The 72,089-nt window shown below is 37.5% G+C and overlaps 1 long non-coding RNA gene across 1 annotated transcript; it reads right to left on the bottom strand.

Annotated features, from left to right (window-relative positions):
• Positions 1-27,033: 27,033 nt before the first annotated feature.
• LOC147913481 (uncharacterized) lies at positions 27,034-44,134 on the bottom strand. Its single transcript, XR_015548754.1, has 3 exons — positions 43,764-44,134; positions 37,797-38,102; positions 27,034-29,405 (listed from the first exon to the last, which is right to left on the bottom strand). It is a non-coding gene; the product is annotated as an uncharacterized LOC147913481 (long non-coding RNA).
• Positions 44,135-72,089: the final 27,955 nt, after the last annotated feature.

Below are 72,089 nucleotides of genomic sequence, written 5' to 3'. Positions count from 1 at the left end.
CATGCGGTCATTTGTGTTGGGAATGACTTGGTAATATTGTTGGCTGTCCAAACACAGCACAGAAGTACTTCAAGCATCAGTCACCTTCATGAATACTAAAACAAAAAACTGAGTAATTATTCATGTGAAAGCTATTTTTATGAATCTATTGCTACACTGATTCATTAGCCCTTCATTTATTCCTGGAAGAAAGGGAGACAAGAAGCTGCAGGAAACAATACTTACATTCTTTTGGTGCCCACTAATCTTGACACTCTTTTGAGGGCTTTGCATATATTGACCCTCTTAACTCTCACAATAACCTTGAGAGGTATGTGCTGCTATTACCCTGGTTGTTCAGAAGGAAAACAGGCCTAGAGAGGTTAACAGCATGTTCAAGCTCACACATGGCCAGTGGGTGGAGGAAATGGGATTCAAATGCAGACAGTCTGGATCCAAGGGGCAGGCTCATAACCACCACACGAAAGCATCCCACATGTCATTGGATATTTCAAGTAGTTATGTGGCAAGGATTGGGCAAGGATGGGCCTGACTCTAAGTTTATAGTTGGTAATCTGAATAGAATGATTGGACTTGGAGAGCAGTTGATGAAGGCAGGCAACTAGTACATTGTTACCCAATGGTTTCTTTCCGGTCCTAAATGAGGGCACCTGTGCACGAATACATTTTGATACATGCCTAGAGTCCCTGTCTGGTAATATGTTAGGTTGTTGGCCATCAGTGGGCTGGGTGCTGGCAGCCATGCTTGTCCAAGAACAATCCAGGAAGCCATAGTTTCCGCCACATCCCTGGCTTTAGCACAGTTGTGGTTTTGATGCTGATGTCAGGTCCTGTTCTATAGAGGTTCCCTCTTCAAGCTGGAGTTGCTACATGTCATCAATAAATATGCCCTGGGGTCTGTCTGCAGTTACTGACACTTAGTTGACTCTTACAGAGTGGAATAGAGCACTGAGTAAAGGTTGAGTCACATCCGCAGTCTAACAAATTTCACAACCACAATGTTTGTAAAACACCACACTACTTATGCTTAGTAGATGGCAAAAATACCCACTATATTCGTGCATCACATTTTGGTGTTTTGTTGAATGTTTAACACAGAACACGCACTATTACATAACTCAAACCAATTTATTTGGATTAAAATTTATAACCTTAAATGTTTTTCAACACTTAAAAATATTAAAAGCCGAAATATTGACCATTGCAGCTTCCACAGAAGCTCATGCTCTAAATTTATTTCCTCATTTGGCATTTAGATTGAGAGGGTCTCTCGTTGCTTGCCTTGTGTTTATTTGTCCACTCACCATCCTTGTATAAGGAGGTCAGTTTAACTTTCATCTCAAGTGTAATTATTTTCTTTCAAATATTCCAGATTTCTGTCCACTCACCGCTAGGATGCCTCTCTCACAGCCTTTTTTTTTTTTTTTTCACCTTTTGTCACCCATCAGTGCTACTCATCTGCATTTCCAATCACCCCCATTTCTTTTCTCTAGAGATGCTTTTCTTCAGGTTTTCTTATCATTCCCTCCATCCATCACAGAAGATCTTTTACTATTTGTAAAGCAAAGTTAATCTAAAATTCAGGCTTATAGAACTTCCTTCCAGTTCAAGTTGTAACACAGAGCACATATATTTATTTTACTTCCTTCCTGAAAATTCAATAAAATGACAACACAGAAGTACGAATGACAAAAAAAGTGGTGAGCAAAATGAGACTATCATCAGAACAAATATTTAATTTCTCAGTCACAAAATTCAGATGGAATTATTAAAAAAGATAAATCAGATAAAGCACACTCAAGTTTGGAGCTAATACAGAAGACAACTTCATAAAATAAAAATGAGCTGCTATGTATGAAAAAAAAACACCCCAATCACTAACATAAAAATGTTAAAAATAGACTTAAAGAAAAAGTCTAGAAAATTATCAGAATATACACAAAAAGAAAAAAAAGAAAATGTAAGAAAACAATATTAGAGATATAGATATTCGTTCTGGGAAGGTCAACATCTATGAAATAGAAATTCCAGAAAGGCTGAAGAATTCCAGAAAGAATGAAGGAAATGAAGGGTGTGGTAGAGAGAATAGTGGCTCCCAATGATGTCTATGAACCTGTGGATAGGTTACCTTAAGTGGCTAAAGAGAATTTGCAGGTGTGATTAAATTAAGGCTCTTAAGATGGGTAGATGACCCTGGATTATCCAGGTGGGCCCAATGTCATCACAAGGGTCTTGATAAAAGGAAGATAGGACTGTCAGAGTCAGAGGGTGTGATGACAGAAGCAGAAGTCTGAATCATTCGAGGGAGGAACCATGAGCCTAGGAAGGCAGGCAGCCTCTAGAAGCTGGAGAAGACGAGGCAAGGGAGTCTCCTTCAGAGCATCCAGAACAAAGGCAGCTCTGTTGACACCTTGGTTTTATGACTTCTGAACTCCAGAACTGTAAGATAATAACTTTGTGTTGTTTCTTTTTTTTAAACATCTTTTTAAAAAAAAATTTTTTTTTGAGGAAGATTGGCCCTGAGCTAACATCTGTTGCCAGTCTTCCTCCTTTTTTCCCCTGAAAGCTCCAGTAGATAGTTGTATGTCATAGTTGTGCATCCTTCTAGTTGCTCTGTATGGGACACCACCTCAGCATGGCTTGGTAAGTGGTGCATAGGTCCACGCCCAGGATCCTAACCGGTGAACCCTGGGCCACTGAAGCAGAGCATGTGAACTTAACAGCTATGCCACCGGGCCGGCCCCAACTTTGTGTTGTTTTAAAGCCACTAAGTTTGTGGTAATTTGTTACAGCAGCAGTGAGAAATTAATACAGAGAGAATGAAATAATCAAGGGTAAAATTGAGTGGAATTTCCTAAAGGCAAAAAACAAAACAAAACAGTGCTTTTAAGATTGAAGAAATCCCTTAAGTACAAAACAGCATTCAACGGAAAAAAAATACAACTAGATATATCACAAAATTTAGAACAAGAGAAGATCTTAAAAGTTGCTGGCAGGAGGATTCAAAACAAAAGTTAGAGCTAAACTAAACATCTACCCTACAAAGGATCAGCGTTAAGGTGGGTGTCGTATGTACCATGAGCATCATTGGATACTAGAAGATGATGCCATCAGAGGTCTAGGATAAATGGTTTTAAAAATTGATATCTATCCTTGTGCAAAATATTAATTAAGGTGAGAAATAAATGCTTTTGGCAATGTAAAAACTCAGATAGTTTACTACCTGTAAATCCTCCCTTAGAGAAATACATAAAAGTGTATGCTATCAAAATGAAGCATGAATCTGAGAAAAAGGAAAATAGAGAATCCAAGAACACCTGTACCAGATTCAGAGAACTAAAGAATAGAAATTTCTGGATAACAGGTAAGTAGCAGGGTAGAAACCAAGCAGATCAAGTTAAAATAGTAAGTCAATGAGTTCTGAGAACTTGTTCAAGAAGAAAATGAACACCCTAGGGCCAATGATAAAATGAGGAAGCTGGATGGTCTTAGAGACAAAGTGAAAGCATATTAAAACATAAAATCATGTAAAAAATAAGTAAAAAAAAAAAGCCAGAGGGGGGGAAAAAAAAACACCTTACCAGAGGAACAAAGATGAGAGTTACATGCAACTTCTCCTCAGAAACCATGCAACCAAGAAGAGAGTGGAATAAAATATTTAAAGCATGAAAGAAAAAACACACGAACCTAAAATTTTGTACCCTGTGAAATTACCCTTCAAAAGTGAAGGAAAAATAAAAACTTTCTCAGACAAACAAAAATTGAGGAGATTTATGCCAGTAGACCAGCTTCACAATAAATGTTAAAAAAAAAAAAACCTTTTGGGAAAAGGAAAATAATATAGGTCAGAAACTCAAATCTACATAAAGAAAGGAAGAGCATTGAGGAAGGAATAAGTGAAAGTAAAATAAAAACTTCTGTTCATCTTCTTCTTCATTGATCTAACAGATAATTTTTTAAAAGTAATAGCAACAAAGTTTCAAATACGTGTGCTTATGTATAAATCATATATAAATTTGCTATGCATGCTTATATGTGAGTGAAATGAACCACAATAATGATACAAGGTATGGGAGGGAGGAATTAGGATTACTTTGTTATTTTTAGGTTCTCACACTACCTATGAAGTGGTATAGTGTTAATTGAAAGTGGACTTGGATTATCTGGAAATGTATGTTGCAAACTCTAAGGCAACCACTTAAAAAAGTAAAAAAATAGAAGTATAACTGATATACTAAGAAAGGAGAAAAAATGGAATCATATAATATGCTCATTTAAAACCACAAAAACCAGAAAAAGAGCAGAAGACAAAAATAGGAACAAAGAACAAGGACAACAAATGGAAACTGGATTCAGCTATTCACTTCCTCCTGCTACCTCGCTTGCTAAGAGGTTGGGTTTTCTGGGTAGAGGAAGGGGCGTGTCGTTCACGCATCTTTGTGGCGGCTCTTAGTTTTGTCTTGTTTGGTTTGGCTTCCTCTGGCCTCCCTCTGTTTCTTGCATATGCACTAGGTGGCATCTTGTCTGTTAGTCTGGTCCACTTTGTCGTTGGGCCTCCTACTTGCCTCCAAAACTAAAGTTGGAGATTTTGAACTTTTGGCTGTGACAGTCCTTCCAGTAGCATAGCCTTCTCTCACCTGGTTAATTCGGCTTACCCCTAGTTTCAGCTAGCTAAGACATACAATTCTTGTCCATGCATCTTCCTGGCCTTGACACAAATTTACCTCATCTCATTACAGTAAGGCTGCTCACAGATCTGGTGACTTCTAACGTGGCCTCCCCACTTTAGAGCTACGGCAGCACCAAGAGAGCATCAACCACGTTTCTCTCGCCATGTGGCTCCACCTTCTTTACTAAACTGAGTTACCTCATGTTAGCACAGTTTGCAGAGCATGGTGGTTCCATCAAAATAATCTCAATTGAAGGAGGGAATCACAATCCCTAATTTGGTACTCCCTTCAAATTCTCTAATAGACTTTCCTCACCTCCAGATCAAACCCAGAAAGGGAATACTGAGACCCAAGTCAGCCTCCCTCTCTCCCCCTTCCATTCTCTGATCAACCTTTAAGGTCAGGGTGAAGTGTTATTTCCCCTAACGTGGTTGCTTTCTCTAACTATTGGAAAACACCTGGTTTAGCCCATAATATAGGAAATGAAAACTAAAGAAATCAAACTCATCTTTATTTTTCTCTACCATGTTGGAATTAAATATCACTGTCTTGTAAAATATTATTGATACGGTAACTATTATTATCTTTTTTCTCTTTACATTTCTTCTGAAACATACTTTAATATTCTCATCCCTCAGTGACCCCTACATCCCTTGAGCTCAGGTCAATCAGCACGATGGTTATACACGCTGAAGAGTAGAAGAGGAAAGTTCATTAATACTTTTCAAATGATCACCTGCATTGCCGTTCTTATCGATCTTCTCTTCTGAATTCAGGTGCATATACAACTGCCCATCTAAAAATTTCTACTACTAGGAAGCCAATAACTAGTGCAAAGTCTTTATGCAAAGCCTGAATTCCTCATGTCCTCCTCCATCCCTCAAACTGGGCTATCAGTCTCATTTAATGGAATTACTTCTTGCTCAGTGCGCTACTCCAGAAACCACAGCCACTCGGCTTCATCGTTTCCTGCCTCTCACCCTCCTCTCCATTTCAGATGTGTCTCAAGTGCACTGACTCCAGAGGAGGAAAATGATTGACCTCTGAACGTAAGCTTCCTTTTCTGTACAAACAAGGATGCTACTACGTATACCACAGGTTGTAGGGAGAATTAAGAGAGATGATGAACGGATGTAAATTTCTTGGTAAATGGTAGCAATCACTTTTGTTTCTCCCCTCATAAACTTCCACGGGCTTCTCCTTTCCTACTGGGTCCTTCTGTATTACGTTCAAGCTTTTAGCAAAATATTCTAGATTCTGCCACCATCTTTAGCACCTTGAACACTTAGTGCTCAAGCCTCTCTGGGTTTTTTGTCATGCAGTGTCATGCCTTACTTTTTCACGATTAAGTGTGCTCTCCACTGTTTGTCTCATGGCTTACAATGCATTCTGCCAACGCTTACTTTGCGGCTCTGCCATTTATTTACTTTCTTAGTGAGCTTGAGAAAATGTCATAATCTCTCCAGGCCTCAGTTTCCTAAGGTCAAGACTAGAGATAAAAATGAAATTAAACTCATGGGTTCTTTCTGAGGATTAAATAAAATAATACATATTATTACAAATTGTCTGGCCTATTGCAAGGGCTCAGTAAATGTCAGCCACTAACTAAACATTGTATTATTAACTACTATTTCTTATCATCATTATCAGCAGCAGCAGCAGTGGCAACTTCCCAGAGAGCTCTTACTTAACCTTCAAGAGCTAGTCAAAAACATCATCTCGTCTGTAAAGACTGCTCCAGGGAAATCTGTTCATTCACACAATTGTGGTGTCCTGTGCAATCTTGTGTCCATCTCCTCCAGTTTTTTAACATCTTGAAGGCAGAGACCCTGACCATCATCTTTATATTTCCACCACCTGGTCAATGATTGCATACAGTAGGTGCTCAATAAACAGTTGCTGAAGGAAGAAAAACAAAAAATAATAAAACTTATTGTGTTCTTAGTGTGTGGCAAATTGTCCTAAGATCCCCTATGTAATAAGTCACTCAGTCCCCAATAACCCCGCAGTTGGCTGCTCCTGTGATCACCCACTGCACAGGTGAGAAACCGAGATGGAGAAGTCAGTAACGTGGTCACAGCCAGAACTGGAACCAAGGGCATTTGGCTCCAGATACTGTGTTTAATCTGAACAGTATTGCTTTTCCTGGGTAAGAAGGATGACAGAAAGACAGAGGATGGAATTAGGCACTCCTAAGGTCCTTCCTGTCTAACATTCTGTGATCGTAGGATTTTTCTCAGAATCTGTGAATCTAATATGTGCAGAAATAATACTCAAAACATTGTTTATTCAGAAGTTTTACAAAAGGTTCTAACTATTCTTATTTATTCAATGGGCATATCTAGTTTGATAAAATAACTATGTTCATATCAATTAACCATAGCATGCCTGTGCATACTCTCACCTACTTATAATTTTATTCAAGTTCATTTTCTTGAGATAAGTGGTTCTGTTTTAAATGGAATCAATTAGGACTCACCCGGAGTCTGGAGTTTTACAGTCCCCAAAGTTTAAGCTCTAACTGCCTTCATCTCAAGCAAAAGTTTTGCTCCAGGTCTGCCAGACAGATTTATACATTTAAAAACACATTGCGGGCTGGTCTGGTGGCATAGTGGTTGGGTTCATGTGCTCCACTTCATTGGCCTGGAGTTCACAGGTTTGGGTCCCAGAAGCGCACCGACATAGTGCTTATCAAGTCATGCTGTGGCGGTGTCCCACATATAAAATAGAGGAAGATGGGCACAGATGCTAGCCCAGGGCCAATCTTCCTCAGCAAAAGAGGAGGATTGGCAACAGACGTTAGCTCAGGGCTGATCTTCCTCACAAAACAAAAACAAAAACAAAAAAAACCCACATTGCATTCAGGTAGGTGCTCTTGGGAAGGTTGTGGTGTACAGCAAAGGGCAGGCATTTCTCTTAGGGTTTTAACCAGCTTCTTGTATCCCTGGGAAGAAAGGACCTAGGGACATTCCATGTTTGTTATTACAACTATTGCAGAAGTGATGAAAGCAGACAGACTGTAAGTGAGCCGAATGACACAGAAGGAAGAAATGCCAGTGAGAGTGGATTACCACTGTGGGCAAGTGGGGCTCGGGCCTGCTGGGCGCCCTCAGCATTGTTTTTCTGAAAGACAGGAAGATGGGCCTTCATCATAACTCCTGTCCACTGCTGTTGAGAGTTGGGCCCCGGGGGCATTAAGTATCTCAAACTTGCACGCTGCCCTGTGTGCAGACTGAGTGAGCCTCCTGTAGCTTCACAGAGCTGCGAGCAGCAAAGCAGAGAAGCAGGCACTTGAGACGGGACGCTGCCAGAGTGCATGGGAGCGCCCCGTAAATGCAGCTGAAATTATAGGTGGGCCTCGGGGACCTTAGCACAGAACCCCCAAATCATCTGCCGCAGCATCCCTTTCGTACTCAAAAATGTCACTGCCTCACACTAAGTTCAACTTTTTCATAACTCTTCAAAGTTCTGGTTGACCACAGCCTCTTGAAAAGAAGGATTTAAAACAGGTTTACTACAGCAAGCTACAGTTGCTGCTACAGTACTGGGTCCCAGGGCTGTACTGATATCCATCTCCCTGCTCTACCTCCCGTTCTAGAGTCCCTCACACTTGGCCAGCTCTCCGGTTGGCATATAAGCTGCTTGCTGGAAAGAAAAGCACAGACCTTCATCCTTTAGGAGTCTGAGTCTTTAGTTGCCTCAGCCCTTATCAGGCAATTGATGCTGCCAATGCCTTTTCCTGTTATTACTGAGCATAGAAACACCAGGAGATGCCACAGTGCGCCTCTTCAGTGCCCAACACATCCCTCCATGCCTCCATTATGTGGCAGTGACTGTAGAAACTCATGATAATCATGGTCAATAATCTGTCAATTTACTTATTCCTTTATTGCCTGTTTACAGACACACAGAGCCCAACATGACTAGGCAAAAGTTGAAGTTTTAGGTTCAGAGGAACCCTTAGTATTCTCCTAGAAGAAGCATTTTCCTACTCGAGTTCAAGACCTTGAGTCCTGCGGAGTCCAAAGGTGCAGGAGTGAGCAGCACAAGCTCGCCAGTGGGGATTGGGAGGGATAGTGAGAGTGGTCAATCCTTCTTTCTGTATTTGATTCCCACACCTGTGTGTTCTAGTACTGGGTACAAGGCATCATGTAACAGCTATTGATTAGATATGAAAACTGCATCTTCGAAGGCAGTGTCCTAAATACACAGGTGTCTTCCCCATGCTGGCACCTTGGCTGAGCCTTCAAAAGGCCATTCTTACATTCTATCAGGTTGTCTACGATCCTGTGATCACACACTCCCACCTTGGATGTTGCATTACTTCTAATTCACTACAGTGACTGGATATGGGGGGTGGGTAACCTCAAGTTTGCTCTCAGTATTTCACCCTAATATCTCTTATTCTGCAGATTGGAAATCTAATGTGAGGGTTGTACCAGCTTATAAATATTTATGATCTGATTAAAAACTAAGGGTCTTGGGAAATGTTCACAGGGTGAGTCCATGGAACGGTTGGATTTATCACAAGATAGCTTTAGGCCAGAAATCCATTTACTGCCTTGCAATAATAGACCAGGGATTAGGGTCACTTTAATTTCAGTATCAAGTAAGACTCAGTTTTCAAAATCTCTCAAAAGATTTTGAATATTCTTCTTCCTTAATATTACTCTGATGGCTAGGTGCCACCATCTGATCTTTGCTATTCTGGAACTATGTCATCTTCGTTGACACTAGGGGCCTCTCTCTCATGGCGTCATCTCCTTCTGGTAATTCTGTCTTACAGAGGAAAGCCACATTGAGCTCTTCAAAGATGCTAGTGTTTTCCTCACTAACACAGTTCTCCTTAGTGCACCAAGTATTGCCATCCTAGATCACAAGGTCTTACTTATTCTGTATCTTTGCCATAATTTTAGCAGGGAAGACCCACTAAAAGTGCACATTCAGTCTCCTTTGCCATTGTGCTACCTTTACTAATAAATCCTGGACTTGAATTTCAGCAAAGTCTACCCCCAAGCTGTAGGAAATAAAGATCTTTAAAAATTTCCGTGAAGCCCTTCTGGCTTTCCCAGCATTCCCTGAGTTGACAAGTGGCTGACTTCAGGCTGTCATTCTCTTTATTCAAGGTTTGCAGTGCAAATAAAGAAGTCAGCTAATTCCATAATCTTTAAGATTACCATTGTCTCCACCCAGATCAAGCATTAGAGCTACTCCGTAAACCATTGTCTTCCCTCTCTCCTGCCTCTCATCCCATTCTGAAACAGGCGAGGCTATTAATGATTGTGTTACCAAAAGTAGAGCTTGAGATGAGGACTTATGAAAAGGTAGCTTATCAGAAGGTGATTTCAGGAAACAGAAATTAAGAGATGGGGAAAGTGACACCAAGGGAAAAAAAGCTTGTTCCCACTGAAAGCAACTGGCACTCAATCCCACTGTGGACCTCAGTCTGTCTAAAGAAGTGCTGAATGCACTTCTGAGTGAAAAACCAGAGCCTGGGACTTTCATCCCCAACTCCTGAGCTCCACCGATTCATGGATTCATCTAAGGGCATTAACTGCATTTCTGGGCTGCTTTGCTGGTTCTGTCTGAGTTGCTGTAACAGAAAAGCAGAGAAATATGGCTGGTGTTTCACGTGGGATATGATGACTGTGATGTACTGTGTCTATGACAAATGCAGCTTGGATTAGAGTGGACCAAGGGGATATGCCACGGGGCACAAAAAGAAGCATTTCCCTTATGTCCAGGATCTCATTTATCCATTTTATAGATGGGAAAATTTAGGGTTAGATTCTGAAATAATTTACCCAAAGTTACACAAAAAGTAAATGACAGAATGTAATTAAAGCTCACTAGAAGAGAAGAATCTCCAGTCCCACCAGACCTACTGTATCAGAAGCTGCACTTTAACAGGATCCTCAGGTGCCATACATGCATATATAGGTTTGCTAAGCACTGGCTTAAAATGCTTTCTTTTCCTTAAATGCCTATGGTCATAAATCAAACAAGAAAGTTTTATACATAATAGCAAGTGATCCAAGAGGTATATTGCTCTTTTCAGTTAAACCAAGGAGATTCTCCTAAGTATTTTCTTTTTCAAACCTTAATTAATTATAATATGTTGCTGTGAGGGATCCATTACAATTTTTAAAAATAAATTTCTGTGGATTAGAGTTGAGTCAGGAAGTGATATAGAAGATGTGTTATTGTCATGGGTGAGTAGCAGCCAGTCAGAGGTAAAGAGGCAATGACACACATAGGCATAACTCAAGGACAACATATTTGAGAGTATATTAGTCTTCTATTGCTGCTGTTACAAATTACTGAAAACCTAGCTTAAAACAACACAAATTTATTATCCTACAGTTCTGTTGATTTGGCTAGTTTCTCTGCTCTGGGTTTCAGCCTTGTCATAAGGCTGAAATAAAGATGTTGGCCAACTAGGCTCTTATCAGGAGACCCTGGGAAGAATCTACTTCCAAATTCATTCAAGTTTTTGGAAGAATTCAGTTCCTTATGGTTGTAGGACTAAGGACCTCATTTCCTTACTGGCTACCTGCTGGAAGTTGCTCCTAGCTCCTAGTGATGTCTTAGATCCTTATTTGTGGGTCCCTGCATCTCAAGCCAGCAATGACATGTCAAATCTGCTCATGCTTGGAATGTCTCTGACTTTGCCTTCTGCCACATATCCCTTGCTTTGCTTTCTGCCACATTTTTTCTGCCTCCAGCCAGAAAAGGTTTTCTGCTTTTAAGGGCTGGTGTGATTAGATTGCGCACACCTGGATAATCTAAATTACTCCCTATTTTAAAGTCTGTAATCTTAATTACATCTAAAAACTCTCTTTTGCCATGTAAGATACCATATTCATAGGTCCAGCAATTAGGGGATGGACATCTTTGGAGAGCCATTCTGCCTACCACAGAGAGTTTGCTCCAAAAAGTAGTGGAGGTGGTTTAGAGATAGGTTTTAGAGGACTATGAATGAGAGAATACATTCTTTCAACAAATGCTTATTGAATAAATACTGCTTTGTTGTATTCTGGTTTAGAATTTTAGCTTTTGAATAATATGGTGTTGTTAAAGATTATTAAGTAGAAAAGTGGTAGAAACTTTACTTTAGATTTTTTATTCTAGAAATGTTAGGCTGCTATCAACAGGCTATGGGGCATTCTTGAAGTAGAAGAGAGACTGATGATTTTTCTCTTTTTAAAACTGCAGTTTAGGGGTAGAGAGATAGGGAAGGGCCTGCTTTTGGAAGCTGGCAATGAGAAGAGAAAAGAGGATGATTCTGAGGAAAGACACAAAGGAACAACTGACAGGACTTTATGCTTGTTATAAAAGGGATGAAGGAGATGAGGGCAATGCAAGATGACTGGGAGGATTTGAGGACTAGCAAAACGCTCATTACAACAACTCTGGTTCAAGAAGAACAAAGCAACGAGCCAAAATCACTGGAACGGCAGGCTTGAAGCGAGGCACCAGGTGAGCCTCGCAGCACACGATGACAATCAAGACACCCATTTTCCTATTCTGACCTCGTAGCTCTGTCCACTTGGTGCAGGCTGTCAAGACGAACACTACCCGTCACAGCGCCTGTCCCACCACCTCGACTTACCCACTAGGAAAGCTCAAAATGTCCCAGCTATTTAAGTTTCATAACAATTTTTGCCTATTTACAGAAACAAAATATCTCAGAAAGTGTCTTTACAACAAACATATAGGCAGAGATTATAGTAAAGTATGGGTCAAAAGTTTTCAAAAATGATGCAAGTTGAGAACACATTTGAACAACTGAAGAGTACACGTTGTAAGTTAGTCCCACCACTAGGGGAGGACTGCCATTTTTCTTACACATATTCGGATGTTTTCTCCTTACTATGTGAACCAGAAACGTTATAAAGAAACAGTGGAATAGACATAGAGTATGACACATATGGTGCGCATTTATTTGAACATCTCTCGATAGGAGATTATTAAAAAAGAAGAAACTCAGTAAAACCCTTAAGAAATTATTCATTCAAATCCATACGTTGGGAGGAAGTCAAGATGGCGGCGTAGGCAGACTCTGAACTCACCTACTCCCCCAGACACAGCCAATTTACAACTACTCGTGGAAAAATTACCCCTGAGACAGAACTGAAAACTGGATAAGAGATACTCCTGCACTGAAAACTGGATAAGAGGAACTCCTGCAACAACAGACAATCTTAACTGAGGTGGAAGAGGCAGAGACTCCCTTCTGGAGAGGAAAAACGCCGCCTTCACAAGCCGCCAGCTTCACGGCCGCCGGGAGCAGCTCACAGGTACCCAGCCTCCCTGGAGGTGCGGGGCCCTGAGCCGGGGAGCACCCCCGCTGTGGGCATTTTGTGGACCCAGCACAATCGAGAAGAGGGGCATAACATCTGACTTTGCCTACTACTAAAACATTGGGGAGTATCCCCAGAAAAGCTGGTTCACAAAGACATTAAAACCAGCTCTTAAAGGGCCCACACGCAAACTCACCCTTTTCAGAAAGCAACCTAAAATCACCAGAAAGAAAGGTGCACAGTGCTGTGGTGAAAAGAGACTCACCTAATAGGCCCTGTGTGCATCTCGGTGAGAGGTGAGACCTCTCCAGGGACTGGGACATTGGCGGCAGCCATTGTTGTGGCCCGGTGTGGGCGTGCTGACACAGACACCATTGGAGTTCTCCCTGGGGCCTGCTAACCCAGGGTCTGCCCCACCCGCTAGAGCACCGATTTAATCCAGCTCAGCCAGGGCAGGCAGCCCACACTAGAGACTGGTCCCACCCAACAACAAGCCCTCAGGCAACTTGTGGGCCTGCATAGATTGGTGAATGGATTCTCTGCAGCCTGGCAACTGAGACAACTTCAGTGGGGCAGGGCGAGCACAAGGAGCAGGTGGAAAGTGTGGGGCGGTGGTGGAGTGTGTGCGGCTCCCGCCATGGAGAGACTGGGTCCGCTTCAGGAGGTTGGGGCACGCACACGGGGCAGGACTGTGTTGACTGTGTGTGTGGACCTGTGTGCAGCAGGGCTTGTCAGCTGCAGACGACTTGTGCTTCTCAAAGACCCACATAGGGGGTTTGCCTTACCTTCCAAAGCCTGAAACAATTGGGTGCTCCCGTGCCTGAGGCCAGCCCCACCCAGCTGCAATCCTCAGAGAGCTGATAAGAGACCTAAAGACTTGGAGGCTTAGGCCCTGAGCCTAACAACCTGCCAGGCTGGGAGCCTACTCACTTAAAAGAAATACTGCAACACAAATGTGGTATTAGAACTTGCAGCCAACTGTGCTGGGGCTCCCCACACCTGATAAAGAGTCTGAAGGGCCCATAACAACTACAAGCAGCTGAGCATTACAACAGCTGGCCAGGAGCATAACTCGGCCTCCCTGGGCACCTACAGGGAGACAAAACAGGCCACATCAGAAGGACACACGTAGCCCACATAGGGGTCACCCCTGGAACATTGAGAACTGAGGGAAGCACACTGCAGGCCTCCTAAGCCATCACTTATATAAGGTCGCCTATCCAAGAGCAGGAGACGTAGCTGACCTACCTAATATGTAGACCCAAGCACAGGGAAAGAGGCAAAATGAGGAGGCAAAAGAATACATTCCAAGTAAGGGAACAGGACAAAACCCCAGAAAAGGAACTAGGTGAAACAGAAATGAGCAACCTACACGACAGAGGGTTCAAACAAAGAGTGTTAAGGATGCTCACTGATCTGGGGAGAAGAATAGATGAACTCAGTGAGAATGTCAACAAAGAAATGGAAGATATAAAAAAGAACCAATCAGAAATGAAGAATACAATACTGGAAATGAAAACTTCACTAGAGGGACTCAAAAGCAGAGTAGAGGATACAGAAGAACAGATCTGTGAGCTGGACAAAAGACTAGAAGAAATTACCCAGGCTGAACAGGTAAAAGAGAAAAGAATTAAAAAGAGTGAGGACAGTCTAGGGGACCTCTGGGACAACATCAAGTGCACTAACATCCATGTTATAGGTGTCCCGGAAGGAGAAGAGCGAGACAAAGGGGCAGAGAATCTATTTCAAGAAATAATAGATGAAAACTTCCCTAACATAAGGAAGGAAACAGACATCCAGGTACAGGAAGCACAGAGAGCCCCAAACAAGATAAACCCAAAGAGGCCCACACCAAGACACATCATAATCAAAATGTCCAGAATTAAAGATAAGGAGAGAATCCTAAAAGCCACAAGAGAAAGTCAAGTTACATACAAAGGAAACCCCATAAGGCTATCAGCTGACTTCTCAGCAGAAACCTTACAGGCTAGAAGAGAATGGCATAATATATTTAAAGTGCTAAAAGGAAAAAACTTACAGCCAAGAATACTCTACCCAGCAAGGTTATCATTCAAAATGGAAGGAGAGATCAAAAATTTCCCAGACAAACAAAAATTAAAGGAGTTTGTCACCAAGAAACCAGTGCTACAAGAAATGTTAAAGGGACTGGTTTAAGGGGAAAAGAGAAGACCACAAATAGGAAAAATTATCTATTTCCATGATAAGAGGGTAATGAATACAAATGCACAAAAAAGAGGTTAGATATGATATCAAAAACATAAAAGGAGGGAGGAAGGGAGTTAAAGAGTAGAGCTTTCAGACAGAGGTCAAACTAAAGAGACCATCAATTCTGTATAGAAGAAGAAAGGAACAGAGAAGGACTATTAAAACACTGAGAAAAAAAGTTAAAAAATGGCAGTAAGTACATACTTATTAATAGATACTTTAAATGTCAATGGACTAAATGCTCCCATTAAAAGGCATAGGGTGGCTGATTGGATAAAAAAACAAGACCCATATATATGCTGCATACAAGAGACACACTTCAGACCTAAAGACACTCACAAACTGAAAGTGAAGGGATGGAAAAAGTTACCCCACGCAAATGGCAATGAAAAGAAAGCTGGGGTAGCAGTACTCATATCAGACAAAATAGACTTTAAAACAAAAACTGTAAAAAGAGACAAAGAAGGGCATTACATAATGCTAAAGGGAACAATCCAACAAGAGGATATAACACTTGTAAATATCTACGCACCCAATGTAGGTGCACCTAAATATATAAAGCAATTATTAACAGACGTAAAAAGAGAAATAGACAGTAACACAATAATAGTAGGGGACTTTAACACTCCACTTACACCAATGGATAGATCATTCAAACAGAAGATCAATAAGGAAACATTGGCCTTAAATGATACACTAGAACAGATGGACCTAGTAGATAAATACAGAGCATTCCATCCAAAAACCGAAGAATACACGTTCTTTTCAAATGCACATGGAGCATTCTCCAGGATTGATCACATATTAGGCCACAAAACAAGTCTCCATAAATTTAAGAAGATTGAAATAATACCAAGCATCTTTTCTGACCACAACGGTATGAAACTAGAAATCAACTATAGGAAGAAAATCAGAAAAGCCACAAATATGTGGATATTAAACAAAATGCTACTGAACAACGACTGGGTCAATGAAGAAATCAAAAAATTACTGGAGACAAATGAAAATGAAAATACGACATACCTGAATTTATGGGATACAGCAAAAGCGGTTCTAAAAGGGAAGTTTATAGCAGTACAGGCCTATCTCAACAAACAAGAAAAATCTCAAATAAACAATCTAACAATGCACCTAAAGGAACTGGAAAAAGAAGAACAAACAAAGCCCAAAATCAGTAGAAGAAGGGAAATAATAAAAATCAGAGCAGAAATAAATGAAATAGAGACCAAAAAAACAATAGAAAAAATTAATAAAACCAAGAGCTGGTTCTTTGAAAAGATAAACAAAATTGACAAACTTTTAGCTAGACTCACCAAGAAAAAAAGAGAGAAGGCACAAATAAGTAAAATCAGAAATGAAAGAGGAGAAATTACAACAGACACCTCAGAAATACAAAAGATTATAAGAGAATACTATGAAAAGCTATATGCCAACCAATTCGACAATCTGGAAGAAATGGATAAATTCTTATAATCATACAACCTTCCAAAACTGGATCAAGAAGAAGAAGAGAATTTGAATAGACCAATCACCAATAAGGAGATTGAAACAATAATCACAAACCTCCCCAAAAATAAAAGTCCAGGACCAGACGGCTTCCCTGGTGAATTCTACCAAACATTCAAAGACTTAATACCTATCCTTCTCAAACTCTTCCAAAAAACTGAGGAGGGGGGAAAGCTCCCTAACTCATTCTACGAAGCTGACATTACCCTGATACCAAAACCAGACAAGGACAACACAACAAAAGAAAATTACAGGCCAATATCACAGATAAACATTGATGCAAAAATCCTCAACAAAATACTAGCAAATCGCATACAACAATATGTTAAAAAGATTATACACCATGATCAAATGGGATTTATTCCAGGTGTGCAGGGATGGTTTAACATTCACAAATCAATCAATGTGATACACCACAGTAATAAAATGAAGAATAAAAATCACATGATCATCTCAATAGATGTAGAGAAAGCATTTGACAAGATACAGCATCCATTTATGATAAAAACTCTGAATAAAATGGGTATAGAAGGAAAGTACCTCAACATAATAAAGACCATATATGACAAACCCACAGCTAATATCATCCTCAATGGTGAAAAACTGAAAACTATCCCTCTAAGAACAGGAACCAGACAAGGATGCCCACTGTCACCACTCCTGTTTAACATAGTACTGGAAGTCCTAGCCAGAGCAATCAGGCAAGAGAAAGAAATAAAAGGGATCCAAATTGGAAAGGAAGAAGTGAAACTGTCACTATTTGCAGATGACATGATTTTATATATAGAAAACCCTAAAGAATCCACCAGAAAACGTTTGGAAATAATAAACGAATATGGTAAAGTTGCAGGAGACAAAATCAACATACAAAAATCAGTTGCATTTCTATACACTAACAGCGAAATAGCAGAAAGAGAAATTAAGAATACTATCCCATTTACAATTGCAACAAAAAGAATAAAATACCTAGGAATAAACTTAACCAAAGAGGTGAAAGAGCTGTACACGGAAAACTATAAAACATTGCTGAAAGAAATTGAAGAAGACACAAAGAAATGGAAAGATATTCCGTGCTCTTGGATTGGAAGAATTAACATAGTTAAGATGTCCATGCTTCCCAAAGCCATCTATAGATTCAATGCAATCCCTATCAAAGTTCCAACAACATTTTTCACAGAAATAGAACAAAGAATCCTAAAATTTATGTGGAACAACAAAAGACCCCGAATAGCTAAAGGAATCCTGAGAAAAAAGAACAAAGCTGGAGGTATCACACTCCCTGATTTCAAAATATATTACAAAGCTATAGTAACCAAAACAGCATGGTACTAGCACAAAAACAGACACACAGATCAATGGAATAGAATCAAAAGCCCAGAAATAAACCCACACATCTATGGACAGCTAATCTTTGACAAAGGAGCCAAGAACATACAATGGAGAAAAGAAAGTCTCTTCAACAAATGGTGTTGGGAAAACTGGACAGCCACATGCCAAAAACTGAAAGTAGACCCTTACCTTACACCATACACAAAAATTAACTCCAAATGGATTAAAGACTTGAATGTAAGACCTGAAACTATGAAACTTCTAGAAGAAAACAGACAGTACTCTCTTCGACATCGGTCTTAGCAACATATTTTCAAGCACCATGTCTGACCAGGCAAGAGAAACAATAGAAAAAATAAACAAATGGGACTACATCAAACTAAAAAACTTCTGCACAACAAAGGAAACCATCAACAGAACGAAAAGACAACCTAACAATTGGGAGAAGATATTTGCAAATCATACATCTGATAAGGGCTTAATCTCCAAAGTATATAAAGAACTCATGCATCTCAACAACAAAAAAACTAACAACCCAATTAAAAAATGGGCAAAAGACCTGAACAGACATTTCTCCAAAGAAGATATACAGATGGCCAACAGACACGTGAAAAGATGTTCAAAATCATTAACCATCAGGGAAAGGCAAATCAAACTACAATGAGATATCACTTCACGCCCGTCAGAATGGCTATAATTAACAAGACAGGAAACAACATGTGTTGGAGAGGATGTGGAGAGAAGGGAACTCTCATACACTGCTGGTGGGAGTGCAAACTGGTGCAGCCACTATGGAAAACAGTATGGAGATTCCTCAAAAAATCAAGGATAGAACTACCATAAGATCCAGCTATTCCACTGCTGGGTATTTATCCAAAGAACTTGAAAACACCAATGCACCCCTGTGTTCATTACAGCGTTATTCACAATAGCCAAGACTTGGAAGCAACCTAAGTGCCCATCAAGGGACGAATGGATAAAGAAGATGTGGTATATATACACAATGGAATACTACTCAGCCATAAGAAACGATGAAATCCAGCCATTTATGACAACATGGATGGACATTGAGGGCATTATGCAAAGTGAAATAAGTCAGAGGGAGAAGGTCAAATACCGTATGATTTCCTTCATTAAGTAGTAGATAATAACAACAATAAACAAACACATAGAGACAGAGATTGGATTGGTGGTTACCAGAGGGGAAGGGGGGAGGGAGGAGGGCGAAAGGGATAATTCGGCACGTGTGTGTGGTGATGGGTTGTAATTAGTATTTGGGTGGTGAACATGATGTAATCTATGCAGAAATAGAAGTATAATGATGTACACCTGAAATTTATACAATGTTATAAACCAATGTTACTGCAATAAACAAAAAATTAAAAAAAAAAAAAGACAAATCCATACGTTGGTACAGGTTTATTGCTTCAGTTCTCCTAGTTAAAAATAGTGTTTATTTTTAGATTAATTTAATAGACTTAAATACAACAAAGTTGAAGGTCATAATACAATCTGAATCTGTCTCGAATGTTTTTGGTTTGGTTTCACAAAAAATGCATTGTGCCAAACACTTTTTCTCCTTAATTTTTAAACTCTTGTGTATTTTTAAAGAAAATGTAATCCACATGTTTCTTATGCATTTACACTTAACTCATCAAATTCCTCTTGTGTAAGAGCGACTTGGAGACCAAAAGGACTTTGGAAATTACTTATTTGCCTTTGAAGCTCTTTTTTTCAGGAAAGGAATAGTTCTTTGGTATAGTTCATGTTAGATAACCACGTGTTCAGTTTTTCAAGTATATAAATAACATTGTCTATAATATATATATTTGTCCTTATATCTTGCTTCCCCTTGTCTATTACCATAATGGGAATCTTCATCATCATCAGTTCTAATACTATTATTATATTATTATTTACTGTTACTATTGCTGTTAAAAACTGCATGATATTGTTAGTGGTATTATAGGAATATCTATATTTTTATAACATCTCCATTTACAAAGTGCTTTTGCCTCACTCATCTTTCCTTAGACTCGTGTGGTAAAGACCTCCAGGCTTTGTAGTGTACTCACCTATTTCACCTTCTGATAGACTGTCAGGCAGAGAGAATTTGCCAATTGCTTTCCATCCTCCGAAAAGCTTCTTTTCCATCCGTCTGTTTTATTTCCACTTTCAGGACTTTGTGTGAGCTCTTCATCTCTCTGAGCTGTTTTAGCCTGTCTCTTCAAGTCTTTGTACAATTGTCTCTGTCTTTATCATCTGAATTAAAACTGTCTCTCTCTCCAATACTTAAATGTTGAGGTAAAAATTTCTGTCCTACTGATTCTATTTATGGCCTCTTTAATTGCATGTTTTAACGAGCTTATTTTCTGAGTTATAGCCTGTTACAGGTCTTTAGATAGTCCTAAATCATCTTGCGGATGTGTGCTTTGAAACCCAAGAGAGGCTCAAGCATGTTTTAAAGCAAGGTCGATGTCTTCTTTCTTTCATGTATTCTCATCGTGCTTAGTTCTGATTGCTACAACATATGATCTCAGTAATAAGGCCAGTTGGTTGTTAATTTTCACTGTATTATGTGGCCTGTGCTACTTGTTTTCTCCATGAAAACAACATATTAAAATACCAGATAAAAGTAGATTTTCAGTCTCTTTTTATTTTTTTATTTTTTGCTGAGGAAGATTAGCCCTGAGATAACATCTGTGCCAGTCTTCCTCTACTTTATATGTGGGTTGCATCACATTGTGGCTGATGAGCAGTGTATGTCTGCAGCCAGGGTCTGAACCCGTGAACCCAGGCCGCTGAAGCAGAATGTGCTGAATATAACCACTATGCCATGGGGTCGGTCCCTGACTCAGTCTCTTTTTGAAATTAGATTACATGTTTGTAATTTACTGTAATGTGAGGCTTGGCCCTTAAAATATTTTATTTAACTGGGGTCTTGAAAACATAGTGCACACAAAAAGAACAAATGGTGAACAAGACCTTAACCAAAACTGCCAGTTATAAAATATTGTTCATTTGCAAAACAGATACTGACGGACCACAACCGGTACAGCATTGCTTAGGTTTTGTGCTGGGATGCTGGTGATGGAGAGAGGAAAGACCACCTCTCCTCTCAGATAACTGACTGTCTGTTTTGGGAGTCACAAATGTAGAGAGTTTCAACACTGTAAAAGGCGATAGGACAAAGGCAAAAGAGTAGATGCGGGCATCTCAGTCTAGTTTCAGAAGAAACACTTTTGGGGAGATCTCCAAGCTGGACATATTGTACAAGTTAAGCAATATAACAGGCAAAATGGAAAGCCTTTGTTTAACAGACACTTGTGCCTGTTACTGTTCCCAGCACCTTACAAATATTGACTCATTCAACCCTCATAACTATCCCAGGAGTAAGCACTGTTACCATCCTAATTTTACAGGTGAGGAAATTGAAGCACATAAAATGTAAGAGAATTGCGCAAGGTCAACAGGACTTCAGTACAGGCAGTAGCCTCCAGAGCCCCTGCTCTTAGTCCTACAGAAAGTGTCAATATGGAATTTACAGACTCGTGAAAGCAACACACAGTCAGGGAAGAACAAATGGTGCGGCGTTGCCTGAGGGCAAGTTACTCCTGGGACAATGTCAAGAGATGAATGAAGGGAAGGATGTCACACTGAAACACCAGGATTTTACCTTAAATGAATCATTGTAATCATTGGAATGATAGGGTTTTATTTCAACATTAGAAAGAAGATTCTCCAACATCATGGAGGATGGAATATAAGATGGCTGGATTGGACATTGAAAGACCTAGTAGGAGGTACTTACAGTAACAAAAGTGAGAAAAACACTGGAAAATCGGTTGGAGGGGAGCTGAAGCTCATGAGAGTTACTCTATAGGCGGACATTTGAGGGCTTGGTGAACTTGGTGTTGGACAAAAGAGAGAAAGTTATGTCTGGAGTGATTCCTCTGCGTTTCTGATGAGGGCAACAGAGTAGGCAGTGGTGACTACTGAGATAGGGAAGAAAAAAAGAGACTCGAACATTAGGAAATATTCATGATACAATATGAAGAGAAAAAGAAAGTAGAGTTCAAAACTGTATATTCTGAATTGTGCTTTGTGTGTAATGTACACAAAAAAGTTCTGGTGAAGAAAAGGAACAACTATTCATTGTAAATGGTAAAATTTTTCAGTAGAAATTTTAATTTTCTCTTGTAGTCTCTAAATTTTCTACAATGAACATGAATTAGTTATATTTCCATTAAACTAAAGTAAGTATTACTGGAAATATTTCAAACAGCTATCTTATTTGATATTAACAAGTATGATCTTCCTGGAAAGCAAAATAAAGGACTTATCAAAAGTAGATGTTTTATTAACTTTGGATCAGGAATTCCCCTCCTAGGAAGCTGTTTTGAAGTAATACATAATTCTCACATTTTTGTTTATAAATATGTTTGTTGTCATGCCATTTATGATACTGAAAAATTGGCATCGACAGTGAGGTTGTTGAGATGAATTATAGAACAAATACGTGAATGCATATTACACACGCAGTAGAACAGTTACTTACAAAAATATTTAATCACCAGGGAAGATACTTATGACGTATGATAATAGTGGAGTATGAGTTCTATGTTGCTATTCACATAGGATATCTCTGAGGGGGAAGTGATACTGATTTTCCTCTTTGACTTTTTGTGTTTTTCAGAATCTGTACAATGTGCCTACATGTTTACTTATAAAATATGATAATAAAAGCACATTTAGTTTGTGGCCTGAGCAGTATTCCTGCTCTTCAATCATTTCAAATGGGCTTACATTTGGACTATAAATACACAGCCACCAAGGAGTGGAAAGGACACCTGGGTTATGAGGCTGCTATGTCAGGGGAGGCGCTTGATCAGAATCATGACTGTAAACGAGAATAAGCATGGAGGGCCAATTATGACATAAGAAAATGTGTTTTTCATGAGTATCTGAACATGATAGGAAGGATCATAACTTTAAACATAAAGAAACACTATAATTTGGAATTTAAGGTACTGAGAAGATAAGTGATATTTGTTGGGGCATTATCATCTTGAGATTTCTGAGAAACGATGTTCAGGGCTCACACGTAGACGGCTGGCTTCCATTTGTGTTTTAGGCAGGTACCGCTTGTGTTACTGTGTTTGGTTGCTTGGATAAACTGACCAACATTCAGAAATGGTAGTGATATCACTTGACTTGTATGCAAAATGTGAATCTTGAGGTGGCCATGTTTCTCCTTTGTCCCATAAAAAGTAACCGATTTGTAGAAAATTAATTTTTCATCTTCATTTAACCTTTATCAGTTTTTGAAGAAAACATAAATATTTTAGATTAATTTGATAGAACTAAAACTCCTAGGACGTTAAAATAATTGAAATGATGGTATCTATATGTATCTTTAACTGCATGTTACCCTAGCACTTTTATGCTAATCCTTTAATATTAATAAGGCTAATATTTATTGAACGACTACTATGTGCAAGTACTTTAAATATGTTATCTCCTTTAATCTTAACAAGAGACAATTCTTAGAGATAGCTCAGAATCTGGGCTGGGAGTATTTAAATTGATTTTGTTGTGTGGTCACTGAGTTAGGAAGCAACAAACTCATCAGAGAAGTAGGTAGTATTATCTACATTTGATAGATAAGAGAATTAACACTGAGACAGTGTAAATGATTGGCCCAAAGTCACATTACTGGCATACAAGTGTTGGAATCAAGATTCAAAGAGGATTTGGTTTGAGCCTCTATGCCCACACTATTTCCAATATTCCTAGAAAAGAGTATAGCACATCTCATCCTTTAAGGACCCTCCTGAGAATTTAACATCTTACTGATGGATTGTTTCTTTATATGGATAACCATTAAATATTTCTTGTGCTGTTTATGTTTGTTTCTTTTGTGGTCATCCTTTTCATATATAAGTTGTTGATAATTTAATTCTTATACTGTGTAAATTTCCATGTGTTCTATATATCCTTGTTCTGCCATGATTTGATTTAGTCATTTTGGATCAAAGAGAGTTTTCTTCTAGAATTAAAAGACATCTCTTTTCTTTTCTACAGCCTTTCTTTCTTTCTTTCCTCCGTGTTTTCCCATCCCTTCCTTCCTTCTTTCCTATCTTTTTAAAGAAATTTAACTACAGATTCAAATCTTGTAGGGTTAGAAGAGGAGAGACATGATATGGGGGTGGTGTGAATTTTCATTCTATGTTGTTCTTTATCTTACCAATGGCAGAAAAATAATGGGAAAATTTTTCCTTCTATGACTTTAAGAAAATATTTATGTTGAATCTTATTGTTCTTTGATTTTACTTGTTCTTATGAAGTCAGAATTATTGCCCCTATTTTGCAGATGAGTCAGCTGAAACTCAGATTAAATGATTCATCCAAAGCCATTCAATAAGCGAGTATTCTGAATGTGGATTTCAACCCAGATCTGCCTAGTGTCAATGCTCATGAATTTTTTCTATTCACGTACTCTCTTCCTTTATTTTAAATGTAGAATTGTGAAATTTCAGAGATGAAAGGGCATTTGATATTACTTATTCCAACTATTTCAATTTGTGTTTTAGGGAACTGTAGCCCAGAAGAGTTAGACCACCTACTTAAGGTCATGTAACCAACTACTACAGTACCAGCCTTAAGACTGTGGTTGCTTTCTCTCCATACTTCAGAAACTAACAAATTGGCCCTGATTCTTTGGCTTCCTGGTTTTGAGCGCAAAAACAGACTCCTGAAATGGGGAGATGAGTTAGAAAGGGATGCACCATCTGGACAAACGGTTATTTGGTGCCAATCAACCTGCATCCATGCCTCAATGTCAGGTATCATGGTGCAAGGATTGGAGGTGGACTTTAACTGCCCCTGTCCACTTCAGCTGGACATCCTTGGGCTGTGTACCAATTCATGACCATTTGCAGTAGTTCTTCAAATAGAGACACTTCAAAGACCTTTCTTTGGTCTCTTCTTACATGGCATCTCCTTTAGCATATGTCACATGGTGTTGCTTTGCTTCTCTAGTCTCCATTTGGGGTGTATTGTTGATGTATTACCACAACCAGGGCACTGATCGTTGCTTTAATTATTGCTCTTAGGAGCACCTTGGTCTTAGGCCAATATCAAGAGTGCTTTCATCCTCCAGGCTGTAAGCAAGCACTCCATTATACGGTCATGTGAACTGCAGATTCCATAGCAATAAATCTTTTCTCAGTAGGCCCTTCAGGCTTATATTCAATTACCCTTTCACTCATAGGATTTTAACATTGTAGGCCAAAACTGGATCTCGTTTTACTAATTATAAACAATAAAATTTTTTACATTCTGCAATTAACTTTAATTCAGAAGTAAAATATACAACTCATATGCCCCTAAACCAGTAGTTCTCAAAAAGTGCTCCCTGAATCAGAAGCATTAGCATCACCTGGTCACTTGTTAGAAATGAAAAGTCTTGGGTCCACCCACGAATCACAACTGAGTGATTCTGATGTGCACTGAAGTTTGAGAGGAACAGCTCTGAGCCATGATGCCTCACCTGCTTTCCTCCTCAAATATTCTGTTCTACAGCCACACACGAGGACCCGCTCATCTCCAACTATACCTTACACTTTCACACTTTTGTGCCTTTGCTCAAATTGTTCCTTTTGCCTCAATATCCTTTCCCCTGTTTTCAGATGTCCACTCATTCTTTCAATTGCATCAAAGGCCAGTTCCTCCCAGCTCTCTCCAATTAGTACCATGTGCTTCTCACTCTGTGCATTCAAAGCATTTTGCTTATACAGAGGTCTTGGATAGCTTATTCTTAGGTCATACCTTGTGTTAGGATCCTTGTGTTCATTATCATCTCTTGCTACAGTAAGCTGCAAAGTTTATTGAGTGCATGCACTGTCTTTTGTACTGTGTATCTCTTTGCTCTTAGTTTCCCTCTCTTTGTAATGGAGATAATATCTACCTTATGGGATTCTTTCCAAAATTAAAATGTATAATGAATGTGAAATAGATAATGAGTTATAGCCAATACTATTAGCAGTAGGTACAACATAAATGTTTGTTGAACTAAATAAAATTTTAGGGCTGTTAGATCTGCATGTAAAGATCTGATCCTTGTTATCATTAATTAAAAAAAAAAGGAAAAAGAAAGAAAGAGATTGTAAGGAGTCTGTGGAGAAACTCTTTTTCTCTTATGAAAGAAAACATGAACCTTTTGTTACTACATTTACAATACGATCTCAATAATAAATCTGTGTAAAATGGGATCACCAGACATGGTGAATTATTTTTTTATATATAAAGCATTATATTTTTTAGAGATGTTCAAGACTGTGGAGACTGTCTATATGAAGAGCTAGGAATCTCTGAAAACTGGCCTTCACTCCTCAAAGATGGCTCAGTGACAAGGTGTTTCTTGTGCCAGTTGTCAGTTTTCCTTAAACATATTTAAGCACAGTTAATTACAGAAGTTACCAGGGCTCTTATTACAGAAAAAGAGGAATCCAAATGATATGGGCTAAACCACAAAAGTTTATCAGGGATTAAATTGAAGTCAAATAGATACCAACATGAATACAGCTTTGGGCTCAGTGAAGGAATAGAGAGGGTTGGGTATACATTGGAAGTAGATGTATTCATGCATAATAATGTATTAATCCCAAGGAATCACTTACTTATTGATTATTAGTGGTTTACTATTAGATTATTAGTGGTTCCTAGGCTATCTCTGAAAGTGGATCATTTGACTTGTTCAGAAGCCAGGTCAAAAGCAAATTTTCTCAATTTAATGTATAGGGCTAATATTCTCTAAAACAATAAGAGTCTCAGTATAGTAGAGTTGATATTGTTTAAAATGTTGTAGGATAGCATGAACGTTTATTCATTATTCAATATACATTTAGGGAATGCTTCTTGGAAATTATTAATTTGTCTGAAAAAAGTGAACATCACGCTGAAGGATGATACTGATGATGGCAAGCACAATATTAATAATAACAATTTCATTTATTAGGCCTTTTCTATTTTCCAAACTCTATGCCAAGAGCTTCACATTGATCACATAGGATTGATCTTTGCTTAATTTGGTATACAATAGCAAAAGAAAATTGTTATTCCTTATTGCTTAGAATGAGGAAACTGAGGCTCAGAAATGGTAAGTGACTAACCCCAAGTAACCCATGCAGTAAGTGATGTGTTGGTTGGGAATTAAATTCAACCTCAACAGACTTTGAAGTCTGTCAAGTGTTTGAACCACTGTGGAATGAGGGACAATAAATAACAACTTGACCATAAGTTACTTCCTTGAAGGCGTATTTAGGGGTACAACTTGACATTTTTCTTCTTTATAAAAGTTTGGGGCTTTAATGAACAGTGAAAGCCAGTCTGGTGCAGAGGTTCAGCATGTAGACTCCAAGCCCTTCCTGCTTTTGGTTTTGAATCCTGCCCCCACAACTTGTTTGCTGCTTAATATTGGAAAAGTCTATTAGATTCTTGGTCTCAGTTTCTTATTTGTGAAATAGTGATAATAATAGTATTTACCTCATACTGGATTGTGGTAAAAACATTCTCTGTCTCTGTCTTGTCTCTGTCTCTGTCTTTGTCTCTCTCTACCTATATGTATACACAAGTGTCTTATATCTATGTGTGTATATATGTGTATGTATATATCTCTCTATATATATACATGTGTCATATATATGCATATCTATTTATCTATCATCTATCTATACATGTGTCTTAGAACAATTCTTGGTACATAGTAAGTACTGTGTACACGACAGATAAATCATCACCATCATTATCATCATCATCATTATATCTGAGTTTCCCTGATTCTGTTGCTTTTACCAATGAAGTCCTTCCGTATATCAACATTGTATAAACTACAGCAGTGGGACAGAAATAAAGTTGCTTGAGCCTTGTAGGAAAAAAGCAATATTTTTAAATATTTTAGCACTGTGTAACTTTTCTTTCCTTTTCTTCCAAGGACGTCTGAATTTTTAAATTTCCAAGTGAACTAAGTCATTAATACAAAGTGGTCAATGGAAAAATAACTATGTACGCTAACCTTTGTTATCCCCAAAAATACTTCTCCCTACTTGCTAACCTAAAAACAACCAAGCCCCCCGGCCTGATATCAACTAGTCCAAAGGCAAAGCAAATTCTCCTTTAATAGCATCAGCTTGTGCCACTAAATTGACTATGTTTCTCTTTCCCAAATAGCATGCGTAACTTCGAGAAAGTTGAAGGCATGCTGAAAAAAATAATGATGTGATAGGAATCATACCGAATGCTTTTATTGGTTTCTTAGTAAAAATCACTATTTGCCAAGTTTATAGAAGAAAATATTGCAACATAATTTTGGCATATTTCTTACATGCAAATTTTATTTCATTTTTCTTAGGATCAGAGAATAGTATACATCAGAGGTTTTAGAATATAGATTTAGTTCTCAGTTATCATATTTGTTCATTGTATTGTGGTTTATTTTAAAACTAGACACTATAATGAAAAGTCCCTTGGTTTAAGTGTGCTGATTAAAGAAAGGATCATTAATTTATTTTTAGTCATAACTTTCCAATAAGAAAGTAGAGAGGTATATTTGAAGCTGAAGGATAGATAAATACTAAAATCAGTTTACATCAGTTCACCACAAAAATTATCTTTTTCTAAAAATATTTAGACTAAGTTGCTTTCATTTTCAAAGCTCTAATGTGCTAGTTCGGGGTATCTTGACTACTGAGCAGTTAAATTCACAGAAATATTTTACACCATTCCAACATAATTACATAGCTGATTATAATAAGACATCACAGCCGCTGAAACCCAGCACTACTTAAACATTGTCATTCCTCAATTTCTTAATAGAAAAAAGAGTACCTTGTTATGTGGTAATCATAAATTAGTTTCTTGCCATCTGTATTGCTAAATTTAATTTTTTGTTTCAAGACTGACTCTACTTTTACAACAAAAGAAATAGTACATATTCTTTTAGTTAATTACTGGAAAACAAAGTGATTTCTTTCTTGAATATCACACTTTTGTTTTTTCTTGAATATCACAACATTTGCTTAATGAGATTTAGATTTTTTTGGAGAGTGTTGTTAGTCTAGCATGAAAACAGGTTTCTGGTGTCTCTGAAGCTGCAATATCAACCGGAGATGAAGTGTGTGAAATTCCCCTCCTCCTTCCGTGTAATCCTCGGATTCCTGGACTTCGTCACATTGTTGCGACAGATGCGTGCAGTCCTTTAGGCTCTGCTGTCCCATTTTGTCTAATTGGTCCCAATATTGCAGCTATCAGATATGTTTCCTCTTATTGCCATTTGATCCCATTTACAAGAGATATCAGTCATCATTTCCACCTGGTAACATAAAAAGTGTATCTTTTTAAGACTAGTCTTTTTTGGACAAGCTAGTTATTTCTCCTGTAAAATGTCTTTCTGCTCTGCTGTCCTGTGGGAAACACAAATCTATTTTCTTGGTGAGGGGTCTCCTCTAAGATACAGGCTATTGGCTTAGAATAGTTTCCATGTGCAGGGGATTATTCAGGAGGTGAAGATGGGCATATTTTGTGGAAGAGATAATAAACGTTTATTATAAACGCAACAACACAGAGAGATACACACAGAGACACACATGAGAGCATGCACATGCACACATGGACACAAGACTATTGATGTCCGTTTGGGTACCTGGGCCTACAGGGTGATCTGGAATAATGGCTTCAGTTTAGCCCTCTGATCTAATGACAGGTGCACACTTGCTCTGTTCACCTCGGTGATCTATAAACTCATCAAGGAAGTTTTCCATTTGCTGTTCTTGGGTTGACATGGAAAATTCCAAAGATTTAAAAAGAAACAAGCTACTAGGGGCTGGGATTCTGTCTAAATAGGGCAAACTCCAGACAATTTTCAATTTTATGTTGATAAGAAAAACCTATTAATAAGGCTCTTTACAGTTTACAATGTTTTCTGTTTTGAGGTTTTTTTTTTTTTTTTGTACAGTATCTTTTAACTTTTGATAGCCATCACAAAGTTGTGAGTCAAGGAGAGCTGTGATAGTTTCCATGAAGAAATTGGGACCCAATGTGGTTAAATAAACAGCAACAGGTCATACAGCATTAATGGCAGAACCAACAAGCATCCAGGTCTCTGACTCCTTAATCAATAATCTTCAAATTGTACCATTAACAAACACCGATGATTAGAATAAGGGAAGGATTCTGTCTCTCTCTCTTAGTACCTGTAATCTTCCACTGGGCATCCATGGTCTCCCGCTATGGCCTCAGTGTCTCATTGGTTTGACTTTTTTCACAAACAGCTAAGATGGCTTGGTTCATTCATTTATCCTCTAATTTACTCAACAAATACGTAAATGGACTGAGCTAGGGATTGATTATCTCCATACACAATAAGAGGAAGTCTTTCATCTAAATTTATGGATTTTTATTGACTTATGAATAAGTTACATATTAATTGAAGTTGTCAATTTATTTGTCCATCTAGGCAATCTAAAGGAAAATATGGATACTAGGAGGATTGTAATAGAATTGAGGTTTTATATTGACCCCCTAAATCAGTTGTTACACTCCCACAATAAGAAAAATAACTTTTGAGTTATATAGTTATCTCTGTTGTTTTGGACATAATAATCGCTCTGATGAATGTTCCACTTTGAAAACAGAAGCAACTTACAAAAATAATGAAAATGCAAAAATATGAACACAGCAGTACTTTGCCTCTCTTTTTAAAGAGAACTGTGTTATAGTGCTGCTGCTTTCAGCAAGAAACAGTCTGTTCTATGGCCATGATGTGGCTCCCTGATACACAAGCAGCTAAGAGCATCCAAATGGCATAATAGGAATACAATTATGGCTCTCAGAGAGCCTGTTCCATCAATAGTCAGATCTGAATTGTACCAATTGAAGAAGTAATATGAGCACTTTTTTTGGTAATTTAAATACATGTGTTTTCTACTCATTTCTGGACAATAATGGTTTCAGATTTGTTCCTTAATTCAGTCATTCTTATAGAATTTTTAGTGGTATATTGACTTATATTAATAAAAGAACAGTATAAAAAAAAAATAAAAGAAATTTGCCTTTGCCCAAAAAACACTGGACTATCATAAACCACTAGACCTGTATGCAGGCATGACTATGTAAGCATTTTGGGAAGCAAGAAAACAAAACAAATCAAAGTGTTTACCATTTGAAAAACAAATCTGGTACTTAAAAATAAACAAATTTTGTCTTTATTCTTCACACTTTTATCTCTCTGGGCAGATGCCCTTTTAAAAATGTTGAAAAGTAAAAGAAAATACAATATATTTAAAAACATTAAAAATAAATTATATTGTTTGTATAAAACACTTTGAAAATTGACATTTCCAGCCATGTACTTTTGATTTTAGACTTAAAGGAAGTAATTTGCTAAAGCATGGATTCTAAATCGATTATATATAAACTTAGGAATCAATTATTAAAATATATGTATATTAAAGGAATAAATGTGACACACATACTACAGTGCCAACAAAAAATAACTTTACCAAAGACTATTGTACGGTGGCGACTATTTAGTCTGTCATCTGGCCCTGTTACTAGTCAAGTAAACTGGGCAGATTCTTTAACATCTCTAGGCCTAGTGTAGTAGAAATGATAGTTAAAATACCTACTTCTTAGGGTTATTGTGAGGGTTATGTGTAATAAAATAATTGTTAAATGGTATTAATAGGCAGAATTGTTTTAAGAAAAACTGCTTATAACTATAAGGCATCATACATAGAAATCATTAATGATATTTTAAAAAATGGAAAATTCAACATGTAAATTAACATTTCCACGAAGAGAACAACAGCAAGTACAAACTTAAGTTCTTTAAGATTTAACCAAAGACTTCCACGGTGCTTTCATTAAAAGAAAACAGTGACTACAGCTTTTGGCACACTGGGGAGCTAGCATACCTATCAAAAATCCTTGGAGATCTGTGAAAGGAAAATATTTTCTGCTGTTTTCAATGAGTATATTCGTCACTCTAACAGTTTTAAAAATAACCTCTAAATGCTAAGCAGGAACAGTTAAGTACATTCAGTCATTTTTCCATTCAACAAATATTTTTTAACTGCCTACTATGTGTCAGAAATTGTGCTAGACTCAGGATGAAAAACAGATGGTCCAGCCTCAGGGAATGTACAATGTTCTCACAAAGCACTGTCAAGATAGTATCTCAAAAGTTCCTGCTCTTTCACATCCACACCTAACATCAAATCTTTTCAGATCTCCATAGAGGTTATAACTTTTATATTTATTGATTCACTGACCAAATGCTAGAACTAAACAATGTCTGAAAAAAACTGTTCACTTCTGAAGAGACCATAAGGAGGACCCATTTGAGGATCTAGCTATAATGCTTTTCAAATAGGAATTTCTTGAATTTGTACTTTAAAGAGTCGAAACCTTGCACAGTCAGAGCAGAAAAATCATACCATGTAATAGCATTTAAGTAAAATGTGCTAGTCATTTCACACACACGAGAAGTTAGCAAGCATGTTTTGCTGATACGTTACGTTTTTAATTCCACAAGAAAGCTCCGTTAAACAAATTATAAGAAAAAGCCATTTTTTTTTTAAATCACCATTTACCTCTTTTATTATTATTATTTTCTTTTTTGTGAGGAAGATCGGCCCTGAGCTAATATCTGCCAATCCTCCTCTTTTTTTGCTGAGGAAGACTGGCCCTGGGCTAACATCCATGCCCATCTTCCTCTACTTTATGTGGGACGCCGCCACAGCATGGCTTGCCAAGTGGTGGGGGGGTGTGAGCCTGGGATCTGAACCGGCGAACCCCAGGTCGCCGCAGCGGAGTGCACGCACATAACCTCTTGCGCCACCAGGCCGGCCCCCAAGATAAAAGCCATTTTGAAAAATTTTATCTTAATATTTACGTCTTATTGCATTTAAGAAATATTTCCATGGTCCATAAGTATTAATGTAAAAGTTTTATCACACCTTTAAGTAATTTTTTAAATCATCTTGGAAATTTCCTAAAGTGAAATTTGCTGTATATATAATAGTATGTGTTTCATATATCCATGAGGTCAAAATTCACTTAAGTACTATAACCAGTTGTAGATATAAGAAAAGCAGTTATTGTTATTTTTTATTTATTTATTTTTTTGGTGAGGCAGATTGGCCCTGAGCTAACATCTATTGCCAATCTTCCTCCTTTTGCTTGAAGAAGATTGTTGCTGAGCTAACATCTGTGCCAATCTTCCTCTACTTTGTATGTGGGACACCACTACAGCATGACTTGATGAGCGATGTGTAGGTCCACACTCAGGATCCGAACCCACGAACTCCGGGCCACCAAAGTGGAGCGCATGAACTTAACCACTACACCACTGGGACGGCCCCTGCAGTATTGTTTTGACATCAGATTTTTACTTTTCTTAGCAGTGTTTCAGTCACTTAATAGTCCATGTTGTTGAACATCAAAATACGTAAAATGCTTCTAGCTTTAAAAGATGTTTTTCCCCCCTTTCTGGAATATCTTCATGAGGTCACTGAAGGTAGAACATTAATTTAGAAAAAAGAAATTCCAAAATGTAATTTGACTCACTTTTTCCTTCTAGAAGCTCCTCAAAACAATATAAACTTAAAAGGAAAATTATATTTTAAAATCGAATAATAACAATATTTCTCCTAATATATATAATAATATATAATACATATTTACATATATACATCCTTGCATATACATACACATGCAGAAATGTATATATGTACATATATTTTATACAGAAATATGTATATATATGTGTGTATATATACATTTCTGTATATATACAGTCATATGCTACATAGTGAAGTTTCAGTCAACAACAGACCACACATACCAAGGTGGTCCCATAAGATTAGTGCCATATAGCCTAGATGTGTAGTAGGCTATGCCATCTAGCTTTGTGTAAGTACACTCTACGATGTTCACACAATGATGAAATCACCTAATGATGCGTTTTTCAGAACGCATATCCCCATAGTTAAGCAAGACATGACTGTACATATATATATATATGTATACACATGCATATATATTTACATATTTCTATCTAAATGATACTCATATATTGCACATGGGAAATGATGAAGAGGAGTGTCCATCACCAAAAGAGGTTATGATTAGATATTCCTAGTGGTCTAATGTGTTGAGTTCAGCATAAATGAAGTTCATAGACTTGAAAACTACATAATGACTCACACCAAGCAATGTTGAATGTTTGGCTGTGTTTTGACACATCTTAAGGCTACTGAATTTTTACAAATAGTTTCTAAATCTAATATAGAGAGAAAGAACAATACAGCAGATAAGGACCAGACAAGCTAAAGAGCCTGATTGAAAATCTCGACTCTGCCATTTACTGGCTTTGTGACCTTCTCTGGGTTAGAATCCCCATCTATAATTGAGGATGACTTATAAGTGGTTATTAATTAATTGTATGACTAATTTGAGACTGTGGATGCCAAAAGGGAAGATGGCCAGCAGACACACCCAATTCAAAGAGAACAGGTTGTTGTTATGTTCTCTTAACTTCCTGGCCAAGGTCAGGCTTGAGAGACATATTTTAAAGAGTGAATGAGACTATTCCGTGAGACCAGCACAAGGAGAGTGGAAAGTAGTTTCCTTTTAAATTTATTTCAACTGGCAGTGTCTTGGGCCAGTTGCGGAGTAACTTTTATACGTTAAATGAGCAAAAATTCAAGGGGAATTTTTGTTTTCCAACTCATGTAGACATATATCTTCCAAGTCTTATTAGAAGTTAGGTCTGAAAGATCCTATTTAATTAATATAAGCTCTAGTCATGCCTAGTGTCAGAGGGTCTTCAAATGGATAAAATAAAAGGAATCTGAAGCAAGTATATTGTATCCATGTTAGTAGTACACATAGCTATCTTCAGAGTTGCCTGAAGATACAGAAATAAAAATCCCTGTTAAATCTCAAGTGAATTCAGGAAAAGTATAAATCTTGCTGTCCACACAAACCAGAATTTGGATAAATCACAGAACTGCTGTAGTGGAGCCAATACTGTTCTAGAATTTTACATGTTCTTGTTGAAGATATCTGTCAAGAGTTTAGCTAAGGTACTCCATGGTATTGCTGCCTCCACATCTGTTTTGTTTAGCTAAACAGACTGCGGGGACCTTAAACTGGCACTGGCCCCTCACGCAAGTGCATGCCCTGGCTGATAGCCCGTAGAGTCACAAGCAAATCTAAGTGACTTCCCCAACAGCCATTGTGATCAAGTCTCCTCTGCCTCTCTGTGCCTTTTCGTTATGCTCCCCTTAGATAAGACCCCCTTGTGGCTTACCAAAACCCTGCTCTTTTGGTCTGAATTGAGCAATCCAGCCTTAGCCCGGAAACCCCAAATCACTTCACCCAGGAACTGTAATAAAGGCGTGTGCCCCAGGTCTTGCCTCTCTCTCTGCCTGCCTTCACCTCTCTGTATGACCCCTTGAGGTGTGCCGTGTGCTTCCTCCAAGACCTGCGAGTCATAAACTTCTCTATTTCATTTTTTCTTGTGATCTCTTGTTGAACCGTGGCTTACCATCCAGTCCTGTGCTCCACTTAACAAATGTTAATTAATAATGTCATAACAATATCATAGTAAAAGTTTGGCAATTTACATATAAGCAAAGCACTTTTACATAGAAAATAAAATTAATTTAATAAATTAAACTCATAGCTACCACTAGATCCCAATTATTATAAGTCCTTAATAGTTCCCCAAATTAAGGATTTCCATGGCTATAGCAGATATTCTAAATGACCTTGTCTATCCTATTAAAGTAGACCTAGTGAATGAAAGTGAATAAAAATGTACCACAATTAGGGAGAACACTAGGATGGTTTCACTGCTACTGTAGGTGAAACTGGTTGCATGAGTAGTTTGCTTGGAACTTGGAGTTTCTGTCAAAGGAGACCTCAGAAGCAGAGACCATACTGATCGGACTAACAGCTCAGAGCTGCCAAAAGAATGGTTTGCAAATTTATTCTCAAGCAGATACAATGCAGCCTTTAAGTCAAATAGGGACATCATAATTTCGATATTGTATAGATATCTCCGTTTTACAGTTTTTTTCAATGGGAATTTAAAAGTAAAGGGGATCATTATGTCACAATGAATGGTTATTGTATCTTTTATGTAAGAATTAAAAGTCAATATTGAGATGAAAATAAACCATCTAAACCATTTCTAAAAGAAATACCAATAGTGCATTAACTTTTGCTGCATTTCACAGATTCATGTCACCACCCTCAATATATAAATAAATAATGTTTCTCAGACTGGGTCTTAATTTATGAGTTCTAGAGTACACAATCAGGAAAATGACATATTTTCATGACACCTATATCATTTTAGGTTTGATTCAAAAACTACACACACACACACACACACACAAATACAACAAATCCTCTAGAACTATCCAAATATTTTAGGTGAATTTGATGATAGGCATTGAATTTGAGTATATTTTGTCATTTTTTTAACGGATAGTGTGGCACATTAAAGATAGCTGCAAACTCTGTGGCTTCACTCCCATGAAGAAGTGGAGCCCATGTCACCCCCTTGAATCTGGGTAAGCACTGTCACTGCTCTGATCAATACACACAACCACAATGATGCTGTGGGCAGGTGCTGGGTCGGGACCCTAAGAGGCTAGGAACATCTACTTCTCTTTCTCCATACCCTCTCGTGGGCAGCTCTGAGCCGCCGCATACGAATTCTGACTCCCCTGAGACCACCGTGCTGCCTGGCACCTATGGGCACCCTCCCTGGCAGCGCCTGACCCAGCTCAGCCTTTCAGTCATCCTCGCTAAGGCTCCAGATGTGTGGGTGAAGCCGCCCTGGGCCTTCCAGACCAGCCCATCCTGCCGCTGAATTTCAAGGCGGCCTTAGTCAAAACCACATGGAACAGAATAGGCCAGCTGAGCTCTGCCTGAATCCTGGACCCAGAAGATCATGAGATGTAATGAATTAAAGATGTGTTCTAAATATCTCCCACTGCTTTATTTAAGTCATATTTTCTATACAAATGAAGCCAATAGAAGTGTTTCTGTCATTCTCAGCTATATATAGCTAAGGGATCTGATATGGTTTCCCGTGATAAATAGAAGAGAATTCCTCCATTTATTTCCTAAAATTTGCCAGCAGCTTTGATTCCTCCTCAATTTTAGAATAATAAAAATGTTAAAGAACTCTCAAAAAAAAAAAAAAAAGCACGAAACATACAGAATAAAAGATGGGACCCTGCTCAAACGCCACCTCCCCAGAGAGGCCTTCCCTGGCCACCCTGCTTGCACGTCCCTCACTCGTCTCCTCACGTCGCTTAATTTCTCTTCATTACACTTATTGGCAGTGCACAGAGGGCACAGTCTGCTCGCTGTGAGACAAAAGCCAACTGTCAAGAGGCAAGATGGTGGAAAAGAAAGGGCAGTTTATTACAGCTTGCTAGTGAGGGGGAAGATGGCCAACTCATGTCTCAAAGAACCATCGTAAGGGGCACAAAATCTTACAGCAGTTATACAGGCCGGTGGGTTATAGGGGAGGGGTTAGGAATGTTGACTCTCAGCTGTTACAGACTGGGAGTGCCACGCCAGATCTTTCAGTTTTCACTGATGATGGCTATCAGCATAGACTCTGTTGGGGAGTCATCACATTCCTAAGGAACTCAAAAGAACAAAGTCATCATCTTACCGCAGCTGGGAAGTGCGTGCACAAGCAGGGGTTGTAAAATCTACAGAGCAGTTAGATCTCCTGGAGGGTGCATAACCAGCTGGGTTAGTTTGTCAGAGGTCATTCAAAGTTACGATAGTGCTTCTTTTCTACAATGCCTTCCCTCATGTCAACCTTGTCTTGAGCTGGTATCAATTCTCCCCTTTTGCTGTTGGATCCTTCAATCTTGAGGGATGTCTTGCTGTCTCATCTTATTGAACCAGTCTCTTAGTAAGATGGTGATGCAGGTGGGCTCCCAAAGTTAGGCCTACATTGTGGAAGCCAGAACTAGGTAATTAACAAGACAAAAAGAAAAACAAAGTTAATGGTGGAAGCCAATTATAAACCAGTTTCTGAGTCCAGGGGGCAGCCAGTCAAAAAGATTTCTAGATGTCAGAGTCAAAGCATCTTTTGCAGTTTTAAACGTCTCTGATGATGTCATCAGGTATTCAGGTACCTTTCTGAGTGGCTCACACAGAAACAGACATGAATCTCTCTTAAGTTTATATCAGGTCCACCAGTTTCAGTTTGCAAGGCTTCAGGAAAAAAAAGGCAGGTTCAGTTCTCACTGATTCCAAATGAAAATGATGGAAAAAAATTGAAAACATTAGTTTGGAGATTTGTAGTCAGATATTTCAGGAGACTAGAATAATTCAGGATCCAGTCCAGTTAACATATATAAAACAGAAACTTCAAAGAAAATTATCAGAGCTAACATCTAGTATCCATGAACGTGTACTATAGTTTCTATTGAAACATATGTTTCCCTCTAAAATCACCCTCATTTTATAAAAGATAGCCAAATTAAAACTAATTAGTTTGCAAAATAAGTTTAGTTACAATAAACTTGGCCCAATTATTTACATAAGTACGGCAAGAATAGCAATTGATCATATAGGCTCTTTTAAATCTGCTTTGCTGGAACTCTTTATAAGGAATTTCGGATTGAACTTTAAAGGCCTCTCAAGGCCAGGAAAGCCAAGCCAAAGACTTTGTCATCAGCCTTTGCCTGCAATACCTACAGATTTGAGTGAATTCCTCTCTTCTCGAGGTGCCCCAAAATATTTCGAGGTTCCTTGCACCAGCCAGGTAAGTGACATTCCTTACTCATCCGGGTAAGTGTTGCTTGGAATGCTGTATATAAGGTACCAGCCCAATATTTCCACATGGCTTTATTCCATAAAGTCCAATCTTTGTCTCTCAAAAGCTGTCTTGTCATATCTGAGTCTGTGTATTTTTCTTAAATATAATAAATTCCAGTCAAAGCTTTCGTAATATAACCAATGTTTCCAATTGTATCCTGTTATAAGGAGAACAGATTCTTATTGAACTTATGCAAATAACTATATTGCCGTGAAAATAATTCTCACTCACTAAGAGTTTCCAAATCCTGGAGGAATCAGGTAGGTTGAAAAAGATAAATGTTTCAATTCTGCTTACAAAGGTATAATTTGCCAAATTGCCACAAGTCATAGCTAGCTCAGGAGAAAAGAGAAAAAGTTTTCCTTAAATCTGAAAAAAACAAAACATTAAAAAAATCAGCAATATTTCAAACAAAAGTCATAAAAATTATAATCATCCCCATCAGTTCATTCAGTCCAGTGTAGTTGATTCTTGATCTTAATCTTCTGTTAGCAATTTCATGAAGTCAGCAGTTTCTCTGTTAGAGTTCTGTTATTTCTTACCCAGTTCAGTTTTATAATCCAAAAGTGTATCAGAAACCTGTATTCTAGAGTAAGCGCCAGAGTCCTTTCCATTAATGTCTCTGAAGATGAAACATATTTTGCAAAAGCATCGAACAATAACTGTCTGTAAACAACAAGACCCCAAAATGGCAATTGACAAAGAAATTTGGTTAATTTTGTGACATACAATACTTTAAAATAATAACCAGAACTAGACTGATAACCAGGACAGATCAGAATTTCCGTAATGTTATACAATTTTAAAGCACCTATATCAATATCATTCACCCACACAATATCACCTAAGGTTTATCCTTACTTATTTGACAATGCTTCCCATGTAATTTAACATACGAATAAGCCTAATAAGTTTAGTGTCTTCCTCCTTACAGGAAGAGAGCAAATTTCTTTGAGAAGTTCCAGGGGCTCTTTGGAAATTCTCAAAGAAAAAAGTTGAAAGAAAGACTTTATTTAAGATATGAATTTTGGGGAGCTTGTCAAAAATATCAAAAGATTTTACAACACTTGATCAAATAGGAAATAATGCTCACTGTAAAACAATGCTCTGTTATCCATTTAAACAGTCAAGGGCAAACAGAGAGTTAAAATAGTCAAAAAACCTTAATAGAGAGACCTCAGTCCTTTTGAACATAGTAAATTATTTCAACACAGTTTCTTTGTCTTTTAGGTAGACTTACTCAAAGGTAAAGAAAAAATTATAAAATTGCTTTATCAAGTCCAAGAAACTTATCCATTTAAGAGAAAGAAGACCGAATTTTAATTTTGTACCAGCTTACTTTGAATATTAAAACTTATTTACTTAATTAAATTTACTTTAATCTTAGCCAACTTGACCATGTATAAAACTCTTTTTCCAGAGTTCCTCTTCCACAAAACTTTTATAACTTTCTTTTTACATTCAGAATTTGTCCCATGCCTTCCTTTCTTCTCTTCTAGTATTTTGGGACAAATTTATCTTTCGTAACCAACCAAACAAAATATTTCCATTCTTTGTACCTTCTTTACTATATACGTCTTACTTTCCTTGTGTACAGAGCTGTTTTCCTGATTAATTTTTAGTAGCTTTAATCACATATATTAATTAGAATTTTTCACCCTTATAGACTTTGACTTCTAAGTAAAAATTAAGTAAAGAGTTATAAACTTTCTTTTATATTAGCATTCTGTGGCTTGGCAAATTTATTTCTTGGCAAATTATTGGCAAACACTTTTCATAATTTCTGGAAACAAGTTACTTTATAGTACACAAGGCATGTTTACTAATAGAACCAAAACACCTTTTAGTTTTTCTGTAATAAGTGTAAAGTAGATAAACTTAGATATGTTTAGCAATAATGTTTCAGTACTTTATGTTATTTGAAAATTATTGTACCTAAAAACTCTTACTCACTTTCATCTATCTAAACCATTTGTTTCCAACAATTGTCAATCAAACCAACAAACTTAAACCAGCTTTCATTTACCAAAGATTAATTTATATCATGTTAACTTGAAAGACATCTGGATTAACTGCATTTAGAAATAATTTTTGTAAGTGCTTACTTCAAGTTAATTGAATAGAGCTCTTAATTTTGACCATACCATCCGGAGGTAAAATATCACACATATGTAACATACATATAGACACACATACATAGAGACTGCACAGCTATTACTGCCATGAATCAGGTACAAGTCTCCCTAGTTATGAATCCAAATTTTTGTTTTAAGCCTTTTCACTAATATTTGTGAAGAAGACACTCGAGATGCTAGATTTTTGGCCAGGCACGCTCCTATGGATGTTTTTTGGCCTTTTCACTCTTTTTTTCCTTCAGTCGTAGGAATTGATGATGAGCTAAATAACACTTCCCAGAGAGGCAAGGCGATAATCCTTTCTGAGATAAAGGAACTAGGTGGAATTTGAACTGCCTCTAGAGCTGCTTTTCCAGTCTTACAAGGATTTTTTTAAAGGACAATTGCTCTTAATTTTTCAGAAATTGGGTTGTAACTGAAATGACATTATAGATTGATCTACCTGTCCAACTATATCACAAAGGTGCAGAGAAACCACTCAAGTTTTCTCCAAGATGGAGTTTCTGGGGGATATTTGCCTAGTCAGTTTTTAATGTCCCAATATCTACAAGCATTTATAGCTTAACTGTGGATGCTAGAGGCTTCCCCAAAAGAGAGTGCAAAAGGAGTAACCCATACAAGATCCAGAAAGTTCATTCCTAAAGAAATAGCCCAAGAAAGCAAAGGGTTCTGCTGCATAGGTGGTAGTGCACTAACAAACAAGAAAGATTGAGAAGACAAAGGTCCCCGATGGACTGGGACCCTTCATGACCAAAGAGGTCACAAAGCCCAGCTCTCAAGACAAAAAAAGTAAAAAAAACACCTCATCTTATATGCACATTAACAGCTTTAGCTATGCTTTGGGTCTCTTGGAGCCAGACTAATACCTCGCTGGGAAGTGCCACGGGCTTGGGGAACTGCTCGACCTGTGCTCACCAATATTGCAGCTCTTTTGGTTTCCAAGATGCCTTGTTAGCAATAGCCTCCACGTTATGCGCATAGTCCATAGGCAGGCCCTACGGTAAAGTCTACTGCGGGCCTGCCCAGACAACAGGCTTGTGGAGGTGCCTGTGTCTTGCTCTATGGGGTTTCCTTTATGACAAATGACACAAAAAACAGAAACAAGGACAAAGAGCGACCGTCTCTGGGAGGAGAAGGATCAATAAACCAATAAGTACTTAGTAGCTCCTACTGCTTACTTGTAGCTGAAAGTCGCCCAATTCAGGAGAACGCAGCCTAAGGGGTTTCAGGTAGGGATCAAATTAGCATTTCCCATTGTTTCAGAATTTAGACACGACTGGTCAAAAGTATATTTATGCTGCAGCTAGAATCAGATCATGAAAATTTAATGCATCCCTTAAATCAAGACCCTTACAATGAAGGCCCAGCCAAGGCTGTCTTCAAATAGCCAATGTAATTCCCCTGAGGCTGACGGCAGTTTGGTAGGACTCTTAGCCACAAACAGGAGCGCAACCAGCATTTTTGTCTGACTATCTCTGACCGCAAAATGAGGTGAACCTTATTTTCCTCCGATCGTATTTTGGGATCCCCCCACAACCTGACAATTATCAAGCCAAGTCCTCAGGACACAAAACAGGCTTGGTAAGACTCTGCTGTTTTCTGTAAACATTTACACCTTCCGGAAACTTTTGGTCAAAAGGTGGAGCCCTTGACTCTTTTAAAGATTAAAGATTTTTCCTTGTTCCTTGGTTTGGAGGCTCAAAAAGAGCCCAAAATGGCCACTGTAATTTTAAATTATCCTGGGTTATCTTGCCAGCTGTTTAGAGTTATTTCCATATTAGGGGGGGCTTTTATCAAGGTGGCCGCAACAAACAAGGTCTGATAGCCAGCTAGTGGGAGCAGCTCCCCCAAGAATAATCAAGGGGTCAGCTCTTTCCCTTATGTGTCCCAGCGCCCACAAAGTTCAGGTGATTTAAGCCCCAGACGAGCTGCCGCTGCTGACCGCCTCACCATGAACAATGAGGGCCCAGTAAAATATATTCTTCAGGAGGGGTCCTTATGAGGCTGTTGCACATCATGGGCAGACGCCCCGACACCTCTGTAAAGTCCCCAGTCACCCGGGAACATCCTGAAGGACCAGAGGGAACAGTGCCTCTTTTCTTCAGAGTCAGAAGACTCTCATAAGATTAGTCTAAAAGGCAGTTTGTTATAGTCACTGAGAAATTCAGTCCCCAAGCAGCCAATCTTAACAAATAACACAGTCAAACACAGACAAACATGAACAGATACAGAAATCCAATCTCTGGCACTCAAACCCAGGGTACTCTAGGACCCTACCCCAGAGTTCAGGACGCTAACCTGATCCTTTTGAGTGCCCTAGTGTCTGTAACCTTTATGTTCTCTCCCACAATCTTAGCCTTGGGACTTTAACCCAGTAACCAAATCTCACCAGTGGGGCCTCCAACCCACAATGCTGACAAGATATTAGACAATTTTAGGCACAGGTGCTTTTTAACGAGGTCACTCACCCAAATCCAAAAGAAGTCTGAATCTGGAGCTCTTTACAGACACAGACACAGACACAGACAGACTAGACACCGGTTCCTAGATTCCAGGTAAAGTCCTATTCCTCTTCCCACTCTGGCAGGGCACCCTATTTACCTTCTCAAAGAAGGGACCACAGATAGAGGTGAAGGCAAGTTCTCAGTGGCACACCACTGAGGCGACTTACCCTACTCCAGATGTGAGCCTGTAGACCCATCAGAGGTAGCCATTTCTCTTTCCACCATAGGGAGCATTAGGAGGCAGCCAGTATCAGCACAGGAGAGCAGGTAGGGCAGTTCCCCGAGACAAAGAGAGACTTGACAGCCACTAGGGACTAACCCGACGGGTCCCTGTCCGAGGTCGGCTGGCCACAAGCAAGACTTAATGTCCCACCAGAGTTGTCAGATTTCTGTTATCACACAAAGGGCATGATCTGCTCGCTGTGAGACAAAAGCCAACAGTCAAGAGGCAAGATGGTGGAAAAGAAAGGGCAGTTTATTACAGCTTGCTAGCAAGGGGGAAGATGGCTGACTAACATCTCAAAGAACCACCTTAAGGGGGCACAAAATCTTACAGCAGTTATATAGGCCATTGGGTTATGGGAGAGGGGGTTAGGAATGTTGACCCTCAGCTGTTACAGACTGGGAGTTGCCACACCAGATCTTTCAGTTGTCATTGATGATGGCTATCAGCATAGACTCTCTGTTGGGGAGTCATCACATTCCTAAGGAACTCAACAGAACAAAGTTATCATCTTATCACAGCTGGGAGGTACATGCACAAGCAGGGGTCATAAAATCTACAGAGCAGTTAGATCTCCTGGAGGGTGCATATCCAGCTGGGTCAGTTTGTCAGAGGTCATTCAAAGTTACAATAGTACTTCTTTTCTATGATATGGCTTCCCTTATGTCAACCTTGTCTTGAGCTGGTATCATTATCACTGCTGACGTGACATTAAATACGGAATGTCTACCTTCACTTTCACATATCACTCCCTGAGTGTACTTTATTTCCTGCATAGAACAGTGACTGGCACATAATAGCCTCAATAAATATTTGCTGAAGAAATAAAACTTTGTCTTCAGATATTTTACCTAAGAATTACAAACTTTGTTTTTACAGATAAAAATATGTCATCCAAATGATGACATATTATAAAGAGAAAGGTGTTCTGACATTGTGTAAAGATAGAAATTTTTAGTTTTCAAGACATGATTAAAATATGAATTTATTCTTTTCTTTTTAGGGATGATTACTACAAATATTTACTTGATATTCATTTGTATAACCAAAAAAATTTAATTTAAATTAAATTTCAATTTTTAAATTTAATTTAAAAATTAACCTACTTTTAAATATCACATTAAAACTTATAGTTCTCTCGTAGTTAACAATCAACTAAAAATTTTCTTCCTCTTCCCTTGATTTGTGTATAATTTACATGGCAGACAGTAAATTGTATATGACATACTAGCCCCCATATTTCACGTGATTATCTGTATAATTCATGATCATGAGGATGTCAAGATATCTTTTTTAGCACATGTGAGTTTACAATGGCATTGAAAGGTTATGTTGATAAAATTAATTGTCCTACTTGACAAAGAGTGGAAAAAAATCTAGAAGGCCTTTAAGTAAAAGTGAAATTGACTTTAAAATGGCAAAACATACAGTGGCTCCCCATTTGGTTTAAATGAACACGCTATTATCAATCTATTCATAGAATCTCAGTGTGGTACCATTTCCCTATTAAAGCTTTATGCAGAGGGAGTGGAGCTATTTTGTATGCTGATCCTTTGTTCTTCTACCACTTTCTCTTTCCCATGTTTACATTACAAGAGGGAAGTTAAGAAAATAAAAGAAGAAGCCAACTGAGAAAGGCCCCTTAGAAAATTTGAAGCTTCAGGAGCAGGGACAAGGAGCACAAATCCTCCAGCATGTGCTTACAAGGCTAACAATACATTGCACTACAAAATTCAGTTAAACTGCGTGAGAAGCTACATCATTATTTTCCTGGATTAATTTCTCTTTCCCATGCAACAATGACTGTTCTTCTTATCAACTACTCTCATAATGGGGAGTAAACAACCAACCACCTCAGCAACATATATGATTAAGACTCTTCCTTTTTCAGGCCAGCTCTCCCTGCAATTATATTTTACAAACACAATTCTACGCGGCTCCTCTCAGTTGAACACAATAATGTAGTTTTACTGAATGACTCTGCAGAGGCCTAATTACTTCTTGAAGCAGGGCCCCTGATGTTATTTTGCATTTAATTCACAACCACATGCTGAAGGTTATTATCTGTGCAGTAACCAATTGAAATATTTTTTAAAAAGTATTTCTTGTACTTTTTAACCTGTGACTTTTAAAAACAATTGCACTTTGCTTCTCAAACACACCTGAAGGACTCTAGTATAATAGGGAATGAAATTATAAGCCTTATGTATATTGAATTAAATCCATTTTTATTTCAAAAATATGTACTAATTCTAGTATTTTTGAAAGTGCATCTGTGTCATCCGATCAATTATCCATATAGTTTATTTTAATGAAAAAATAAACTTGTAAATCTATGTCAGAGACTAGGAAGATGTTATTCATTCATGGAGTCTTTTCTGAAAATGTCAATTAAAAATGATCTCCTCTTTTTGGAATACCTAGAGCCTGCTTAGATCTCCTTATGGTGTCCATCATATACTGTCTTTAACTATGGTATTTTTTTTACAAAGACACATACTTATATGCATATACTTTTCTTTCATTTGAAATTATATTGATATAAAAAAGTAACACAATAAAAGTAACAACATATAGCAAGTGCCTACGATGTGCTAGTAATACATCACCCTTTAGATATATCATCTCCCTAAATCGTCACAATGGTCCTAGGTAAAAATTCCGTTTTACGGATAAGAATTTCAAAACTTGGAAAGATTGAGTAGCTTGCAAAAGGACAAACAGGGAGTAAATGGAGAACACAGGATTCTGCTCGAGAGATCTGCTATCCCAGATCTGGCTCATAACACTACACGCTGACATGCATTTAGATTAGGTTTTCAATGACTGAGACATTATGTGTGTGTGTGTGTGTGTGTGTTGTGTGTGCGCGCGCGCGAGTGCACATAATCTTCTTCAAGATGCATAGATTTTTTTGAAAGGAGTATAAGGGTAACATTAAAAATTTCCATATAGATGTTAGGTCCTTAAAAACAGACAAAAACAACAGCAACACTATTAACAAAGTACGTTTCTAAATTCTAGAATAGAGGCTGTAATAAAATTTGTGTTTGCCATATGACGTTACCTGGGGAAATTACATGTAGTGCTTTATTTTCCTATAGATGCAATAAATATAATTCACTCTCTGACACAGTGCTTAGTTACATTTGAGGGGAAAACTGCCCTGCTCAATGTTCAAGATAAAAAATGATATTTAGAGCTAGAATAAAAGAAAAAAATAAAGTTATAAATAATTGTGTAGTAGTAAATTTAAAATATAAACATGTTTTATTTAAAAAACCAAGAGTATCTTTCACTTTTCAAATAGTTCTGGAACCCCAGCAAAGCATTTCCACCATCTAGGCTTATTCTCTGTTTACAAAGGTACATTTGTTGAAATCGCATTAAAATACACCTACAAACCTCACAAATTCTACCACAGAGGCTCATTTATAAGAATAATTAGCTATTAGTCAGCCCTGCCTGCAAGAATACATTTATTTATATTACCTAGGAAGCGTTTAATTCACATTGAATCTGCTCATGTTGTGACAAGTGTAATTCCAAACCAAGAAGACAGAAAGCTATCCATGTTAATGAAGTTCACAAAGAAAATATTCTTCTGTTCCATGGAAATATTGTAAGACATTTTCTTAGTATGCAAATGATGAAAGTCAAATAGCTGTGACTTTTGTAATATTGTAGACAGATATGCCATTTAAATTTTTTAACTTATCAATAAGAAACTTAGGAAGCATTATTACTTAATTAATAGTTGCTATGCTAAAATACTAACTGAGCTAAATAATATTTTTCTATGACAATAGTTACAATAACAATGTAAAAATAAATCCTAAGGCATATTCTGCAAAACAAGAGTCAAAAAAAAAAAGAATATGTGATTTCAGTAAATCCCCTTGGATTGCAATGCTACTATTGAGAAGATTAGTATAGTTCTTTCTATGCTTTATATTCAGGTGGATAAAATGATTAACACAGTTGATGAAGTCATAAAAACATGAAGATTTAAGATGTATTTTATCACAAGAGACTTATACCCATACACATTAGACGCTGCACGTGTAGGAAGAGGCATCTGTGAATAAAATGGTAGCTGCCTTTTTAGGTCTTAACACATTCTAAACGTATTTCCTAAGTGTTTTTAAGTATTAGGGAGAGATAAATCAAATTCATATAGGATTTTTAACATTCAGAAACAATATTTAATTTAGGATTAGCTCACAGAGTGATTCTAGATGTAAGAGGCTAATATCTTTTTCTATTCTACACAATAATAATGAAATCATAGAATGATCTTTTAAGTTGTTTGTATGGCTTTACAATGAATGGATTATTCAGATTATATTTTGACAAATACTAGTTGTATAGTAACAGATCATTAATTTGAATGAAAATATGGCATTTCTACAAAAGAGTTGATGCTGTCCCTCAGTTCTCAACCATGAATCTGGTGCAATAATTCTGTACCAGAAAAATTTCAGCCAATCAAATAATCAGTGTAATATATTTAGAATAAAATAAAATACTTGAGTAACTAATCACTAGGTTAAATTAAAGGGGAAACTGAACCTAGCAACCAAATGTGAGAATACAACTTTATATCGAATTCATGAAAAACTCTTCTAAAAAAGTGAATTAGAACATGTCACAAAGAAAACCTCAAAGTATTTCTCAAAGAAGAAATTGTAGAGTCCCCATTCTTTAATTAAATCAGCAAAATTAGAAATTTAAAAAAAACACCTCAACAAGTTGAAAATAAACAAAGCAAAACAAATCTCTGTTATAAAGCACTGTATAAAATAGAAGTAAATCACGACGACTAATTACTTAGCAACCAACGTCACTGTAAAACATACGATGTGTCCAAAATTCTATTCAGAGGCACAAGCATAGTTTGAATATTTTAATAATTATAAATAGAGAATGAAAATAAATATTCACATTAATAGGTCATACAAAGAACCACAAAGTATACCTAAAAGAGATAGGAAAGTGATTCCAGCAAAATTGAGGCAAAAACTAATTATCCAAAAAAAGAATTAATAAGTTTTTAAAAGATTTGGGAGAAAATAATGAAATATATTAAAAATTCTTCCAATCTAATCTAAATTCATATCCATCATGAAATACCAATTTCTAAGATATAATCTTTCAAGTATCTCCAGCTTTGCTCCAAGCCAACAGCCACGTGAGTGACACTACTTTGGAAGTAATTTTTCTAGTCAAGTTGCTTTAGCTGATGCATGTTGGGGTAGAAACAAGCTATTCCCACCCAGTCCTACCTAAACGGCAGAGGTGGGGGCAAATAAACAGCTGCTGTTTAAGCCACTGAATTTTGGGGACTGAAGTGTTTTACAGCAACAGATCTTCACTAAAGCAATTCATTCCTTTGGAATCCCTGTGCAACTTCTTTTGTTCTTTTGGATACCTTTCCTTCAATTGGTTCTCAATTTGATTCCCAAATTCAATGATTATTGAAGTATTATACATAATAAGAACATAAAAAATTCTAACAATGGGAAATACTTCAACATATTATTGCATGTATTTACAGGCATGCGCTGCATAACGACATTTAGATGGATCCCACTTGTCATGGTGGTCCCATAAGACGAGTACCACACAGCCTAGGTTTGTAGTGGGCTATACTATCTAGGTTCATGTAAGTACACTCTATGATGTTCACACAATGAGAAAATCACCTAACGACCCATTTGTCGTTGTTAAGTGATGCATGACTGTATTTACAAGCATTAAAACAATGTTTAAAGAATATTTGATATCACAGGAAAGAGGCTTATGACTTACTGTTAAATGAGAAAATCTGATAAAAATCTTTATTTTGCTTTCTCGGCCACTCCATGACCTAACCAATACCACTTAAATCTAGAATTTCTCCTACTCCTTTCCTGCACCCAATCAGCTGAACACGGGTGGAAAAAACAACCACCCTCATTGTTCTCAACTTAAATTCATGAACATTAGCCTTGATCCTTCCAGGCTTATCCCATCCTAACTGTAGTCCATTCACTCAGTCGTCAAAAGGGATCATTTCAGACTGTCAGGCATCCTGACTGACTGTCCTCACATGCCCTCACACCTTCTTCCCCTCTGCCTATTGCTAGAGTTCAACCTCTCCTATACCTCACTAAAGATGTCTCATTCCCTTTCTTTCTCATGGGCATCACAGTTCTCCCCTCTTTCTTACACCATCAAATTTTCGCTCCCCTTTGGATAATTTCAATGAGCATTCAAACCAGATGTTATTTTTTTCATTTTAAAAGAAAAAGCAAAACCGAATTTTGGCCCCATTTCCCACCTCCTCCTGAAGTACCACTGAATTTTGTTTCTTCTCCTCTCGGCAAAATTCCAGAAGGAGTGGCCTCTACACACTCACTCTGATTCTTCTCCCGTTCTCCCTTCATGCCACTGCAGCCAAGTTTTCTACCCTAATACTGATGCACACTGCTCTCATCAAGATCACCAATGTCCTCCTCATTTTAAATCCAACCATCAGTTCCTACTCGCCTCACACTTGATCTATCTCTCAGCCCTATTTACAGAGCTGAACTCTCCTCCTGCTGGATTACACTGCCTTTATTGGCCTCTGGACACCTCATTCCTCTGCTTTTTCTCCTCTTTCACTGACTGGTTGCTCCTTCTCTGTCACATTTCCTGGTTCTTCCCTTTCTCCTCGCCCTCTTAATATTGAAGTGCTTAGTCCCTGGCTCTTCTCTTCTCTTCTCTTCTCTACCTATACTAACGTCTTTGCTGCTTTTTCTGGCCTCATAGTTTTAAACACCTTCCGGTCCCAAGTGTTATATATCTGGACCAGACTTCTCTCCTGAACTGCACAGCTCTATATCCAATTCCCTGGTCAACTTTTCCATTTGAGTGTTTAATACACGTCTCCAACTTAACATGCCCAGATCTGATTCCTGGTCTTCTCTTTATCAACAGACTTCACCTCAGAATACAGAGTTGTGGCTCCTGTATTCTGTTGCTCCAGCACAGAGTAGTTGTTCAATACATATATGTTAAATTAAAGAGTAAATGAATAATGAACCAAATTTTCAGGGCACAAATACATGCATATATATACACCAATACCAAACTACAATGCAACACATCAATATCTGAATAGCAGTGACCTGTAGTGGTGGAGGGATGGCAAGTGCTACTATTTGTTTTATTTAAATTTTCCACTATTGTTATGTACTACTCTTATAGCTAGAGAAAATATTTAAGTACAATCTTTCGAGATTTTAAGACACACAGAGAATAAGATTGGATACGTAAGTTAAGGAAAATACTGCTTTAACAGAATTAAATAATTAGAATTTATGATTATGTTTATAGGGTCATCAAGTAAAGTTTCCTTTGCTCCATCAAAAACAAAAAGGCATTTCAATAAAAAGTAATGATATTAAATAAATTTTAGTAAGAATTTTTCTCATATTTATGAAAAATACAGAAAAGGATTTTTGTCTTGTTCATTGCTATATTCGAAATCTAGGAAAGTGACTGGCACCTGGTAATAGGTATTTTTCATAACTAAATATGCTATTTTTATCTTATTAGATAAATTTATAAGTAATTGATGCTCAAAATTTGTACCAATTTTCTATCTTATATCTAGGGCCCCTCCATATCAATACTTGATTAACAATAATTCAAATTATCAAACCAAGTTTCTTTTAAGATAACATATAATTCAGATATTAGACCTATTCAAATCCTTCCACCAAATTACTTTAGCAAAATGAAATACAGTTTTTCAAGTTGAAAATCTGAGCATTGTAACCACGGGTCAGACCAGGTAGTCAGCTTTTATTTCCTTCTGAATTGTATCTACTGTGTGTTTGTGCTCATGGAATTACCCAATGGATACTTGGAACTGACGAGGTGAAAGAATAAAATTATAGTCCAGGCTACACTAAAAACCACTCAGTGCTTTAAAAACTGCATGTGTCATCTACATTCCTCATGAAAATGAGCAGTGAGAAGTTCTTGCAAAAATAGGTCTAACATGCGCTCATGTATACTCAAATTAGGTTTGAAGTCTATACGACTTTTCCTTCTTTCTTAACAAAGACTGTGAGGCTTCATGCTCTTGAATGAATAATGATGTACAATTTGTATATATGCCCATAAAACTGAATGTTTATTTATTTATTTATTTTTAATTTTGCAGTTTCTTTTAGAGCATAGTGGTTATGGGCTCTGGTTTTGGGCTAGCTTTGTGACCTTAGTTAGGTTATTGAAATCTTCTGTGACTCAATTTCCTCTTTGTAAAGTGAACATTAAAACAGCACTTAATTCATTAACGCTATTTTGAGGATTAAATGAAATAATACATGTGAAGTTTTTGGAACATTTCCTGAAGCGTGTTATAACAGCTATGACATACAGCAATGGACATATGCCTACATTGGGATAATTTGCTATTTCTGCATGTGCATGCTGTATTAGTTTGCCAGGCTGCCTCAAGAAAATACCAGACAACAGAAATTTATTTTTTCACAATTCTGCAGGCTGGAAGTCCAATACTGAGGTGTCAGCAGGTTTGCGTTCTCCAGAGACCTTTCTCCTTGTCTTGCAGATGGCCGCCATCTTGCTGTGTCCTCATGTGGTTTTTACTCTGTGTGCGGGCATCCCTGGTGTCTCTTCTGAGTGTCCAAATTTCCTCTTCCTATAATGACACAACTCAGATTGGATTAGGGCCCACCCTAAATGCCTCATTTTAACTTAATCACTCTTTAAAGGCCCTATCTCCAAATTCAGTCACATTCTAAGGTGCTGGGGGTTAGAACTTCAACATACCAATATTGGAGGGACACACTTCCACCCATAACACATATGTACAAATTTGAAAAAATTCTCTAGATAGTGTCCCCCATTATGTCAAGCTCTTTATAATCCCTATATTATTTAATTATTACAATAGTCCTATGAAGTGTGTATCACTTACCTACGTATGAGCATTCCAAAGCTGAGATAAAGGTTATCTTACTTAGAGGGACAAAAAAGATGACAAGTTTAAAATTCAGGTTTTGAACCACGTCTTCTGTCTAACTCAAAAGCCAGGTTTTTCCCACCACATTGTGGTTTATCCTAAATTGATCAATTCTCCATTATTGGTCAGTTCACTTGCCAGATAAGTCTTTCAAACAAACGTGTTTTTTGTGGATGTTGCTTTTAATTTTTGTTTGCTTTTTAATTATCTCCATTGGCCAAGCTGTTTTAGCAGTTTGTGTATAGATGTAACTTTGTGGAATTTAATTTTCATTTTATTGGAGTGATTGACTTTTCAAATTTTGAATTTATCAATGATAATCAAAATAAGAATCAATCAAGCTTTCTTACAACATTTGCCATTTCTTCACTAGACTCACTGGCTATTTTTGCCTAGGTGGCCATTTTGGATGATGGAGAAATGAGATTAAGATTGTCAGGAATTCCTGGAAAATGAGAATAACTCACACAAGTTTATTGACGATAAGGCTGATTGCAGCATAGAGTTTTGGGTTCCACTGCCCGATCTTTATTATTGCTGTCTTCTCCTATTTGTCCACACTCCTAAAGTAGACTAATTTATAAAAAGAATCAATACTGTGGCTTTTTTTTTTTATTTTAGAAGGGTTTGTTTTGAGGATGAAAACAGGACTAATAAATTAGCCCATTCTTTTTTTTTTTTCTTAATGGATTGTAAAGGCAGCACTGATTTTCAAAACAACATTGATTTCAACAAATAAATGTTGTCATCTCAATTGACTCATTTGGTGGGAACTGGTTTACACGCCAATCTGTGTTCTGATCTAAATGGATGATCTCCTAAAAATATAAATTTTGAAATTTTCTTTTTATGCTATTAAGCTTTTTTCCTCTCCTGTGATATCTACCAAACACAGTGAAACACAAATTATAATTTATCACAATAAGAGCATTTTTAAAGAGAAGGAACAAAACACCTTTTCCACTGTTTTGTTCTCTTTTTTATTAATATTCCCTCTTCAGAGACCCTTTTTATAATGAAAATAGAATAGTCTCTTTTTCTTTTTACCAGCAAGTTGCTCCAAGTTTCCAAAACCTGTGGCAGTTGGCAATTTTGATAATACATGATTTGATATTATGCAACTAGGTACAAATTACTTAAAACAGTGAGAGAGAGCCCAACCAGCCACTCAGGATAAATATCTCAGCAAAATACTATTTTGCATGAAATTTTATCATTTATGACTTCCTATAACAGTGGTTTGGGGAGTTTAGGAAATCATAAAGATTTTTCATATCTGAACTAGACTGTATTCCAGGAAGAAGCAACATTATGTCTGTAACATTATGTCGTTCTCACATAGGACTGTGGTAAGACTGGATTAATGTACTATATAGATATATACAGAAGACCTAGATTGGTGTCAAGTCATAGCCACTAGTCAAGTCAAGGATTAGTTATTATTATTGGTGTGAGAAGGTAATATTTTCCATTGTGATCTCTTTTGTAATGCTTGAATTTGGTGCCTCATGAAAGCTTTATTTTATTCATTTATCAGAGAAAAAAATAAACATAAAAGCTTTGTATATTTAGACTCAGTAATAAATTTTTAAAAGGTTCAGGATAGCTTATTATTTATGAATTTAATACTTTTTTAAAGAGGAATAAATTAAATAGTATTTTAAGAAATAAACACTATTTTACTAAGTTTTAAATAGTTTTATAATTTTGTATATAGTTTTAATCATGAAAAAATTTAGATATCAAAATGGAAAATATATTAACCATTAATGCAATTTAGAAATATATGTAACTATAAAAGGTATAGTTGAATTTCATTTGTGAGTTTCAACGCTAAATTTGAGGTGGGTTAAAATTCAGATACTTCAAAGCTAAATTTTCCATAAGAGAAATACTAAGTTATTTTTGGAGAAGTACCAATGAGTTTTAATAACACTGACGTGCATTAATATTTTCCTGTAGACTATACCTTTCAATATTAATAACAATATTAAGGACTTTTGAAAGTAAAATATCAAAACATTTCTCAATATTGTATCCTTTCCACCTTTGTTGTTAAAATGTTTTAAAGGCAGTCTTCCTTTCATTCACTAGATCTTTCCCCTTGAGAAACAAAACAAAAACAAATCAACTTTTGAAAATGGATTGGATATGTATATATAGTGAATATAGGTTTGCATTTTACCTTTTGTTACATCATGTAGTTTATAATCAGGTGTATTTTATAAAATAATAATAGTCGTCGATTGTGATGTTGAAATGTGATCATCCAAGGAAATGCAATAACATTTTGAATTTCGTGAATCTGAGTTCCCGAAGCAAGCCAATAAAACCGCTCCTAATAAAAGATGATCTAAGGCACATACAGTGCCTCCATTCTCATACATTTCCCTCAATTGGATGTAAAGGGAGATTAATTGAAGTGCTGAGTATAAAATGATTTGCGGGGTACACAGTAGATTCAGTCATCTAAGTCCTTTTCCAATGTACAGTAGCCGTGGGTACAAATTGTCCCCTGAAACCAAGGCAATTCATTTCTGCTTTCAAAAATTAATGTGTTTGAGGGGAAAACAATTATTAGTACCACATGATTTCTACTTCCAGAAATTCACACTAAAGTTATTAGCACCCAGATTTCACCCACTCGTTCATCATCATCATCTTCTTTTGGTATTTATTAAGCTATATGCATAGAACATTGCATGCTGGGTTTCTGTCACCTATGGCATTGACATTTCTCAGATTGAAGCCAGTATCTTAGATCTACATTCATACTAGAATTTACTATGCTTATTATTAAATTTCCCTCTAGGTCAAAAGACAGAGAGCTTTCACGCAGATATTCAAAATGTTATGTATTCAATCAAAAAATAGACTTTCCGATAGGGTAGTGTATAAAAATATTTTTCGTTTCCTTTTATTCAATTTTCTCTTTGAACTAAAATTCTATTAATGATAATAACTAAAATGAAATTGGTCAAGTACTCTATGTGGGTTGCATCTCTGTGCATAATTATCTATATAGTTAAAATTATTGTCCTTAGAATTAAGCAAAATTGGAAGGCTTCTCAAACTTTGCAAATAATATACATCTGTGCTAAATTTCTAAAATATAAAATGCATTTTTGAGGCAAAATTCAAAATTTTATAAAACAAGAATGTAGTACTTCTACATGTCCTTTATGAAAGGTCTATATAAATTTTCAAGTCTCATCAAATCAAGTAAACTGGGTGAACAAGATGTTAAACAAAAATAACATCGTTACAACTTAAAAAAAAAGAGAAAGAGTGAGGAATGTACCCCTCGCTCCTATTAGAAGGTATATGTACTCCCAGGCAGGAATATTACCAAAAGCTGTTAGCCACCATGCTTAAATTGGCTGTGAATATCTGAAATAGTTGTCCACAGTAATAGGAAATTCACGGTTATTTTACACCTTTAGAGAAGCTTTAGTTCCAGCCTATCGAAGCTCATTCTTTCCCGGAGGAAGCTCAGAATTACATGGTTTCCACATCTGCGGAGCATGTTGTGCTTCTCAATCATGTCACTGCGCTAAGAAGGGCACAATAAGATCACTGTTTCCAGGCATCTTCTCAAGCCACGTTTGTTTTCAGCGGGACCGGGGCGGCGAGGTCAGGAAACACAAAAGCGCGCGGCGCGGTCACAGGATTCGAGTCCATTTTTCAGCCTACGTGAAACTGTTAGTGGAACCATGAACAAGGAACTTCCTTTGTTTTTACTCTTAACTAGCTTGACCTATCAGAAGAGAAAGGTCTCTGCATTTTCCTATTATAAAGACCTTCTTGCTATTTTTTTATAGTTATAGCTTCATTTAGATTTTTATGGAGGGAAACACTATTCAGTGAGTAGCATGAAATACTGTTTTTATTGTCAAATACTAACATCAGTCAAGTTTTACCAAGAAGAACCTTTTTTAAAGAAAATTTTTATGAGCCTACTTATATCTTTTTTCTCATTTGAATGTTTTTGATGTCAAAATGTTAGAAAACAATAAGTTATACTTAAGAGATTTTGCAGTATTCCAGAGAACATCTGAGTATCAGACCTGAAAGTTATTATATAAGAAAAATCATTAAAAGTCATTTTAAAAGTATCTTAAAAAAATAATGATTTATTCTGAGTTTGGGGATTTTTTTTGGTTACAGTTTCTACGATATATTTTCATCCACTTATGATTAAAAAAAACTAATGAAAAGGATATTACAAAATCTATCTTAAGGTACAAATAAACATTGATTATTCTCCCAACCAGACTTTTCAGAGGGAATAATCTTTTATTTCAGCGGCCACTGAAATTTTCTGTAGAAGACCAAATTCTTCTTTGGTTAATTGGGCAGCAGGAAACTGAAGGCTTCTTTGCTCTTTTTGACACCCCTGTCCCCAGCTCCACATGCTACGGGATCAGGATATGTTGGGAACTGGATAGACTTTAACTCACATTTTATGACTCATTGAATTTGGGTTGAAAAAAAATGACCTTTGAAACCAACTGCAAGGTTGACCAGAAAGGTTTCTGATCCATCAAAAATTATTCTCCAACCGTGTTTTATGAGATACGCCCAGCATCAACCCATTTGTCTTTAATATGAGTTTTTGAATGCATTGGATAAATCAAACTCAGGAATATTAGAGACGAAAACATAAAGAAATTTACGGTGAAGCAAAAAGATAACAATGGCTAGAATTTATGTTTTAAGGCAAGAGTGCAGAATTCTTGTTTAATAAATTGCTGGCAAATTGTCATTTATCTAATAAGAGTAGTTCTTCTTTCTTAGGATTGTGTCTACATGATAGCCCCACCACAAAGGGGGAGGGAGCGCAGGAATGTCTTTGGATGGTGATTTGGTGATTGTTAAAAAAACCTCAAAATAATTTCATCAAAATCAAAATCTGCCAGGGGCCAGCCTGGTAGTGGCACAGTGGTTATGGTCTTGCGCTCCTCTTCGGTGGCCCCAGGTTCGCAGGTTCGGATTCCCGGCGAGGACCTACGCACTGCTTATCAAGCCATGCTGTGGCGGCATCCCATATGTAAAGTAGAGGGAGATGGGCATGGATGTATGCCCAGGGCCAGTCTTCCTCAGCAAAACGAGGAGGACTGGCAACAGGTGTTAGCTCAGGGCTGATCTTCCTCACAAAAAAAAAAAAAAAAAAAATCAGAGTCTGCCTCTGTTAAGGTAGCCAGTTCCACTGTTGACTGTGTCTCTAAGAACTTCAGGGGAAAGGAATTGACTGATGGCAAAAAGCTTAACGTGCAAAACAGACTGTAAAGGGCAGTTCCTTTGCCTTGGCAGGCTCTTTTCTGTGCTAGTCCTATACAGTTATAGTTAGGGGTCTGGACCCTTGCTGTTGGAGTCCCAGGTGTTGATCTCCAATCCACACGTGTTTTTATCCCTTCTTTGAGCTCATCTTGTATTTGCTTTTATTATTTCACTGATCAGTGCTTGGTTGTCCCTTAATAGTTTTGTGTGGCCTAATTTTGACCCCTTACTCTTACCTCCAAACTAGACAGCATCTTTTCTGAAGGTAGGAATGATATTTTTTTCTCTAAAATTCTCCATTTTATACTAGCTCAGGACTGGGCATAAAGTGGGTGGAGCTTATAATTCTTATCTGATGGACTGAGTTTTGACTTTAGTTTGGCCAGTTGGCTCTGATTTCTTGTGTTTCTTATAATTTCTCCTCTGTTTCCTGCCCCCCCCACCCCGGTTTTTTCTCTCTCAGGTTTTGGTCTCCAGGTTTTCAGCCCTAGATTTATAAACTCCTCTCCTCTCCTGAGAACTTTGTTGGTTGGCTGTTTGACCTCGTGGAGCGGGCCCCTCAGCACTTTGGTTTCTGTACCTTTATGTCTTAGAACAATTCCTGTCCTCTGCCCAATTTCCTGTCTTACACAGGCTTTTGAATTTGCTTCCATTTTATTAAGAAAGTATTTGTTAAGATAATCAATGGAAGTAAACATGAACAAGTCAATAACCTATAAGTTAACTTTAAAAAACTACAATTTGATTTTCACAGCCTACTTAGAGTCCGGGGAAAAAAGTGTTTTGATTTGAAAAGGCCCCTCACACATAGCTTTTCTTATCCTAGAAACGGTTCTGTTGCTGTAATACAGATGAAAAGTCCCCCAAATTTTGGAGAAATGCTTAGTGTTTGCAGCTCAATTTATGAAAGTCGCTCATGTGTTAGGTATTCTGTTCTAAACACATACTACTTATGGTCAGACAGTTTAAACAAAATCTGTTTTAAATCTGCCACTCAAAAAAAAAAAAGCTTTAAGACATCCACTGAGAGAGCAAATTGCCCTGGTGCCCACCTATACCACACATTTAAAGGGACAAGAGGTCAGGCTATTTCACAAATCTAAATCCCCCATCCTACAACAGGACTAATGAAACATCCTGTCACACAGTTCAACAAGTTGCATATATCAGCCACTAGTGCAACCTGCCACACAGACTTGTTACACAATACAGCCTGCCGCATAAAAACCTGCTACATGGACTCCCAAGAGAGCAAGTGTTAGATTCTATGGATATTATCATCTTGTTCAATGGAAAAGGGCTTCTTTTTTGTGCAATGCCATCATTTGAATAACTGTTTATCTCAGTCTTTTTGGGCTGCTATAACAAAATACCATAGACCAGGTAGCTTATAAACAATAGAAATGTATTTCTCTCAGTTCTGGAGGCTGAGAAGTACAGGATCAAGGTGCTGGCAGAGGTAGTGTCTGGTGTCTAGACAGCCATCTTGTTGGTGTAATCTCACATGGCAGAGGGGTAGGGATCTCTCTGGGGCCTGTTTTATAATGGCCACTATTCCATTAATAAGGGCTCTGCCCTCATGACCTAGTCACTTCCCCAAGGCTCCATCTCCAAATATCATCACACTGGGGATTAGGCTTCAAATATGAATTTTGGGGAGACATAAACATTCACTCCATAGCACTGTTTAATTCCTTGCATAAACTATTAAATGTTTGCCTAATGCAAACCAGGCACTGCACTAGATGCTGTGGATATAAAAGGGAATAAGACACCATTTCTGAATTCCAAATCACACAGATTGGTAGACAAGACTCACATGAAAATTATGATTTACTTTTAGGGTAACAGAGGTATTTCTCTAATGGAGTTTCTTAGTATATAGAGATATTCAGTATTCATGGGATTATTTCCAGCAATAGAAGTAAATCTAGAATTGACTCATAATCTGGCCATGTCTGAAAAGTGATCTTTTCCGTGTTCCAGAAATGATCCTCTAGGGTTTCCAAGTTACTTTGTCAACGTTCACAAAACTGATGTATAAAACCAATATACATGAATTAATTAATTTACAGTAAGAAATACAATTATAGGAAGATTAGACATTCATATTCATTTTCCAAGCGTATTCTCTTCCTTTCAGCAAGCTGTATTAAAAGCCAAATTACTAGAATATTGCTTTGTGAGCAGAGTGTCAGAGCAAGGGACTATTGCTGTTTGCTCCTCATCTGTATGAGTCTGTTTTATCCATTTCCACAAAACCTGGTGGACAAGATGCTGATGCGGTCCCCACAGGGTAAGTCTTGCCAGGACCAGGTGCTCGGCAAACACCATCCTAAGCAGATTGAAACGTGTCCTGTGTCCATTGGCTCAGTATTCACTCATGTCCGAGAAACCATCGGGACTAAATTTAACCAAGGGTCACGCATTACATGCCAGCTACTTTCCTACATGTGTCTTAGCTGAAACTAGCTCGTCCTTGAGGATCCCACTTTCTCTGTATCTTTGAGTTTTGAACCCACTTTTCTGATGGTCAGGAAATAGGATGGTGGTGTCTTTCTCTCCATTGCAGCTCCATGATGATTATTACACAGCTTTTTAATAAAATGTTCTCTTCCGTTAAGATTCACACCATTATGTTCAGTTATCTTTTGCCTCTCCTTTTTCTTCTCTTCTGATCTCTAGGTCAGCCCTCCTCATTCACTGAAGAATTTGGCAGAGAGTGAATCACATTCCTTTTCACTTGGATTCCTTCCTCACCATTCCCACTCTGAATTTATTTCAAAAGTTCTATTAGTGTGGAATTTCCATAGTCCAGAAGTTATTCTGACTCCTTTTGGTGACTGTATATTTCTGTAGCAATTCATTAAGAATGAATGTTGTATTTTAAATCTTTTAGGGAACTCTTATCTTCATTATATCCGGTTTCTTAGAGTCATTTCTCAATCTCCTCTACGTACTGCCTGTAGGTATTAGCTGAAGTGGTAACAGGAAATGAGTGTCAGGTTTTCTGGGGAGAGGAATAACAGAAGAGTTAGTGAAGGCTTTATCAGAGCTCATTTTTAAACAATCAGTAGGAGTTCACCATGCTGGCCAGATGGCAAAAGACTTATAAGGGGGAACCACAACAACAAAGACATGAAGTCATGAAATAGCATGCTAGATCAGGCAGTGCATGTAAAGGAATGGTTAGAAATAAGACTGCACACACAGCCAGAGACTCCTGATTGTTGTCCTCACCCTTGGTTTCATCCATGCCCCTGCACATGTAGAATAAGCCTTTGACGTGACCTTTATTAGTAACCAATTTGCAGCCTCCTTGTACTTCATCTGAGTTCTAGAGCTTCACTCCATTCTGTCCCTCAAGAATATCCATTTGGGGGGCCGGCCCCGTGGTGTAGTGGTTAAATGTGTGCGCTCTGCTGCTGGGGGCCAGGGTTTGGATCCCGGGCGCGCACCGATGCACCGCTTCTCCAGCCATGCTGTGGCGGTGTCCCATATAAAGGGGAGGAGGACGGGCACAGATGTTAGCCCAGGGCCAGTCTTCCTCAGCAAAAAGAGGAGGATTGGCGACAGATGTTAGCTCAGGGCTGATCTTCCTCACCAAAAAAAAAAAAAGAATATCCATTTGTTTTCCTGCCACTCCTCAAAAAGGCAGTCGTCAGATAACGGAGGGCCTGGTATATGCGGGTTTTGCTTTATCATTTTGGCCAACAGGAAGTCATTGAAGTGACTGTAAATCCAATACGTATTATTAAGGGGAACCGGGCAGCTTGGGGGGCTGAGTAGATGGTGCTGTCATTAACTTCGCTGCGCTTCACCAAGAATTTAGTTAACTTTAACCCCCTGTGATTCTTATTGTAAGTTAAATATTTCTTCAGATAAAGCTATTCTGAAAGAGTAGACAATGGTAAGGATAAGAGAAAACTGCTTTGATAGACTTGCTGTTCAAACTGCTGACAAGATGTAATGCTTCTTTTTTTAGTTGAAAGGAAACTTCTGCAAGAAGCTTTAGGCTTCCTCAGCTGATGTCGTGACGCATTATATGTCTATTTTTTAATAGACTTGAATACTAGATCCCAGTAAGGCATCTATACCAAACACATGAGCCTTTTCACCTAAGTTCTGACCAGCTGCTTACGGATCAGATCTCATCTTTAGTATCTGGCCTGTTTCTCGACTATGAAGCTATAGGAATTGACTCGTTCATGGTTTGACAGATATAAAGTAATGAACCATCGTTACTTAAACAAGAAAGACTTATGATTTTTGCTACTAGAAAGCTTCGTAGAGTAAGTTTGCTAAATTGTGGATGGTCAGCCTGTTCTCCAGGCCTTTCCAAGTAATCTCTTTTTTGACACTGACAAACAGTTCTTCTGGGCTCTGCCCGACCTTAGCAGAACCAGAGGCTCTGGTCTACTGTTGAGATCAATTCCTTTCAGACAGTAACAGTTTTTTTCTGATATTGGTTTTAAATTTCTGTAAAATGAAGGCTGCCCCTCTAGTTGGTCCCTGGCCATCTGCTCAACTGAGTATGTGATACAATGCAATCAACTGAAGCCCAGTATTTGGAACAATGAAATAATAATGATTGTATTTCATGAAAAAACTAAAAAAATACTTCAATATATTTGAAGTATGGGAAACGTTTAATGGATTGGACTTCATAATATCTGTAGCTTCATCTAGCTCTCAAATTCTGTGACATGAATTGTGCTTTAACAAACTTTACAAAGAAGACTTCTATCAATGTGGAATACAGACTCATCTAGGAAGAATGAATTTAAATAGTCACATAATCCGGTTGCTTACAGACCTGTAGGCTTCCAAGTGTTGGGGGAATTTGCAAATATTGCAATAAGTCTGAGGACCCTTTTCGTACCTGTTCCCCAGGCATTATCCACAGAGGAAATAAAACATCTCTACCACTGTTTTACAAATCTATGAAGATGTTGTTTTTTAATGAATTCATTTCAAAGCTTTCAGAAATAAATTCAGTAGCTTTCCTAACTATATCACAAGCAAAATTTTTTTTTTTTTTGTGAGGAACATTGGCCCTGGGCTAACGTCTGTGCCCATCTTCCTCTATTTTGTATGTGGGACACCCACCACAGCATGTCTTGACTAGTGGTGTGTAGGTCCTCGCCCGGGGTTCTGAAACTGCAAACCCTGGGCTGCTGAAGCTGAGTGTGCGAACTCAACCACTACACCACTGGGTCAGCCCCACAAGCAAAATATTATGAAAAAAGTAAAGGGAAATCTAGGAATATCTTAACAGAAAGCATGATAGAACGACATAGAAAACATACAATTAAAATTCTGAAACCTATTATAGAACAGAAGATTACTAAAGGTGGAAAGATAGGTTTTGTTCTAGAATAGGAAAATATTGGAATTTGTCAATTTAATTCCCTAAATTAATCTGTTACTGGTATTCAATCAATCCCATGAAAAAAACGACTCAAAAGGACATCTGTAGGAATAAACATAAGGAAATAGATAGGAAAATAATAGAAAAAAGAAAAATATGGGGCCTCACTTTACCAATAGTAAATGTACTATAAAGTTTCATAAATTAAAAAAGCAGTGTAGACATAGGAATAGATCAGTGGACTAGGTTAGACTCAAGTATGATAGCAATTTAATGCTTTATAAATGTCATATTTAAAATTAGTAAAGATAAATAGGATCATTCAATAAATGGTGTTAAAAGTAAATATAGACATTTCTTCACTATTTACACAAAATAAGTAATAGATTTACATGTGAAATGTGAAATCATGTAAGTATCTACAAAAATCCTGGATAAATAATATATAATCTTGGGGTAGAGAAGGCCTTTGTAACCACAAATTAAACATAAATTAAAATAAGGTACATTTAATATCTGCCTGCCCTCAAAACAAGGTGGAAATTCTGTAAGCCTACGTTTGCAACATAGTGGTTAAAAGAGTAATGTCAAATATATAAAAAAAACTCTTATAAATCCAAATGAAGAATATGTTGAAAATTTCTCTCATTAGTAAGGAAAGAGGAGAATCATATCCGTTCGCTGTTGCTCAGACTATCCTCACATTCTCATCTGCACGCAACGTTTGGCTTGGAACGTGTTGGGGTTACAACAGCCTCTTATATTCGATTGGTGTGAGCATGAGGGGGGTAGCTTTTTTACATTTTTTCCCACTACAGTTAAAAGATAATAAAGTTCTTCAGATCCAACACCATGCCCCGTGATCTTTTTTCCTATTTCTGTGTGTTGAGACACCCCTCCATGCTCTACCGGGTGTGGAGTCAGCCCCCAAGTCTGATACAAACATGAGAGGATATCCTTGCATGGAAATGCTGAGGTACTTCACTGTCAGGTTCTTATCCTTCTGGGTCATTGTGACCCAATCTCTTGTAGTACAAGGGCAGGAGAGCCAGTCGGCACTTAGAAACGGACACAGCATCTACTGCTAATCAAGCAGAGGTTGAATGCACCGCATGCAGAAGCCAGCGCGTGCCTGCCCACCTAAGCCCGAGGAGACTGCCGTGTGCTCTCTTGTCTTCTGACCCAGCACAGAAGACAGGATTTATCTGTAGGAGCTGCTTTAGAAAGTACATTTGATATTAGAAATCCAGAAAAAAATTTTCAAATTTTTGAAACATCTCAATGTCCTTAGGGCAGCCTAATACCATTATACGTATTAATATTTGACCATGGCCTGATTTGTTACCTGCCCTAGAGCATTAAAACGGCGTGTACGTTCTTTAGCAAAATGGAGACTGGATATTACAATTCAATACTGGATCAAATACCTCAAAAGAAGACATTACCCGACTTCTCCACCACCTCTTCCTCAGGAGTGTTTTCCATGGATATGGTCTTATGTATCATGACATCCACTGGATGAAAACTGAAAAAGGGAAATTGGTTAATAAACTATTTTGTGTATATGATGCCAAACATTGCACCAGCCCCACTTTCCCAAACTTGCTGATTCTGTCCGGACCAGAGTCACCATCTCCTCCTCTGCGTGTGCGTTAGTGTGTCTTAAAGACACAGACAACTTCTTTTCTTTACTAGAGTGAGCTAGCATCACCCTGCTCACAGAAACAAACCTGAACTTTAAAGAAAATGTCTCATGCAAAGTTTCAAGCTCATTGTTTTTGAGCCTACATAAAATGTTTATTTAAGTGAAGTTGAAGAATTTAACTAGCTAAAATGGTCACACTGATTTTGTACTTCTCCAAAGTCAATCAATTCACAGCAGGTAAAGGACCTCTCCTTAATGCAGGACAATTATTTTTTTAATTTCATTTTTATTTAATAAATTCATATAGCACTTAATAACAGCCAAGGATTCTTCCTAAGGACTTTACAAATATTAACTTATTTAATTTTCCTAATGGCTCGTCTTAGTTAGCTCGGGCTGTTATAACAATATATCATAGACCGTGTAGCTTAAATAAGAAACATTTATTTCTCACAGCTCTGGAGGCCGGGAAGTCTCCAGGGCGTCAGTGTGGTCAGGTTCTGGTGAGACCCTCTTCCTGGCTTCCTCACGTGGAAGAGAGAGAAAGAGATCTGTCTCATCCTCTTTTTAAAAATAAGGGCATTAACTCATCATGAGGGTCTAATGACCTAATCTGACTCTAATTACCTCCCCACTTCCAAATATACATTGGGGATTAGTTTTTCAACAAGTGAATTTTGAGGGAACACAAAACATTTAGTCCATAGGACAGCCTACAAAGAAGATTCTATTAATATTATCGTATAGGTGAGTAAATTGAGGAACAGAGAAATTAAGTGCCTTGCCCAAAGTAACACAGCTTCTGATGGACAGAGCCAGATTTAAATCCCAAGGAGTCTGACTCCAGTCTGAGCTTTACCTCTACCCTGTATTGCAAGTTACCAAAAAGCTATCCCAAAAATGTGATATAGAGCTCAGAAACTGGAATTTGCTTTTGTAACACATATTGTGAGTTCCAGTGATTTCTAAGGACATAGCATATAAAACAAAGATCATAAATATCAATTTTTATTAACGCATTAAATTTTTATTATGCTATGCAAAATTATCTTTGCCAGCCTAATTTATTTTTCAGACATCTGCAACACATCCTGTGAGCTTGTCACCTAAATTGTAAACTACCCACTACTAAACAGAGCATGGGTGCTGGCTACTGTTACCTGGGGAAAAAATAAAAGAGCAGTACTAGGCACAGTCCTTGTGTGTCATAGTTAATTTCATGTATCAACTTGGAGGGTGTTTTTGGATGAGATTAACATTTAAACTGGTGAACTTTGAGTGAGCAGATTACCCTCCATAACGTGAGTGGGACTTATCCAATCAGTTGAAAGTCTGAATAGAAGGACCACAGCCTCCCCGAGCAAGCACAATTCTCTAGAAGACTGCCAGACTTCTTTTAGACTTCATCTGCACAATTGGCTTTCCTGGGTATCCACTCTGCTGGTCCACACTGCAGTTTTTGGACTCACCAGCCTCTGCAATCACGTGAGCTAATCCTTATAATAAATAAATCTCTTTGTGTGTGTGTGTCTGTGTGTGTGTGTGTGTGTGTGTGTGTGTGTATACAGTCATGTACTGCATAATGACATTTCAGTCAACAATATACCACATATACGACAGTGGTCCCATAAGAGCAGCACCTTATAGCCTAGGTGTGTTAAGAGGCTGTACCATCTAGGTTTCTGTAAGTGCACTCTATGATGTTCACACAACGATGAAATCGCCTAATGATATGTTTCTCAGAACAAATCCCTGTCCTTAAGTGTTGTATGACTGTATATATGATACATACATATATATATATATATATATATCTTCACACATGGTATACACACATATATATACACACCTAGGCTACAATAGGATGTATATGTGTGTGTATACACACACATATGTGTACATATATATCTGTTATATACATATATATCTGTTTCCTTGGAGAACCCTGACTAATATATTATACTTATTGAGATTTAGTTGGATTAAAAAAATCAAATATACCTAAAGAAAACCCAACATAATACCCAAAAGAGAAATACACAAATAAATGTAACAATAATATCACTCTGTCTATGAATTCCACCCTAACTAAAGGATGTTGAGTGATAGGTTATGAAGATCAACAGGAGAACAGCGCTAGAGGTTCTTAAATGGGAATAGGAGCACAGGAAAATGGTTTAAAACTCTGACGCCAGTTGTATATGAAGAGATGCTGTTGATCAAACGGACAATTATGTCATGAGAGAATAGGAACTGCATCCCAACTTGGGGGGATGCAGTTCCCATAGGAATTAGGGGAATGTTTCTCCCTAAAGTTGTGGGAGGCAGTATGGTATCTATAATGCCACGTCTGTAAGGGTTGAATTACAACCTGAAAATAGAGTGTGCTGCAGCTCTGAGAATGGAAAAGAAATGTTAAAGCTGAAAAAATGCTGTAAAGGAAGAACTGGTAAAATCTGCTGAGTTGAATGTGGGAAGTAGAGCATTGAGGATTCAAAAAATAATATTTAGATTATGGGCCTGAAGAGTATGGAGTTTGGGGTTTGAACTCCCAAAAAATTCAACTGGATTTTAGACTCCTCCACAATTTCCTGGAAAAACTATAATTGAGTTTTTGGAATGAATGGAATGGTTTATATATACTTGAGGCAAACCATAGTCCATTCTACGATAATAAGTAGGTTCTCAGATTTATTGTTGTATATAAGCGAGAAAATATTACTAGGAACAAATGTTTAGATTTCTCAACTTTTCTATGTTGACATTTCAAGTTCTAAACCACAGTAAGCAAATATTAATTTTATACTTTCCCAGCCAGGTATCTATTTCCCTGTTTTATAATTTTGTTGTAACTGCTGTTTAGGTTTGGCTGATGGGAGTCTGCACTGCTACAGTAATTTGAGGATTTATTAGGTTTGATTTTTAAAAGGGAAGTTCCAGCACTAAAAGATATACAGTCGAAAATTGATGGGAACAGTCATTAATAAATTCTTAGTCTTAAATTATGGATGGATTTCTTATTTAAAATTAAATAGACATATATTTTATCATAAGTTATGACATAAGGAATATACAGAGGAAGGGATATATGTAGGATTTCTTCCAGAGGTTTATTCAAAAAAATATAGTAATCCAGAGTATACTTATTCACATGGCTTTCTGGTACTTCTAGAATATTCTGGCACTAATGGTGCTAAAAACCCCCTACCCTGCTATATATCAATGGAAGCAGTGAGTTAGCAGACACTCGTTGGCAATGATATTTCAATTAGATAGTAGATCTAATCGACATTGTGGCATTGTCAATTCCCACATTCTCTGTGGCATTGTCCAAGACCCAAGCCAGCTATCTCCGATGTTTTTTATCCTTCTGATCATTCTTTGTGCTTGTAGAGATGAAGCTGAATAGAGGTTTGGCTCCACACTGGCTTCTTGATCCAGACATCATACAGTGTGGATTTAAGAACGTACACTCTGGGCCCAACTGCCTGTATTTATATCCTAGCCTGCTGTTTACTAGCTGTGTTAACTTGAATAAGTTACTTCATCATATTACATCTCAGTTTTCTTATTTGTACAATGGACAAAATCATAGTACTCACTTCACAGGATTTTTATGAAAATTAAATGAGCGCCTTAGTCCGGATCTTCTAGAAAGCAGAGTATGAAGGAAAATTTAAGAGGCTAAACTTTTATTTTGGTGGTTCCAGCCCTGGATGGTAAGAGGGAGAGAAAAAGGAAATGCAGTAATGAAGGAGGTAAAATGATGCAATGTGATGCTTATCAACCTGGGTGCAATTTCACAGAAAGCCACCTATGGACAAAGCCGATCTCCCGGAGGACATGCTTATTCTGTACGTGGGAATTACCCAGAAGGGTTGCAATAAGGAACAGCTACAGAAAGGAGAAGGGAAGGGGAAGTTATCTTCATAACTCGTCATCTGTTGTTTCCCATTGGTCCAAGTTCACCCCAATGTAGAGCTGGCTAGCGTGCAATTCCAAGTTGTCATCCAGCCCTTGGAGTTTCCTCAGGAAACCCTGCAGAGAGGGTCAGAATCAGGAAAGTGAAGAAGAGAGCCGGCACAAGTAGGATTCTGTGGCAGGAGACCATCAAGGAAATCTGAGAGGGTGTCCAGAGTGCTCAACACAATGAATTAATATTTGTAAAGCACTTAAAAGAGTCCCCAACAATGATAAATAATAAGTGTGTTAGCTGTTATTACTCTGAGACAGGCTGAAGGGAATGTAAAATAGGAAGGAGATTTGTAAATAAAGGGTTGCACTTGATAATGATGCTAATGAGATTCTAATAGTCCCAAGATTGTCTCTGAGGTCATGGGTTAAATGGAGACAAAATTACAACTCCCTCCAACAGATTAGAAACACAAAGAGGGAGTTAGAAATGGGCAATTCTTCCAAGTTTTTCTCAACAAAGACACAGAGAGTGATTTCAGAACAGACTCAGCTCTAATTTGGATTATGGCCAGCGCACCCAGGATGCTGCCTGTAGAGGGGAGTAAAATAACTCTGCCATGGTTTTGGGGTGGATGCCAGAACAATAAATGGGGAATGGTATTGGACTTTCTCTCTGGAAGTCTCCATTTAGTAGCATCTCTTTCTGGATCCAAGGCTTGTGAGTTGCTGGAATGCATTTCTAAAGAAGCCTGGAGTCATGGAATATGTCATGAAAGGACAACTAGCTATCACTCTGGGGGAGCAAAACAGAGAAGGTTTCTAGTAAATGGAGTTCTGCCCAGAATCACAAGGATGGACCAGATCAGTGTCCTCATGGTGAGGATTATCTGGTGAAAGCTATGAATGCTTCAAGAAAAAAATAAAAGCGCTAATGTAAAAGCATAAAAATTATCTGTGTCCACCCATGGCACCTCTCCTTTTTCCCATCCCCATCCTACATTCAAGGTCTCAAGTTAAGAGTTCCTCAAAGTTTTTACCAAACTATTGCAGAATAGTATTTTGAAGTTATCAGCATGTCAGATATCGACATTCTGCAAATATACAATGCAATTTCAAATTTACTCTGTAAATCTGTCATCTAGATGCTGACATAACAAAATTCCTTTTCTATAATTTTAACTGTTTTCCAGAAAAAGATAAAAAGAAGGATGCTGTTCGCTTTCATTCTAATTAATATCACTAAAATGGAAAGAAACCAAATGGATCAGGCTTGACTGTTCGCATGTTAAGTGGGATTCCCTCCTTGAAGAAATTTTTGCATCATCAAGGGATTAAACTGGCAGCTGTCCGGCTGTTCTCATGCAGACCACGGAATTTGCTCCTCCTTCTTTGAGTCTGATGGAGATTTATGCCAGATGCTCAAAAGAAAGGACTGGATTTCAAAATCTTACAGTCAGCATAGGGGGAGAGTGGGTTACAGGAGAAAAAAAGTGTATTGTTTCAGCATTCTGAAGTACTTGAAAGCTTGGGAATGTGTGTTGGTAGCATATAAATTATCTAACACATAAGACATAGCTACCATCAAATTAAAGATTCAGAGTACTTATTTGATCAGAGTGGATTTCCTCCTGGTCACATTGTTTTCTTGACTTCAGGAAAATGTGGATCGATTTTGTGATGCTTGCCATAAAAACTCCAAATTTTCTTTTATGATTGCTTTACTGAAATAAACGTAGAAGAGATTACCAAGAAATGATGATTGCTCAAAGTTTAGGGTCTATACTCCAAATGTACAATTCCTATGTGTTTTTTTAGACATATGGATAATGTAATGGAAAATTGCCGTGAGGAATTTTTTTCTTTTCATTGTTATTTTTTAAAATCTAAAATAATAGTGCTACTCACCGTATTTTTGCCACTTTGCATAGTAAGATTGTTTTAATACCTCAAATCTATGGTTTAATTATTCATATCTAGATTAATTCAAAATGAATTTGATTCTAAAAAGATCTTAGTGATATTTTTCATTTTGTAGTCATACTCTGGAACATTATTGACTTTACCCAGTCCACATCTATTTTTGCTAAAATTATAGAACTTCTTCTACATTACCAGACCCTATAGCTGAGGGGTAAACACATTGATTTTTAAAATAGAAAGCCTTACTCTTGACATAATTAAACTTGAGATTAGATTTCAGGAATTAGAGTTTGGCATACAGGCCATCTTGAACCAACCATTTGATTCTGTGGATCGTCTAAAAATTGACATGATTCTCTGCTTCTCTGTAACAATCATGTTCCTTCACATTCCACTTTGTCATTTCTATCAATGTTGTAAGCCACAACTAAGCAATATATTGTAGATGAACTTCATCACAGTAAAAGTTTTAAAGTATGTATCTCCAAATAACAAGTTTGAAATATTGCAGAAATGCATTACCAAATTTTCAGAGAATATTAATAGCAATATTGAAAAATAATGTTTATACTGCTGAAGAGTTGCAAAACTGCTATTTGTATTAAAGGGGAGAGTTGTAGGATTGCTACTTTTAGATGGAATCTCTTCAAATATATATATATCTATATATATTCACATATTCACAGTGTGTATTCATTGTTGATTTAAGATGAGAAAAAAGACTGCAAGGGTATTTTCTGTAAAAGTGTCTATTGAAATACATTGAGAACATGATTAACTCACCCCTCCCTAATCTTCTTTACAGTTATGTTTTTTATTTGTTTGTTTGTTTATTCTGCAGAAAAAACACGTGCTTTTCAAATTTCCTGTTAGAAAATAATCCTAGAGCAAGTAAAATCCCAGTGTGCAAGGCACTGGATTTAGAGTTTTAGATTATCTCCAACAAAAATCAATCTATCTATCTAACCTAACATTTGTGTGTATATATATACAATATATTAAAGTATATTATATATACACACACACACACACACAATCTCATATTCTTGTTTGAAAATAATCAAGCTGTGGTAGACATCAAATTTTTCACAAAGGATTTTAGGTTTTCCTTCTGCACACA

This window comes from Ceratotherium simum, chromosome 27 (genome assembly GCF_057802395.1).
Source record: "Ceratotherium simum simum isolate JZ-2026a chromosome 27, ASM5780239v1, whole genome shotgun sequence".
Classification (NCBI taxonomy): Eukaryota; Metazoa; Chordata; class Mammalia; order Perissodactyla; family Rhinocerotidae; genus Ceratotherium; species Ceratotherium simum.
The sequence above is the reverse complement of the archived record's forward strand: the minus strand, read 5'-3'. Positions and strand labels throughout refer to the sequence as shown.